At 43.9% G+C, this 53704-nt stretch overlaps 6 protein-coding genes and 5 long non-coding RNA genes across 11 annotated transcripts; 4 read left to right on the forward strand and 7 right to left on the reverse strand.

Moving 5' to 3' along the window:
• The first annotated feature begins 8879 nt into the window (after positions 1 to 8879).
• Positions 8880 to 10169, forward strand: LOC309718140. The gene is made up of 2 exons (XR_014279879.1): positions 8880 to 9122; positions 9505 to 10169. It is a non-coding gene; the product is annotated as an uncharacterized lncRNA (long non-coding RNA).
• A 1631-nt stretch (positions 10170 to 11800) lies between these two features.
• LOC309691067 (piggyBac transposable element-derived protein 4-like) lies at positions 11801 to 14290 on the reverse strand. Its single transcript, XM_082508597.1, has 2 exons — positions 12436 to 14290; positions 11801 to 12337 (listed from the first exon to the last, which is right to left on the reverse strand). The coding sequence occupies exons 1-2, from the start codon at positions 13693 to 13695 to the stop codon at positions 11918 to 11920; spliced, it is 1680 nt and encodes a 559-aa protein (XP_082364723.1). The 5' UTR covers positions 13696 to 14290; the 3' UTR covers positions 11801 to 11917.
• Positions 14291 to 14356: 66 nt separating this feature from the next.
• On the forward strand, positions 14357 to 15498 carry LOC309691073. The gene is made up of 2 exons (XR_014271878.1): positions 14357 to 14451; positions 14834 to 15498. It is a non-coding gene; the product is annotated as an uncharacterized lncRNA (long non-coding RNA).
• Positions 15499 to 17135: 1637 nt separating this feature from the next.
• Positions 17136 to 19859, reverse strand: LOC309717927 (piggyBac transposable element-derived protein 4-like). The gene is made up of 2 exons (XM_082552853.1): positions 17765 to 19859; positions 17136 to 17666 (listed from the first exon to the last, which is right to left on the reverse strand). The coding sequence occupies exons 1-2, from the start codon at positions 19022 to 19024 to the stop codon at positions 17253 to 17255; spliced, it is 1674 nt and encodes a 557-aa protein (XP_082408979.1). The 5' UTR covers positions 19025 to 19859; the 3' UTR covers positions 17136 to 17252.
• LOC309718157 lies at positions 19069 to 20518 on the forward strand. The gene is made up of 2 exons (XR_014279888.1): positions 19069 to 19170; positions 19854 to 20518. It is a non-coding gene; the product is annotated as an uncharacterized lncRNA (long non-coding RNA).
• Positions 20519 to 25983: 5465 nt separating this feature from the next.
• LOC309692129 (piggyBac transposable element-derived protein 4-like) lies at positions 25984 to 30442 on the reverse strand. Its single transcript, XM_082510346.1, has 2 exons — positions 28638 to 30442; positions 25984 to 28538 (listed from the first exon to the last, which is right to left on the reverse strand). Exons 1-2 carry the CDS (start codon positions 29895 to 29897, stop codon positions 28116 to 28118), a joined length of 1683 nt encoding a protein of 560 aa, XP_082366472.1. The 5' UTR covers positions 29898 to 30442; the 3' UTR covers positions 25984 to 28115.
• Positions 30443 to 32133: 1691 nt separating this feature from the next.
• LOC309692217 (piggyBac transposable element-derived protein 4-like) lies at positions 32134 to 36045 on the reverse strand. Its single transcript, XM_082510514.1, has 2 exons — positions 34784 to 36045; positions 32134 to 34685 (listed from the first exon to the last, which is right to left on the reverse strand). Exons 1-2 carry the CDS (start codon positions 36041 to 36043, stop codon positions 34263 to 34265), a joined length of 1683 nt encoding a protein of 560 aa, XP_082366640.1. The 5' UTR covers positions 36044 to 36045; the 3' UTR covers positions 32134 to 34262.
• Positions 36046 to 36702: 657 nt separating this feature from the next.
• LOC309692223 lies at positions 36703 to 39881 on the forward strand. Its single transcript, XR_014272250.1, has 2 exons — positions 36703 to 36799; positions 37182 to 39881. It is a non-coding gene; the product is annotated as an uncharacterized lncRNA (long non-coding RNA).
• On the reverse strand, positions 37691 to 41752 carry LOC309692226. The gene is made up of 2 exons (XR_014272251.1): positions 39363 to 41752; positions 37691 to 39242 (listed from the first exon to the last, which is right to left on the reverse strand). It is a non-coding gene; the product is annotated as an uncharacterized lncRNA (long non-coding RNA).
• Positions 41753 to 44245: 2493 nt separating this feature from the next.
• On the reverse strand, positions 44246 to 46448 carry LOC309718498 (piggyBac transposable element-derived protein 4-like). Its single transcript, XM_082553811.1, has 2 exons — positions 44878 to 46448; positions 44246 to 44779 (listed from the first exon to the last, which is right to left on the reverse strand). Exons 1-2 carry the CDS (start codon positions 46129 to 46131, stop codon positions 44363 to 44365), a joined length of 1671 nt encoding a protein of 556 aa, XP_082409937.1. The 5' UTR covers positions 46132 to 46448; the 3' UTR covers positions 44246 to 44362.
• Positions 46449 to 48952: 2504 nt separating this feature from the next.
• On the reverse strand, positions 48953 to 53104 carry LOC309718081 (uncharacterized protein). The gene is made up of 6 exons (XM_082553057.1): positions 53069 to 53104; positions 52719 to 52787; positions 52538 to 52615; positions 52275 to 52343; positions 50066 to 52174; positions 48953 to 49942 (listed from the first exon to the last, which is right to left on the reverse strand). Exon 5 carries the CDS (start codon positions 52080 to 52082, stop codon positions 51222 to 51224), a length of 861 nt encoding a protein of 286 aa, XP_082409183.1. The 5' UTR covers positions 52083 to 52174; positions 52275 to 52343; positions 52538 to 52615; positions 52719 to 52787; positions 53069 to 53104; the 3' UTR covers positions 48953 to 49942; positions 50066 to 51221.
• Between the last annotated feature and the right edge of the window lie 600 nt (positions 53105 to 53704).

The raw sequence follows: 53704 nt of genomic DNA on the forward strand, positions 1-53704 counted from the left end.
TGCACTCCATACTGTACAGTAATGCCACTGTTTTGCACATGTCTCACTTTGTATATTTTATATATTTTATTTATTGTTTACTCTATTTAATTTGTAAAATATGTGTACACACACACACACAGAAAAATATTTAGTATACACATCCAGAAATGCATATACTATTATATATTGTACATATATTTATTAGTTTCAGATGTAGCCATTCTTGTATTTTGCTTGTTTACATTATTGTATTTTGCACAACTCTGTTGCTTGTGAAGCTCGCACACAAGAATTTCACTCATATATGCTGTACCAATGTACCTGCACATGTGATGTGACAATAAAAGTGATTTGATTTGATTTGATTTTGGTTATATGTAAGCATATAAACACTGCAGAGAGTACAAGTAACAGTAACAGTATTGTCGAAATTCATTTCACTGAAACAATAACACTGTGTGACGTCAAAAAAGGCGCACACCTTTCAAAAATATCCACCCTGGCCAGAGTTTTTAAAAATCTCAGTTTTCAGTGACCAAAAACGGCATTTACGTGTGGGCGAGGGTGTAAAGAAAATAGAAAAATCTGCGTTTTAAAAATTACCCGGGTACATGTGGACGTAGCCTTAGACTGGTATTTTTGAAAACAGAGATTTTCCGTTTTCGTTTTTTTTTTAAAAAAATCCCATCCACACGTGCAGTTTTGAGAAAAATATCTCAGTCCACGTGTAACCCCCCCTCCAAACAAACAAAAACAAAGGCAAATGCTGTAAGGAGCATGCCAAAGCAACAGGTGGCGATATAATCCTAACCTTGCAGAAATGTTGGCCAATCCGAAGTCTTGAAGCCAGGGCGGGAAAGCATAAACAAAGACGGTGGAACTGAAAGAGTTAGTACAAAAAGAAAGAACAGTCATTGAAGGATTTGAACCAAAGGCAAAAAATAGTGTAACAATGGTTAAATGTTATTTTACAGTGACATGTTGGTTATCTCTGCACACTGTTGTTATTTCTTTAAGATACATGTTTGGTTGTGCTGCAGGAAAAAGGGAGTTAATGTGTGCAGGAAGGGGAGGGGGGTCCTTGTTGTTGTGTGACTGTGCGGGGCTGAAGTGAGGGGTTGTACGAGGGCACTCTTCCCGGAGTTAACGGCCCGTTTGCCTGTGTTACCGAATAAACGGACAAAATGAGATCCAACCGTCTGGTTCTTGCGAACGTTACACTGGTGTCAGAAGTGAAGAAAAAAAAAAACGCAGAAAACGCCCGACACCCTGTTGCTGGCGACGCTGACCGTCATGAGACACGAGGATGTTGCCGGACAAGATTAAGAAGGAGACGGAGGAGAGGGAGGTTCGCCCGCGCTCGCCTGCCCATAGAGTGAGGGAAACAGCGATGCGGCTGTCTGCTGAGCCTGGATTTTTTCGGGAACTTTTCGCACAGTCGCCGCGATTCCGGTGGGAGGGAGTCGACCTCGCTTGGCGCACCGTCACGTGATGTAAACAAGCATGGCGGCGCCCAGCAAGCTGCGGCGAATATAAAAACGCCTAAGTTCAGCGGCAAGACGCCATGGGAAGTGTTTATTGCACTGTCTGAGGAACATAAAGCTTTCCAATTGGCTTTGTGCCTGTGTGAGGATGCAGCTGCATGCCTGCTGCTGCTGACCGAGGAACAAAGGGGAGATTATGATGCTCTGGTTGGGGCACTTCAGAGACGTTTCGGGCAGTATAACCAACCAGTGCTGCTGAGGTCAGAGTTCCACAACAGACGCAGATTGCCAGGAGAGCCCCTTCGCATTTTGGCCCATGAAGTCGAGTGTCTTTGCCGGAGGGCGTATGACAGCATGCCACCATCAGTGCAGGCGGAGTTAGCTCGGGACCAGTTCCTGCAGGCCCTGAGCCCTAAAGAGCTCCGTATGCAAACTCAGCTTGCTCGACCGGCCACACTAAGTGCAGCCCTGGAGCTAGCGTTGGAGAGGGAGATGCTTGCAGGATCCTCTGGGGGCGCTGATGACACATGTGGTGAGGGCTATGTCAGCACCTGTGGAGCAGATGGAGATGCCAGCGGGCCTGAGCAGTTTGGTTCAGACGGCTTCTCGGCATTCGCCTTCCCCTCGGGCTGGACCACGCCGCCGACCACAGAGCTGCTGGGGATGTGGACAAGTCGGACACCTCATCAGGCAGTGCCCCAAGCTTGCAGCGGTTCAGGGAAACGCTCAAGGGCCCGTGTAGGTGGGAGTACACGGGCCAGGGAGATCGACATCCCCACACCACCGCCATTTCCACCTGGTGCGGTCATCGCTGTGGGCTGGACCCAGGTTGGCGACTTTTGCCATGTTCCAGTGATGATTGCGGGGGTGTCCTCTACGGCCCTTCTGGACACGGGGTCCAATGCAACGCTGGTCCGACCCGATGTCGTCCCAACCAGAGCTGCTGTGCAACCAACTAATGTGCGACTTAAGACTGTGACCGGTGATCTGGCCCCAATTAGAGGGAGGGGAGTGTTCCAGTTTAAGGTTGGGGACTTCGGTGTGCCTTATGCTGCCTGGGTGGCTGACGTGCAGGATGCCTGCATCCTTGGGCTGGTGGTGGTCAGAGGGCCCGATGGCGCCAGTGTCCGGCAGCCTCGCCTCTGTCAGTGCGCCCCAGGGTGGCTGTGGCTACAATGCAGCTTGCCATCACCAGTGTGTGAATGTGTGTGTGAATGGGTGGATGACTGGATATGTAAAGCGCTTTGGGGTCCTTAGGGACTAGTAAAGCGCTATATAAATACAGGCCATTTACCATTGGGCTGGATTTTTTGCGAGCCATTGGTGGTGTACTGGACTTAGGCAAAGGCTTCCTCATACTCCCTGATGGGAAGAAGGTGCAGCTTATTCCTCCCCCGGTCTGCCCAGCATCTGCCGCGGCGTCCACCTCCACCTCGGAGACCCCCGCAGACCCGCCAGCAGAACAGCAAGCGGGGGAGGAGGAGGAGGAGAGGCTCTCAGCAGTGAGGAGCATCTGGTCAAAGAACTGTGAGGGGCTGACTCCACAGCAGCAAGAGAGTCTATGGCAGGTACTAAGAGAGTTTAGTGACATTTTTGCCCTGAAAGAAAGTGATGTTGGCTTGACACACTTGGTAGAGCACGTCATTGAGACCGGGGATGCCCAGCCTATTAAAGTGCGCCCCCGCCGCCTGCCCCTGGCTCATGAGGAGGCTGCTGACAGAGAGTTGTGTGAAATGATGAAGGCGGGCATCATAGAGCCATCTGATAGCCCGTGGGCCTCCGCTGTGGTGATGGTGCCTAAGAAAAAAAGCCCAAGGATGCGTTTCTGTGTGGACTACAGACCACTCAACAAAGTGACGAAAAAGGACTCTTACCCCCTTCCCAGGATTGATGAGTCTCTCAATTTAGTAGCTGGATCCTCCTGGTTCTCCACCCTGGACCTGCGGAGTGGCTACTGGCAGATGCCACTGGCCCCTGAATCCAGACCGAAGACAGCCTTCTGCACTAACAGGGGACTATGGCAGTTCAAAGTCCTGAGCTTTGGTCTTTGCAACGCTCCTGCTACCTTCGAGAGGCTTATGGACAGTGTGCTGGCTGGCGTCCCACAGCAACGGTGTCTGGTTTACCTGGATGATCTTCTAGTACACGGGAGCTCCTTTGATGCTGCCCTGGATGCCCTGAGACAAGTGTTGGGGAGGGTAGCGGCTGCAGGCCTGAAGCTGCATCCCGACAAGTGCCACTTCATGAGGAGGGAGGTGGAGTTTCTGGGCCACAAGCTGGGTCATGAGGCAATCAGCACTTTGGAGGAAAAAATTCACACCATTACTGAGTGGCCCACACCAGCAGACCAGAAACAGCTCAAAAGCTTCCTAGGACTGGCGTCTTATTACAGGAGGTTTGTGAAGGGCTTTTCCTCTATAGCTGCACCCCTCTTCCGCCTGCTGCAGAAGGACCACAACTTCATCTGGACTGTCAGCAGGCATTCAACACCCTCCGCAGATCGCTGACAGAGTCCCCAGTCCTTGCCCCCCCTGACCCCACCCTGCCTTTTGTCCTGGACACTGACGCAAGTAATGTGGGGCTGGGAGCTGTGTTGTCGCAGGTTGGGCCGGAAGGTGAGAAGGTGGTGGCGTACTTCAGCCGGGTCCTGAACAGGAGTGAGTGGCGCTACTGTCTCACACGACGAGAGCTGCTGGCCGTGGTGGCAGGGGTGAGACACTTTAAGTACTACCTGTGTGGCACATCATTTGTTATCAGAACTGATCATGCTGCCCTCCAGTGGCTGATGTCTTTCAGGGAGCCAGAGGGACAGGTGGCTCGCTGGCTGGAGGAGCTCCAAGCCTTCAATTTCACTGTGGAACACAGAGCAGGGACGCACCATTCTAACGCAGACGCCCTCTCTCGCCGCCCATGTGCTGCAGCTGGCTGCCGTTACTGTGAGAAGCGAGATGAGATAGAGCGGGAACTTACAACAATAGACGGAGCAACACAGCTCGCCTGCAGGGCTCTTCTGGTGGTGGATGCAGTGGAGTGGAGGGCACGGCACGAACAAGACACTGACCTGCTGCCAGTCCTGCAGTGGCTGGAGAGGGAGGAGCAACCCCTTTGGGAGTGGTCACTGGGTTTTCCATCTGTACCAGGGGGCTGTGGGCCAAGTTTGCAGCTCTCAGGCTGAAGGAGGGGGTGTAGGAGCGTGCTTGGAAGGATCCTGCCACAGGGGAGGAGAGGTGGCAGGTTGTGGTGCCAAGGTCGCTGAGGTCAGCTGTGCTGGAAGCCTGCCATGGGAGCGCTGGCTCCGGCCACTTTGGGGTCTCCAAGACCCTCCGCCGCCTCCGCCAGGGCTACTACTGGGGTCAGCAGTGGAGGGATGTGGAGGACTTTTGCCGCAGCTGTGATGCATGTTCCTCGCACAAAGGGCCACAGGACCAGTCCCGGGCGCAGCTTCAGCAGCAACCAGCAGGAGCCCCAATGGAGCGAGTAGCTGTGGACGTCATGGGCCCATTTCCTCGCACAGACAGAGGAAACCGCTATGTCCTTGTGGCCATGGACTATTTTACCAAGTGGCCGGAAGCATATGCCATCCCAGATCAGGAGGCTGAGACTGTCGCTGATGTATTAGTGGAGGGGATGTTCAGCCGCTTTGGAACAGCAGAGACCCTCCACAGTGACCAGGGGCGTAACTTTGAGTCCAAGGCATTTGCTGCCATGTGTGAACGCCTTGGGACTAAGAAAACCCGCACCACCCCACTTCACCCCCAAAGCAATGGACTGGTGGAAAGGTTTAACAGGACGCTGGCCCAGCAGCTAGCCATCCTTACCTCAGAACACCAACGGGACTGGGACTACCATCTTCCCCTTATCCTCATGGCCTACAGGTCGGCAGTGCAAGACTCCACCCAATGTACGCCTGCCCTGCTCATGTTAGGGAGAGAGCTGAGAACTCCTGCAGAGTTGGCTTTTGGGAAGCCCCCGGATGCGCCAGAGGCACCACCAGGCCGGGACTACGCAAGGAATCTGCAGGACCGGCTGGATTCTGCACATTCCTACGCCCGGGAGCAGCTGGCGAAGGCAGGCCTGCGCCAAAAGAGGAATTATGACATCACCACTAAGGGGAGGCACTTCCGTGCTAGGGAGCTGGTGTGGGTCTACAGCAAAAAGAAGAAAGGACGGTGTCCTAAACTGGATAGCAGCTGGGTGGGGCCCTGCAGCGTCCTGGAGCGAGTGGGGGAAGTTGTTTACAGGGTGCAGTTGCCTCCTAGAGGGAGGAAAGTGGCGCTGCACAGAGACCGGATGGCCCCCTACAGAGGGCAGTCCCTCCCCTCCTTCCCTGAGGGACGTGTACAGAGCTCCCATGACCCTGCTCAGAGGGGCCCCCGGCCAGAGCTGCGTTCCCCTCCCTCGGACTCTTCACCTCAAAGCCCCGAAGCTCCGTGTACACCCCAGGGGCTCAGGAGGTCAAGGAGGGAACGTAGGCAACTACCCCGCCTCAGAGACTGTGTTGTTCCCTCGGGGACGAGGAACTTATTGCTGGGGGGGCAGTGTAACGATGGTTAAATGTTATTTTACAGTGACATGTTGGTTATCTCTGCACACTGTTGTTATTTCTTTAAGATACATGTTTGGTTGTGCTGCAGGAAAAAGGGAGTTAATGTGTGCAGGAAGGGGAGGGGGTCCTTGTTGTTGTGTGACTGTGCGGGGCTGAAGTGAGGGGTTGTACGAGGGCACTCTCCCCAGAGTTAACGGCCTGTGTTACCGAATAAACGGACAAACTGAGATCCAACCATCTGGTTCTTGCGAACGTTACAATAACATGAGCAAAAAAGGGCAGTCATGATTACAAAATAGGGAGGTTTCTTTTTTTTTTAACATAGATTAAACTCGTTAAATAAAACAACAAGTTTATGTCTGTGAAGGTTCTCAGTCATCCAGGTCATCGTAGTCAAAGGAGCTTGCAAAGAAAAGCGTCTGGACTTCTTTAAGTTACTTGAAGACGTTTCACCTCTCATCCGAGAAGCTTCTTCAGTTCTAAGGTCAATCTGGGACTCTCCACCATTTGACCTTAGAACTGAAGAAGCTTCTCGGATGAGAGCTGAAACGTCTTCAAGTAACTTAAAGAAGTCCAGACGCTTTTCTTTGCAAGCTCTTTTGACAACAAGTTTATGGGCTTTCATGTTATTCACAAGTTTCAGCAATTTAGCCCAGAGTTTAAAGTCATTCAGCCATCTGTTTATACATGGTTTAGCTTTTAAGTATCTGCATTTGTGAATAAAAAATTTTCCCATTAACAAAAACGTCCTAATCAACAGGTCAAAATCTGCATTCTCAGCAAATATTCCAAATTTTATTACTGTCACCGTCAAATGCGGTAACTGAATTCTCCTAGACTGTAGCCAGCTCCACATGTCAGTCCAGAAGGAGTGCACTGATTCACAGTAGAAAAACAAGTGATCCAGACTTTCAATATCATTTTCACAAAATGTGCAGGCGTTCACATCTACGTTAAATTTCCGTCTTAAGAATTCATTGGTTGGATAAACCTCATTTATGATTTTAAAGTGAACCTCTTTTACTTTAGGAGAAAGAGGAAGTGAAATATACTTTTTTCTTATCGCCTTAACCTCCATGGTCTCAAATTCTTTAAGGATATAATTTCTTTTAACCGGATTAGGGCAAATTTCATTTATCAAAATATTCCTGATCACTTTGTTTGTAAACCTGCTGTCACCAAATTCAACTCCAGCTATGCAGAGCTGCCTCAGTCCAGGAGAAATTTTAGAGTGCACAATATCTTCTTTTATCATTGATCTCAAAGGGACTGGGATGGCTTTCACTAGGGATTTATATCTCTTAGCAGTACATCTTACATCAAATTTCTCACAAAACGTCTCATGTTTTAATAAGACCCCATTATCATCCGTAAAATGAGCTACAGCCCAAATCCCTTTAGATCTCCATTCATCCATGTACACAGATTTCCTACACAAACGGATATACCTGTTGTTCCATATAGGGGTATTGTGAGGAATAAAGTTATGTTTATAGATTAATTTCCAGTAGAGAAGGACCTGCTGATGGAAACCTGAGAGTTTAACATGTAACGAACTGCAAAGTCACAACGTAACAAAAAGTCTATTCCACCCAAGATTATATATAGATTTAATTAGTTTTGGAGATATGGGCAGAGAAAAGGCTGGATAGATTAGTCTGGACAGACTGTCCATTTTGGTTAGCAAGATTCTCCCAAACAGAGTTATGTCCATTTGCAGCCACCTGTTTAAAATAGACTTACACTTTTCTATATTGGCACAGATATTCTTATTTTCTGTTGATGTCTTATCCTTGCAAATTACAATGCCCAGATACTTCACCTCTTTTTTGATCTGTATATTATTTATTGCTTGCAGGGGACACTCGTGCAGAGCTAGAATTTCGCATTTATTAATATTCAGCTGTAGGCCAGAAGCTTTGGAGAAGTGGTTGATCACCTCTAAGGCTAAAGGAATCTGGTCCTCATTTTTTAAAAACAGGGTGGTATCATCTGCCAGCTGACTGATTATTATCTGTTCACCCATCACAGTTAACCCGTCAATGTGACTGTTTTTAATCAAAATAGACAACAGCTCAGCAACCATGAGGAACAGAAGTGGTGAGCTGCTACATCCCTGCCTTATCCCTCTATTAACCTCAAACCTTGAACATGTACCATGTTATAGCAAAACAGAGCTGTTAATGTCATTATATAGCATCTCTATAACATTGATAAATTCCTCTCCAAAACCAAAAGACTGCAGAGTTTTAAATATGAACGTATGTTCAACTGAGTCAAATGCTTTGTAAAAATCCAAGAACAAGATGTATCCTCTCTCTTGGATTATTTCACTGTACTCAAGGAGGTCCAAAACCAGCCTAATATTGTTATGCATTAGTCTTCCTTTCAAAAAACCTGATTGTGTTTCACTGATAATGTTTGAGATGCCTTTCTTTAGCCTCTCAGCTACAGCTCCAGACAGGATCTTATAGTCAGTGTTTAGTAAGGTGATGGGTCTTAAATTGTCTAAAATTCTTTTATCCTTACCCGATTTAGGGATCAGGGTTATCAACCCTTGTTTCATGCTTGGCATCAGATCTTTTTTCTCTATCCATTCCTTTAATGCATCAAACAATAAAGTTCTTAGGTCCTTCCAGAAGAATTTATAAAAATTAGTAGTGAGTCAGAACAATAATAACAAATATAAAACATCAAACAGAGAATGTGCAGCGGTACTGCAAAGAAAAGAGAGGGGTGCGAGACATTGAATAATCAAACAAAGACATTAAACATATTACAAATAGATGGTTTTTAAAGGTTTTTTGGTGTGAGAAGAAAGGATTGTATTCACATAGAGTTCAACTTCTTTCCTGAAGGTGAAAAAGTTTGGCTTCTTACTTGAGAACTAAAAAGCATTCGAGTCTTTCCTACTAGAGTCAGTATAGCCAAATAGCACATTTAGGTAAAAAAGCACAAAATCCGATAAGACATCGCATAGAAGCAGAACTGAGTCGTACATGTGACAGACAGTGAGGTGGAATTATTCCTCAATATCACACTGGAATATGAAACAGCAAAAAAAACAAAACAAGAAAACGTGGACTGGGAGACTTGTCAGGGGAAATAAGGTTAGCCTACCATACATGTATAAACGAATGCCCTACTGTATTTCAGTAGCCCAATTATAGATGCCTTTAGCACCTTTAGGTTTGACCTAGTAATGATACAGCTCGGCTTCATTTCTTTAACTACTGTGTAGCTTAACCTACACGAAGTCATCATAATGACAGATTTATATTCATCTGAATCTGCAGTGTAACTGTGTTGGTGTTGAATCCCTACCTCAAGAATGTTGTAGAGTTAAAAGTATAGGAAAAGAGAACACTTAACCTAAAATATTTAAGTGTAGCACTTAAGTAAATATTAATCTTGGTATTCCACCACTGATTTATTTTTAACATTTATTGTGGTTAATTAGTTTTTCATTGTTTTATTCTACCTTTTGTCAAGGCAAAACTCAAGGGCCACAGACAGGACAGACTTGAAAGAAGACTTTCAACTGAAACACATTTGCGTAATGTTGCAGAGGTGGACATACAGATGAAGAAAAGAATTCTGGATATGATGGAGACATCTGAGAGGCGAGCTTCTGAACATCACAGTAAATTATAAGTCACTCTTGAGAGACAAGTTCAGTTGCAGATGGATTTTTACTGCTAAGACAAGTCATGCATCCACCACCACAACCTTTCAACCTGCCACCACACCATGGTGGGCACATCTATGCATGTGCACCACCACCACACGCTGTACCTGGCTCATTTCCACCCAACAGTACCATAACTGAGCTGCCAAGCAGCACACCCTACCCACCCCTACCTTTGCAGGGAGCAGGGCAATTTTTCTTCACACAAGCACTTTTGGAGGATGATATTTGAAATAATCTGCATCGTTACCTATGCTGGGAAATTAATAACTTATGTTGGGAACTTTTGGGGCTGCATCTGTATGCTCAACTGTTGGCATGTTAAATGTTTTCTATTAGCTATTATGCAGCTCAAATCCTTTGTTCAAAACAGCACTTTGACTTTGACTTAAGTGTAAGAGGTCTTCCTCCAAATAATCAGACCCAACCAATATAACCTCTTCAATAAAATTATCTTATCTTACATAAATAGGCTGTTGATTTTCTTTACTCATTTCAGTTATTACCAACAAAATAGTTGCATGTTTAATCATCTGGGAATTTACCCAGATTTATTTATTTAGACAGAGATCTTAACCCCCCCCCAATGTTCAGCACAAAGTTACACCGATGCATGTTCAGGATCACAGTGCATAGATTGTGAAGTGTCACATATCCTGACTTACAATTTCTGTAGATATAACCGTTTATATCCCTCTCCAGGCAGGCGTTGCCGATTTGCAACAGTTAAAAAACGAACACCCTGATTACCCCACATACATATTTTATTAGTTTTTTTTACTCAGAAGTACCACTGCTGGACTTGGTTGTGCATTACCAACGAAAAGTTTAATTTGAGCCTGAGAGGGATATCAGTGATGTCATGCAATCTAGTCTGTGTGTCTGTCCTTTTCCTGCTGAATTACTTCAGTGACTGTAATCTATCATGTCCCCGCGGGGTCCTTCGCATATAGGTGTAACATAGAATCAGCCAATCAAATCGCAGCTTTTCAGCCAGTGTAAAAAATTATATATATTTTTTGCACTGAGTCATCTGAGCACAGGTGCCCAACCTGGCAAAGATGCCCAACGGATTTACTTTACCAAATGGGTCATCGCGGCCTTACCGTATTGGTCCATTTGATTGACCTTGGTCTTTATTGTTTATTTTATTTTCACTTGCTACACACGGGACAAACATGATAAATCAACAACTGACAATGACTAATTAATATTAAAATCTGTAACATAATGTTTGGAGTTTAGTCTGTTACTGTTGCTATTTTTACCATTTCTTCTTGGAGCAACTGTAACCCACATTATTTCCTTAGGGATTAATAAAGTATTCTGATTCTGATTGTTTCAGGATGACCTGCCATCATCCAATCACACATCTGCTTACCTGCATCTGTTGCTCGCTTCTCACTTTTCGCGTATAGAATTTCGAAAAAAACATCGGTGCAAATTATAAGTCTGTATCATGATGTCTGGTGTTTTCGTGTTTGTTGTTTTGTTTTTCTTTTCTTTTATTTTGCGAGTTGGTTATTAGACGCTGCCCCAGCCACTCAGAGAATCCCCCGCCGCCCCGCCCTCTCCTCCCTGAGCCGCAAGCAGCAGGCGCACCTCGCAAACGGAGGGCGCCCTTACTCCCAGCAAATGGGCGATAGAAAACCGATCGGTGCCTGTGACATCCCCGCTATGCGCTGGCATGACGTCGGGGCAGCATGAGTGCGAGCATTTTTTTTTGCCGGTGCCGGTGATGCCGCCCCTCACCACGATGCCGCCCCGGGCAACTGCCCGTATCAAAAACAGCTTCTGGTGGCCGGTATTGACAACTAACTCTTATGACTGTCTTGCTTCTCCGTAGCGTGTTTGGCATTTTTTAACCTTTATTTTTAAAAAATAAAATTTTTTCCATAAAATACATTTCGAGAAAGATTTCATTGCTATTATAATTAGGCCTTTAGATTGGCACCAAGGTTGATTTTGATTCATCATTATGTTTTTTGCAGGGGCACAGTAAATGTAATAATCATAACCTATAATGGTATATGATGTTTTTCACTTTTTCCACACTAAATGTTTATTACCTTGCTAACGTAAATAAAATTACAAGCTCAGTTTGAACTAGAAAAACATTTATTTTAGAAAGATAAACATGAACATTTATGTTGTTGGGGATGGGGAGAGAGACAGACAGGGAGAGAGGTAGTATGTGTCTGGGTGTGAGAGTCCTGCTCAGACGGCACAGTCGTTACAAATGGACACACTGTGGTCCTTGCATGTATGCTTCTCACATTTGCAGCAGGTGTTGAAAACTCTTCTTTTGTCTTTGCAAAGTTCGCACTGCCTCCTGCTCTTACATTTAATGATGGGAGAGTGGCCTGTAGCCGCTGCAGCAGTAGTCAGATTTGTGACTACTGCTGCAGCGGCTGATGAGCGAGGAAGGTGCCCTCTCTTTGCTATGTGTGGGTTCACCAGCATTTCTCCCACTTCTTCAATGAAGACCCTCCGTCTGTGTCCTTTCTGCTTCGGCCAGGATGACTCGATTGATGTCCACAGGACGTAGGCATTGTAAAGTGAAACATCAAGGACGTTGTGGAAGAGGGCCAGTGGCCAGTAATTTGTTCTCCTCCTGCAGGAGTAGGTGCCAACAACCTAACAAAAAAAGAAGCATAAAACATACATATATATTAGACATGAATATGAGCAAGAATGAATAAATATATGCATAACTGGTTCGTAATGACACCTACCATATCAAGGTTGTCGACACCTCCTTTGCATTTGTTGTAATCTTCGATTATTACAGGCTTTCTCTTCCCTTCTTTGCTCACGTCTGGGCGGCGGTGTTTTGTGCTTAGTAGCAGCACATTCTTGCCCCGTCGGGGGATGTAAGACACAAGTGTGTGGGTGTTTGTAAAAGCAAAGATGGAGGAGAAGATCTCTCTCTTTTTTGCCTGGAGCAAATGAGGTGGAAGCTCAGGCTTGTTTTGGCGAATTGTGCCAACCAGGGCCATTTTCCTCTTGAGTAGCTCATCTGCCAGTGCACAGGAAGTGAAAAAATTATCACAGGTGACGACGTGTCCCTGGAGCCCCTCTGTCATGTCCAGGACCACCCTCATCCCCTGGTTGACTTCAACACGATCTGGAGCTGCTTTGCCCGTGTACACCTGCAGTCTCCATGCGTAGGATGTTTTGACATCACAGGCTGCCCAAATCTTGATACCATATTTGGCCGGCTTCTTTGGCATGTACTGCCTGAAGCTACACCTGCCTTTGAACGCGACGAGTTGTTCATCCACACAGAGATCTCTGTCTGGGCTGAACAGCATCTCCAGGCGGTGCGTCCACATATTCCAGACTTTGCGGAAGGGAGCCATCTTGTCAACATGGCGTTGGGGGCGGGATAGCTTATCATCGAACCGCAGTGCTCTGCTGATGTGGTGAAACCTGTTCTCGGACATCGTAGCCCGGAAAATGCTCCGTCCCCATTTTTCACTCCAGAGGCTCTTCGTTGATTCGTGTTTTGACCTGTAAACACCGGACAAAACGAGCAGCCCCACATAAGCCCGAAACTCCTCTGCGTCTATATCTCGCCAGCCGGGAATTTTGCGATTCCCATGCAGGTTTGTCATGGACACAATATGCTTCACGATCTCATCCGTTAGAAACAGCGCGAAGCTGGATATGGGGTCAACGATTCGGAGAGTGGCATAGCGTGTAGGTCCCGGGGTCAGACCAGTGGCTGCTGGGATGTAGCGGAACGTCTCAGCGTTTGTGGGAGACCAAGATATTTTTCCATTTTTTGACGTCCATGCTGCTTCATCAATTTTCTCTCCGTTTTCATCTCCGGCCGCTGCTGTTTCATCAATTTTCTCTTCGCTTTCATCTTCATCCGAGTCGGAACTGGACCCCAGCTGCTCTGTTTCTGCCTCCGATACCTCCTCCTCTTCCTCCTCGTCCCCAGATTCCACGGGGGATAACGCGGAGCTATCCTCGTACTCAGAGTTCATGATGACTGGATATCACGGATATTTAAATAGATTTCCTTATGCGGCCAGGAGATCGTTTCTCTTGCCTTCCCTTTTGCCAGCACGTGCAGGACTAAACCGATTCAAAACTCTATCCGGTTAGTCGTGACGCATGGACCCTGCTTCCGGTCAGTCCAGCTAACGTAAAGCTACAAACATCTCTACTGTTTAGGCTACGTCCACACGTACACGGGTATTTTTGAAAACAGAGATTTTCCGTATTCGTTTTTTAAAAAAAAAAATCCCGTCCACACGTGAAGTTTTGAGAAAAATATCTCAGTCCACGCGTAACCCCCCCTCCAACAAAACAAAAACAAAGGCAAACGCTGTAATGAGCACGCCAAAGCAACAGGTGGCGATATAATCCTAACCTTGCAGAAATGTTGGCCAATCGGAAGTCTTGAAGCCAGGGCGGGAAAGCATCAACAAAGACGGTGGAACTTTTTTTTACTTCCAACTTTATTTCTTAAGAACAATAACAACAAATATAAAAAGTTTGGCTTCTTACTTGAGAACTAAAAAGCATTCGAGTCTTTCCTACTAGAGTCAGTATAGCCAAATAGCACATTTTGGTAAAAAAGCACAAAATCCGATAAGACATCACATAGAAGCAGAACTGAGTCGTACATGTGACAGACAGTGAGGTGGAATTATTCCTCAATATCACACTGGAATATGAAACAGCAAAAAAAACAAAACAAGAAAACGTGGACTGGGAGACTTGTCAGGGGAAATAAGGTTAGCCTACCATACATGTATAAACGAATGCCCTACTGTATTTCAGTAGCCCAATTATAGATGCCTTTAGCACCTTTAGGTTTGACCTAGTAATGATACAGCTCGGCTTCATTTCTTTAACTACTGTGTAGCTTAACCTACACGAAGTCATCATAATGACAGATTTATATTCATCTGAATCTGCAGTGTAACTGTGTTGGTGTTGAATCCCTACCTCAAGAATGTTGTAGAGTTAAAAGTATAGGAAAAGAGAACACTTAACCTAAAATATTTAAGTGTAGCACTTAAGTAAATATTAATCTTGGTATTCCACCACTGATTTATTTTTAACATTTATTGTGGTTAATTAGTTTTTCATTGTTTTATTCTACCTTTTGTCAAGGCAAAACTCAAGGGCCACAGACAGGACAGACTTGAAAGAAGACTTTCAACTGAAACACATTTGCGTAATGTTGCAGAGGTGGACATACAGATGAAGAAAAGAATTCTGGATATGATGGAGACATCTGAGAGGCGAGCTTCTGAACATCACAGTAAATTATAAGTCACTCTTGAGAGACAAGTTCAGTTGCAGATGGATTTTTACTGCTAAGACAAGTCATGCATCCACCACCACAACCTTTCAACCTGCCACCACACCATGGTGGGCACATCTATGCATGTGCACCACCACCACACGCTGTACCTGGCTCATTTCCACCCAACAGTACCATAACTGAGCTGCCAAGCAGCACACCCTACCCACCCCTACCTTTGCAGGGAGCAGGGCAATTTTTCTTCACACAAGCACTTTTGGAGGATGATATTTGAAATAATCTGCATCGTTACCTATGCTGGGAAATTAATAACTTATGTTGGGAACTTTTGGGGCTGCATCTGTATGCTCAACTGTTGGCATGTTAAATGTTTTCTATTAGCTATTATGCAGCTCAAATCCTTTGTTCAAAACAGCACTTTGACTTTGACTTAAGTGTAAGAGGTCTTCCTCCAAATAATCAGACCCAACCAATATAACCTCTTCAATAAAATTATCTTATCTTACATAAATAGGCTGTTGATTTTCTTTACTCATTTCAGTTATTACCAACAAAATAGTTGCATGTTTAATCATCTGGGAATTTACCCAGATTTATTTATTTAGACAGAGATCTTAACCCCCCCCCAATGTTCAGCACAAAGTTACACCGATGCATGTTCAGGATCACAGTGCATAGATTGTGAAGTGTCACATATCCTGACTTACAATTTCTGTAGATATAACCGTTTATATCCCTCTCCAGGCAGGCGTTGCCGATTTGCAACAGTTAAAAAACGAACACCCTGATTACCCCACATACATATTTTATTAGTTTTTTTTACTCAGAAGTACCACTGCTGGACTTGGTTGTGCATTACCAACGAAAAGTTTAATTTGAGCCTGAGAGGGATATCAGTGATGTCATGCAATCTAGTCTGTGTGTCTGTCCTTTTCCTGCTGAATTACTTCAGTGACTGTAATCTATCATGTCCCCGCGGGGTCCTTCGCATATAGGTGTAACATAGAATCAGCCAATCAAATCGCAGCTTTTCAGCCAGTGTAAAAAATTATATATATTTTTTGCACTGAATCATCTGAGCACAGGTGCCCAACCTGGCAAAGATGCCCAACGGATTTACTTTACCAAATGGGTCATCGCGGCCTTACCGTATTGGTCCATTTGATTGACCTTGGTCTTTATTGTTTATTTTATTTTCACTTGCTACACACGGGACAAACATGATAAATCAACAACTGACAATGACTAATTAATATTAACATCTGTAACATAATGTTTGGAGTTTAGTCTGTTACTGTTGCTATTTTTACCATTTCTTCTTGGAGCAACTGTAACCCACATTATTTCCTTAGGGATTAATAAAGTATTCTGATTCTGATTGTTTCAGGATGACCTGCCATCATCCAATCACACATCTGCTTACCTGCATCTGTTGCTCGCTTCTCACTTTTCGCGTATAGAATTTCGAAAAAAACATCGGTGCAAATTATAAGTCTGTATCATGATGTCTGGTGTTTTCGTGTTTGTTGTTTTGTTTTTATTTTCTTTTATTTTGCGAGTTGGTTATTAGACGCTGCCCCAGCCACTCAGAGAATCCCCCGCCGCCCCGCCCTCTCCTCCCTGAGCCGCAAGCAGCAGGCGCACCTCGCAAACGGAGGGCGCCCTTACTCCCAGCAAATGGGCGATAGAAAACCGATCGGTGCCTGTGACATCCCCGCTATGCGCTGGCATGACGTCGGGGCAGCATGAGTGCGAGCATTTTTTTTTGCCGGTGCCGGTGCCGGTGATGCCGCCCCTCACCACGATGCCGCCCCGGGCAACCGCCCGTATCAAAAACAGCTTCTGGTGGCCGGTATTGACAACTAACTCTTATGACTGTCTTGCTTCTCCGTAGCGTGTTTGGCATTTTTTAACCTTTATTTTTAAAAAATAAAATTTTTTCCATAAAATACATTTCGAGAAAGATTTCATTGCTATTATAATTAGGCCTTTAGATTGGCACCAAGGTTGATTTTGATTCATCATTATTTTTTTTGCAGGGGCACAGTAAATGTAATAATCATAACCTATAATGGTATATGATGTTTTTCACTTTTTCCACACTAAATGTTTATTACCTTGCTAACGTAAATAAAATTACAAGCTCAGTTTGAACTAGAAAAACATTTATTTTAGAAAGATAAACATGAACATTTATGTTGTTGGGGATGGGGAGAGAGACAGACAGGGAGAGAGGTAGTATGTGTCTGGGTGTGAGAGTCCTGCTCAGACGGCACAGTTGTTACAAATGGACAGACTGTGGTCCTTGCATGTATACTTCTCACATTTGCAGCAGGTGTTGACAACTCTTCTTTTGTCTTTGCAAAATTCGCACTGCCTCCTGCCCTTAAATTGAATGATGGGAGCGGTCCATGAAGCCGCTGCAGTCAGATTTGTGACTACTGCTGCAGCGGCTGATGAGCGAGGAAGGCGCTCTCTCTTTGCTATGTGTGGGTTCACCAGCATTTCTCCCACTTCTTCAATGAAGAGCCTCCGTCTGTGTCCTTTCTGCTTCGGCCAGGATGACTCGATTGATGTCCACAGGACGTAGGCATTGTAAAGTGAAACATCAAGGACGTTGTGGAAGAGGGCCAGTGGCCAATAATTTGTTCTCCTCCTGCAGGAGTAGGTGCCAACAACCTAACAAAAAAAGAAGCATAAAACATACATATATATTAGACATGAATATGAGCAAGAATGAATAAATATATGCATAACTGGTTCATAATGACACCTACCATATCAAGGTTGTCAACACCTCCTTTGCATTTGTTGTAATCTTCGATTATTACAGGCTTTCTCTTCCCTTCTTTGCTCACGTCTGGGCAGCGGTGTTTTGTGCTTAGTAGCAGCACATTCTTGCCCCGTCGGGGGATGTAAGACACAAGTGTGTGGGTGTTTGTAAAAGCAAAGATGGAGGAGAAGATCTCTCTCTCTTTTGCCTGGAGCAAATGAGGTGGAAGCTCAGGCTTGTTTTGGCGAATTGTGCCAACCAGGGCCATTTTCCTCTTGAGTAGCTCATCTGCCAGTGCACAGGAAGTGAAAAAATTATCACAGGTGACGACGTGTCCCTGGAGCCCCTCTGTCATGTCCAGGACCACCCTCATCCCCTGGTTGACTTCAACACGATCTGGAGCTGCTTTGCCCGTGTACACCTGCAGTCTCCATGCGTAGGATGTTTTGACATCACAGGCTGCCCAAATCTTGATACCATATTTGGCCGGCTTCTTTGGCATGTACTGCCTGAAGCTACACCTGCCTTTGAACGCGACGAGTTGTTCATCCACACAGAGATCTCTGTCTGGGCTGAACAGCATCTCCAGGCGGTGCGTCCACATATTCCAGACTTTGCGGAAGGGAGCCATCTTGTCAACATGGCGTTGGGGGCGGGATAGCTTATCATCGAACCGCAGTGCTCTGCTGATGTGGTGAAACCTCTTCTCGGACATCGTAGCCCGGAAAATGCTCCGTCCCCATTTTTCACTCCAGAGGTTCTTCGTTGATTCGTGTTTTGACCTGTAAACACCGGACAAAACGAGCAGCCCCACATAAGCCCGAAACTCCTCTGCGTCTATATCTCGCCAGCCGGGAATTTTGCGATTCCCATGCAGGTTTGTCATGGACACAATATGCTTCACGATCTCATCCGTTAGAAACAGCGCGAAGCTGGATATGGGGTCAACGATTCGGAGAGTGGCATAGCGTGTAGGTCCCGGGGTCAGACCAGTGGCTGCTGGGATGTAGCGGAACGTCTCAGCGTTTGTGGGAGACCAAGATATTTTTCCATTTTTTGACGTCCATGCTGCTTCATCAATTTTCTCTCCGTTTTCATCTCCAGCCGCTGCTGCTTCATCAATTTTCTCTTCGCTTTCATCTTCATCCGAGTCGGAACTGGACCCCAGCTGCTCTGTTTCTGCCTCCGATACCTCCTCCTCTTCTTCCTCGTCCCCAGATTCCACGGGGGATAACGCGGAGCTATCCTCGTACTCAGAGTTCATGATGACTGGATATCACGGATATTTAAATAGATTTCCTTATGCGGCCAGGAGATCGTTTCTCTTGCCTTCCCTTTTGCCAGCACGTGCAGGACTAAACCGATTCAAAACTCTATCCGGTTAGTCGTGACGCATGGACCCTGCTTCCGGTCAGTCCAGCTAACGTAAAGCTACAAACATCTCTACTGTTTAGGCTACGTCCACACGTACACGGGTATTTTTGAAAACAGAGATTTTCCGTTTCCGTTTAAAAAAATCCCGTCCACACGTGAAGTTTTGAGAAAAATATCTCAGTCCACGCGTAACCCCCCCTCCAACAAAACAAAAACAAAGGCAAACGCTGTAATGAGCACGCCAAAGCAACAGGTGGCGATATAATCCTAACCTTGCAGAAATGTTGGCCAATCGGAAGTCTTGAAGCCAGGGCGGGAAAGCATAAACAAAGACGGTGGAACTTTTTTTTACTTCCAACTTTATTTCTTAAGAACAATAACAACAAATATAAAAAGTTTGGCTTCTTACTTGAGAACTAAAAAGCATGTAGGAATGTTGGGAGCTTTTGGGGCTGTATCTGTATGCTCAACTGTTGGCATGTTAAATGTTTTCTATTAGCTATTATGCAGCTCAAATCCTTTGTTCAAAACAGCACTTTGACTTAAGTGTAAGAGGTCTTCCTTGTAATTTACAAGTATAGGAAAAGAGAACACTTAACCTAAAATATTTAAGTGTAGCACTTAAGTAAATATTAATCTTGGTATTCCACCACTGATTTATTTTTAACATTTATTGTGGTTAATTAGTTTTTCATTGTTTTATTCTACCTTTTGTCAAGGCAAAACTCAAGGGCCACAGACAGGACAGACTTGAAAGAAGACTTTCAACTGAAACACATTTGCGTAATGTTGCAGAGGTGGACATACAGATGAAGAAAAGAATTCTGGATATGATGGAGACATCTGAGAGGCGAGCTTCTGAACATCACAGTAAATTATAAGTCACTCTTGAGAGACAAGTTCAGTTGCAGATGGATTTTTACTGCTAAGACAAGTCATGCATCCACCACCACAACCTTTCAACCTGCCACCACACCATGGTGGGCACATCTATGCATGTGCACCACCACCACACGCTGTACCTGGCTCATTTCCACCCAACAGTACCATAACTGAGCTGCCAAGCAGCACACCCTACCCACCCCTACCTTTGCAGGGAGCAGGGCAATTTTTCTTCACACAAGCACTTTTGGAGGATGATATTTGAAATAATCTGCATCGTTACCTATGCTGGGAAATTAATAACTTATGTTGGGAACTTTTGGGGCTGCATCTGTATGCTCAACTGTTGGCATGTTAAATGTTTTCTATTAGCTATTATGCAGCTCAAATCCTTTGTTCAAAACAGCACTTTGACTTTGACTTAAGTGTAAGAGGTCTTCCTCCAAATAATCAGACCCAACCAATATAACCTCTTCAATAAAATTATCTTATCTTACATAAATAGGCTGTTGATTTTCTTTACTCATTTCAGTTATTACCAACAAAATAGTTGCATGTTTAATCATCTGGGAATTTACCCAGATTTATTTATTTAGACAGAGATCTTAACCCCCCCCCAATGTTCAGCACAAAGTTACACCGATGCATGTTCAGGATCACAGTGCATAGATTGTGAAGTGTCACATATCCTGACTTACAATTTCTGTAGATATAACCGTTTATATCCCTCTCCAGGCAGGCGTTGCCGATTTGCAACAGTTAAAAAACGAACACCCTGATTACCCCACATACATATTTTATTAGTTTTTTTTACTCAGAAGTACCACTGCTGGACTTGGTTGTGCATTACCAACGAAAAGTTTAATTTGAGCCTGAGAGGGATATCAGTGATGTCATGCAATCTAGTCTGTGCGTCTGTCCTTTTCCTGCTGAATTACTTCAGTGACTGTAATCTATCATGTCCCCGCGGGGTCCTTCGCATATAGGTGTAACATAGAATCAGCCAATCAAATCGCAGCTTTTCAGCCAGTGTAAAAAATTATATATATTTTTTGCACTGAATCATCTGAGCACAGGTGCCCAACCTGGCAAAGATGCCCAACGGATTTACTTTACCAAATGGGTCATCGCGGCCTTACCGTATTGGTCCATTTGATTGACCTTGGTCTTTATTGTTTATTTTATTTTCACTTGCTACACACGGGACAAACATGATAAATCAACAACTGACAATGACTAATTAATATTAACATCTGTAACATAATGTTTGGAGTTTAGTCTGTTACTGTTGCTATTTTTACCATTTCTTCTTGGAGCAACTGTAACCCACATTATTTCCTTAGGGATTAATAAAGTATTCTGATTCTGATTGTTTCAGGATGACCTGCCATCATCCAATCACACATCTGCTTACCTGCATCTGTTGCTCGCTTCTCACTTTTCGCGTATAGAATTTCGAAAAAAACATCGGTGCAAATTATAAGTCTGTATCATGATGTCTGGTGTTTTCGTGTTTGTTGTTTTGTTTTTATTTTCTTTTATTTTGCGAGTTGGTTATTAGACGCTGCCCCAGCCACTCAGAGAATCCCCCGCCGCCCCGCCCTCTCCTCCCTGAGCCGCAAGCAGCAGGCGCACCTCGCAAACGGAGGGCGCCCTTACTCCCAGCAAATGGGCGATAGAAAACCGATCGGTGCCTGTGACATCCCCGCTATGCGCTGGCCAGCATGAGAACGAGCTTTTTTTTTTTTTTGGCCGGTGCCCGTGATGCCGCCCCTCACCACGATGCCGCCCCGGGCAACGGCCGTGTCGCCCGTATCAAAAACAGCTTCTGGTGGCATTTTTTTAACCTTTCGTTTTAAAAAATATCAAGAGCTAATAGAAATCAGATGAGTAAACAGCAGAGAGCAATCAGGAAATCAGGATGGAAAGTAAAACTTAGGACTGATACAAACATTAACACTGAAACATAAAGAACGATGAAGGAACAGCCTACAGGAACATATCAAACACGACCATAAGAAGACTCACAACACACATGAAGACAGAGATGAAATACTGACAGAAAAACTTAGGCAGACAGAACTGACTACAGTCCCGATCAAAAGTTTAAGATCACTTGAAAAATGGCAAAAAGAAAAATCACATTTTCCATGGATGGATCTTAACAACATGCAACAAGAAGAAATGGGAGTGAGACAAAACATTTATTGAGAACAACTCTTAAACTGAGACAGGCTGTTTCACAGCTGAGCAAAAGTTTAGGACCACGTGCCTTTAAAAGGCCAAATCTGTGCAAAAGTGTGGATTCGCTGTCATTTTCTGTCAGGTAGTCACACTGTGGTCAGGTTGTTGAAATGCATAAGCGGGGTGTCTCGCAGCACGCCATCACTGCTGAGGTGGGACGCAGTAAGACAGTCATTTGGCATTTCTTAAATGATCCTGGGGGTTATGGAACAAGTCAAGTGAAAGACCAAAAAAATTTTCACCAGCACTGAGCCAGAGGATCCAGTTGGCTGTTTATCAAGACACTGGATGATCCTCCACCCAAATTAAGGCCGTTACTGGTGCCGACTGAAGCCTTGTCGTCTTCAAAGGCCTCGTCTCCTTGAACTCCACAGAACTGACCGTTTGGACTTTGCAAGAGAGAAAGAAAGTTTTATTCTCTGATGAGAAAAAATGTAACCTTGATGGTCCTGATGGTTTCCAACGTTACTGGCATGACAAGTAGATGTTTTCTATGCTCCACAGTGGAGGGGGCGCCATAATGGTCTGGGGTGCTTTTTCCTTCAGTGGAACAATGGAGCTTAAGGAGTTGCAGGGGCGTCAAACAGCTGCTGGCTGTGTCCAGATGTTGCAGAGAGCATCTGTTATGACTGAGGCTCCTCATCTGTGTGGTAACGACTGGATTTTTTTTAACAGGACAACGCTACAGTGTTGGGAAGGTTACTTTTAAAATGTATTCCACTACAGATCACAGAATACATGGCCCAAAGTATATTTTATAACGTATTCCGTTAGTTACTCAATGAGAGTAACGTTTTCTGAATACTTTGGATTACTTGTATATTGTCATGCTTTTTACAACTACTTTTTTCTTAAATAAATCTACTACATCATGTGTACTTTTTATGTCATGTGTAATTTTCATTGCAAATAGTAATCACAGTTAAATTAAGAGGGGATAGAGCTGTGATGTCATCAAGTACACTGCCATTGCAATTGTAGAACGATCGTGCTGCGTTCTCGGGAAGCCTGGACTCCCGTGTGAACTTAGGACGTCCAGAGTAATGAGAATATCCTGTGGTATGAGGTCTGGTTAATAGCATTGTCCTGTTATAACTGCTTCAGACATCTATCACCCTCTTCCTGTAGCCACTTCCTGGGTCTTGTTTCAGGGCCTCATAAATAATTTTGTCACTGAGCAGTGACAAAATTTTCTTATCATAGTCTTTTTGGTTTAGCAAAACTGTGCACCTAGCCTTGTCCGCCAGAAGGATGAGAATGCTGTTGTAATGTAATGAAAACCTTTTTTTTCCTGATTTAATGAATAAAAAAAATATGCCAGCAAACTAGAGATAAAGATACTTGGGCAGGTTGTCATATTATAGAACTATAGAAAACAGACATGCAGGCTACCCAGGTGAACGCTGTGGCCGAATATAGTACTGAAGCAGTAGGAATGTTATATCTAAAAGCTCTGTGCTCATCTGAGCCTTACAGCTAACTGAACTAAATGTACAGTCGAGGCATGCAGTATGCTCACAACTTTTATGTATTCAGTATGTGGGTCGGAGTGAATGTGGACAGACAAAACATACTACTGAGTTTAATTTTGTCTGTACGTCGTATTTATGATTAAAAACAAATGTAATCAAATTAGATATTGATATTTTCATATGGGAATTGATCCTGCAACATGAAGTGCTGATATTGGATCAATACGTTATCGATACGGTCGCCACTGACAGAAAATGGCAGTAAACATGTTTTTAAAACTTTAAGCACTTATTTCTTAAATCCAGCTCCACACACGGTGTTACGTCTATGTCAGTTATGTGTAGCATTGCATGTCCCCTTTAACCCAAAGGAGATCCTTACAGTTTTTTCTGAATGCTTAAACCCTAACTGTGATTCCTGTAGCACAATCTCTAAAACTATTCAGACTTATAGCAAAACCACTCACTGAGTGTGCAAAACTAAAAGCACAAAAACTGCTTTGCACTCAGTTTGCAATTTTGTAACACACGCTTTGCAAAACTTTAGGCACAATTCACTGCACAACACTCAATTACCAAATTTCCAACACACTCCTAGCAAAAGTATACACATGTATGGCTATCATTAACACTAACTTGCCAACTGTCTGGCACACTTTCACATGTGAAAACTTTTTTAGATAATTAGTTCACTTTGCAATCAGCCTAAGCACTATAATACAGGTAAGCTGTGTGTGCGGAGTACAATGGAGGGAGCAGAAAGAGTGAGAAGTAGAGGAGGCCGAGGAAGATGACGTGGAGGTGAAGAAGTAGGATGAAGAGGACGACAAGGACAAGGAGGAGCAAGAGGAAGACGAGGAGGGGGGAGAGGAAGATGAGGAGGGGGGAGAGGAAGGGTAAGAAGAGTAAGAAATAGAATTGCTGATGACATCAGAGCTACAATAGTGGACCATGTAATCAACCGTGGAATGACCCTGAGGGAAGCTGGCCAACGGGTCCAGCCTAACTCGAGCCGCTACACTGTAGCAAGCACCATAAGGACATTTTGAAATGAGAATCGGTGAGTACAGTCACTTCGCACAAAGATTTGTAGCACTGCCATATGCCAATGAGAAACACACCAATACCATTGATGTAAAAATACTGAAATTGTTACTTTACAGAATTGCTAGATGACCAGATGCTGGGGGCAGAGGAAGCATGTTCACTGCAGACCAAGTAACCCATATAGTCATTATGGCGATTGCAAATAATCCTATACTTGGAAATAAACACTTGTGTTTGTTTTGATGTGTGTGAATAAACACCAGTACTTGAAGTTTGGATCCCTCCATGCTTATGGATCTATGACAGAAGTATGAGCTCACACTGACATAGCCTACCTTGTGCACAGAGAAAGCAAAAGCCAGATGTGTTTTGTATTCATACCATCAGTGTGCAGTTGGCGCATTGTGTGCTTAGTAGATGATGGCTTGTGTGTACTGTTTGATACGGAAACACCATTTTTACGAAGGTGTGAAGAGTTAATCTAGCTGTGTTTGCTTTTGCAAGAGAACTACAATGTTTTGATTATTGGGTGACAGGTTTTCTTATTTGTGTGAAGAGTTTTGCAAAATTAGCCAATAGTTACAAAAAATGTGCTTAAGCAATCAGAAAAAACTGTAAATATCCTAAAGTAATTGTTCCTAATGACAAAAACTGGCAGCTTCCCAAAAAAATGCAGTAATACTGTTATATATTAATATTGTTTTGCACTTTAAATGAGTCAGTCTTTTAAAACTACTTCTGCCTAAGATATTCGTATCAAGTATAATTATATTTTGGGGGGTTTAACCCTTTGAAGGCCAGTATGTTTACATAGCTGCACTGTTTTTTAACTGGAAAACACCCAAAAACTAAAATTTTTTCCATAAAATACATTTCAAGAAAGATTTCATTGCTATTATAATTAGGCCTTTAGATTGGCACCAAGGTTGATTTTGATTCATCATTATGTTTTTTTGCAGGGGCACAGTAAATGTAATAATCATAACCTATAATGGTATATGATGTTTTTCACTTTTTCCACACTAAATGTTTATTACCTTGCTAACGTAAATAAAAATACAAGCTCAGTTTGAACTAGAAAAACATTTATTTTAGAAAGATAAACATGAACATTTATGTTGTTGGGGATGGGGAGAGAGACAGTGTTGAAATCTCCCAATTCTTTGAATCTTTGGGCTGAAGGAAGGACAATACTCGGTGTATATATGCTCAATCAACAATCATTTATTTCCATACAATTCAACACAAAGAGCATTTAGAAACATCATGATGGGGAGACATGCCTGAAGAGGGTCACAGCAATCTCAAAATGCAAGCCCAAACATTAACATTCTTTCTCTCTTACGGCGCCTAAGTTATGACCTCGGCAGTTGTTTCTCTGCTCTCTGTAAGGTGGGGGTATGGAATGTGGTCTATCTCCCCTATCTTAGACACAGAGTCTCCTGCTTACAACCTTCTTTTTATGATTCAACAATTAAGCATGTCAAGAAAACAGTGTAATACATTCCCAGCAGATCAAGGATACAGAGTGATGCACATTTATCTAATAAACTAATAAGTGAATATGTTCTTTTAACTCAAAAGTATAATGAGAACTAAACTATATACAGATCACACACTCTATATTAAAGGGTATAATATGATCTACAGCAGTATTCTAATTCAACTACTTTGATTACATATATAAGGTAACATATGATAACAGAATAATCTGATAACAGACAGGGAGAGAGGTAGTATGTGTCTGGGTGTGAGAGTCCTGCTCAGTAGTGATGTGCGATACCACTGATTTCCTTTCCGATCTGATACCAACTAATATCAACGATACTGATCCGATACCGATACTTTGTACAAAAATTTATTTTATTTATTGTATCTTTTATTGTATCTCAAATTATAGCGTCATAATGATTACAGGACATCAGATACTTGTTCTTATCACTTAATAATGCAGAATTCATCATATAGAAATAAAAAATCTGAAGTTGTTATTTGAACTATTTGAACACCTTGCCAGCCTGTAGCACTAAAGGACTCAGTGAGAGCACCTGTCCCTGTCCTCTTCAGTTCGCCTCAACATATGCTCGTCATATTCTGTGATATGATTTACTCTGAGCTGTTTGACAAGGTTAGTGATGTTGCCACAACCATTCATGCCAACCCTCCCGATTTTTCCAGGAGAATCCCGAATTTCAGTGCCCCGGAGCCACCATTCTCCCGAATTTCTCCCGATTTTACACCCGGACAACAAAATTGAAAAACCATATCGCAGAATTCATAGGGCCCAGCCAATTCCAGTTTCCAGATACTTAGTTTTAATATTACTCTTATTTCTCTTTCTGGGTCGCAAAAAAACTTTTAACATATTTTCAGGTGAGAATGTAGCTGTGTGAACTTCAAATATCTGAGCCGACACATCGTCTTCAAACCCCCGCGGTCTTTCGCTACTCGGGTTAAACATGATATATAAGTCACTTTGATAATTAAAAATGTTATTGTTTGGCTTTTTCAGTGTTTTATTTGTTCGGGAGTAAATCGGGTTGGCTGAGATTAAAGTTATTAGATTAAATTAAATTTAACTTTATTAATCCCTCGGGAGGGTTCCTCCGGGGTTTTCACACAGCTGAATAAACGTCAAACAGGAAATGATTAAATAGAAGTGTGAGACGGTCGAGGGTTTACACCAGCGCCCGGTTATATTTTAGATAGCAAGGAGCAGACGGCAGAGTTTCATCCCACCGAGGGAGCTCGTGACGCACTACCTGGCTTTCTTTAGACCGCGAAGGCCGGGTCCTCAGGTGGAAGCAGCCTCTGAATTTGGACCCCTGCTGTTTCCGGGCCGGCCCATTAGAATGGTGATATTTAACATATTTTATCCGATAAATAAACACTGTAATTTATTTATCCCCCCCCCCTTTTTGAATGTCTCCCTAATTCTGAGGTCTCAAGGTTGGCAAGTATGACCACAACACCTCCCTTTTTTGACACATGTATCGCAAACCACGCCTCGGCTGTTTGTTGATGTAAAATACGCCCGCACATGATTCCAATTACGCTCAGCCAGTGTTGTGAGTGCGCGCGCCAAGGGGCAGCAAGACATTTATACAGCCACATTTCGCACATGACTATGAAAGGCAGAAGAGGAAGTAGTTCCTTGGAATGTAGACAATCCGAATGATATAGTTTCTTTCCTCTGTGTTCCTGTTAATGATAATATACAAATTTACCCTAAATTACTAAAATATTGATATTTTAATATGAGAATCGATTCTAGAACATAAACGATTGGTATCGGAGGAATCGATATTTCAGGATCGATCCGCACATCACTACTGCTCAGATGGGGCAGTTGTTACAAATGGACACACTGTGGTCCTTGCATGTATACTTCTCACATTTGCAGCAGGTGTTGAAAACTCTTCTCCTTTTGTCTTTGCAAAGTTCGCACTTCCCCCTGCTCTTACATTTAATGATGGGAGAGTGGCCTGTAGCCGCTGCAGCAGTAGTCAGATTTGTGACTACTGCTGCAGCGGCTGATGAGCGAGGAAGGTGCCCTCTCTTTGCTATGTGTGGGTTCACCAGCATTTCTCCCACTTCTTCAATGAAGAGCCTCCGTCTGTATCCTTTCTGCTTCTGCCAGGATGACTCGATTAATGTCCACAGGACGTAGGCATTGTAAAGTGAAACATCAAGGACGTTGTGGAAGAGGGCCATTGGCCAATAATTTGTTTTCCTCCTGCAGGAGTAGGTGCCAACAACCTAACAAAAAAAAGAAGCATAAAACATACATATATATTAGACATGAATATGAGCAAGAATGAATAAATATATGCATAACTAGTTCATAATGACACCTACCTTATCAAGGTTGTCGACACCTCCTTTGCATTTGTTGTAATCTTCGATTATTACAGGCTTTCTCTTCCCTTCTTTGCTCACGTCTGGGCGGCGGTGTTTTGTGCTTAGTAGCAGCACATTCTTGCCCCGTCGGGGGATGTAAGACACAAGTGTGTGGGTGTTTGTAAAAGCGAAGATGGAGGAGAAGATCTCTCTCTTTTTTGCCTGGAGCAAATGAGGTGGAAGCTCAGGCTTGTTTTGGCGAATTGTGCCAACCAGGGCCATTTTCCTCTTGAGTAGCTCATCTGCCAGTGCACAGGAAGTGAAAAAATTATCACAGGTGACGACGTGTCCCTGGAGCCCCTCTGTCATGTCCAGGACCACCCTCATCCCCTGGTTGACTTCAACACGATCTGGAGCTGCTTTGCCCGTGTACACCTGCAGTCTCCATGCGTAGGATGTTTTGACATCACAGGCTGCCCAAATCTTGATACCATATTTGGCCGGCTTCTTTGGCATGTACTGCCTGAAGCTACACCTGCCTTTGAACGCGACGAGTTGTTCATCCACACAGAGATCTCTGTCTGGGCTGAACAGCATCTCCAGGCGGTGCGTCCACATATTCCAGACTTTGCGGAAGGGAGTCATCTTGTCAACACGGCGTTGGGGGCGGGATAGCTTATCATCGAACCGCAGTGCTCTGCTGATGTTCTGAAACCTCTTCTCGGACATCGTAGCCCGGAAAATGCTCCGTCCCCATTTTTCACTCCAGAGGCTCTTCGTTGATTCGTGTTTTGACCTGTAAACACCGGACAAAACGAGCAGCCCCACATAAGCCCGAAACTCCTCTGCGTCTATATCTCGCCAGCCGGGAATTTTGCGATTCCCATGCAGGTTTGTCATGGACACAATATGCTTCACGATCTCATCCGTTAGAAACAGCGCGAAGCTGGATATGGGGTCAACGATTCGGAGAGTGGCATAGCGTGTAGGTCCCGGGGTCAGACCAGTGGCTGCTGGGATGTAGCGGAACGTCTCAGCGTTTGTGGGAGACCAAGATATTTTTCCATTTTTTGACGTCCATGCTGCTTCATCAATTTTCTCTCCGTTTTCATCTCCGGCCGCTGCTGTTTCATCAATTTTCTCTTCGCTTTCATCTTCATCCGAGTCGGAACTGGACCCCAGCTGCTCTGTTTCTGCCTCCGATACCTCCTCCTCTTCCTCCTCGTCCCCAGATTCCACGGGGGATAACGCGGAGCTATCCTCGTACTCAGAGTTCATGATGACTGGATATCACGGATATTTAAATAGATTTCCTTATGCGGCCAGGAGATCGTTTCTCTTGCCTTCCCTTTTGCCAGCACGTGCAGGACTAAACCGATTCAAAACTCTATCCGGTTAGTCGTGACGCATGGACCCTGCTTCCGGTCAGTCCAGCTAACGTAAAGCTACAAACATCTCTACTGTTTAGGCTACGTCCACACGTACACGGGTATTTTTGAAAACAGAGATTTTCCGTATTCGTTTTTAAAAAAAAAAATCCCGTCCACACGTGAAGTTTTGAGAAAAATATCTCAGTCCACGCGTAACCCCCCCTCCAACAAAACAAAAACAAAGGCAAACGCTGTAATGAGCACGCCAAAGCAACAGGTGGCGATATAATCCTAACCTTGCAGAAATGTTGGCCAATCGGAAGTCTTGAAGCCAGGGCGGGAAAGCATCAACAAAGACGGTGGAACTTTTTTTTACTTCCAACTTTATTTCTTAAGAACAATAACAACAAATATAAAAAGTTTGGCTTCTTACTTGAGAACTAAAAAGTAGTGATGGGCAGATGAAGCCCCATGAAGCACTGAAGCTTTTCATCCAATTGGTTCACCCCAACGCGAAGCTTCATGAAGCTTCATTTGCTCTAGCAGGACACCTACTGGACGTAAAAATAATAGCTGGCATGAATTTGAAGAGTGTGGCATTTTGCACACAGCCTGTAAATGTCAACAACAAAAGGAGTGTGTAAAACATGTATATTGTAGTGATGGCAGTATACTGTGTATATTTATAGTGGCAGTATGGGAAATGATTATTTGGAAATGCTTGAAATGGAAATGATCATTTACTGTGAGGTGAGGTGTGGTTGGGGTGTGGACAGTAGTTGTGCTTTTGTAACGTTGAGGTATGGACAGCTACACACTGAGGCTTTGAGCCTCAGTCCTGCCTGTTCACATTTTATTCTGTAAAAACTAAATTTTCACTGCTTTTACGACCTTTTTAGTGGGGAGAACATAGCTGGGATTTAATGATTTAACAAATCTTTTGAATCCTTTGTCCTCCACAATGCTAAATGGCTGGGAGTCCTCAATCACCATGCTGACCAGGTCTTCATCTATTTGAGATTGTTCTCCTGAGGAAAGACAATAAAGATAAAGCACAAATATAAATATCACACACGTAACTTATAACAGTTGTATAATATTGTTATATCATTTAGTAACATTACTGCATCCTATATTATCATTGCATTTGATGGCTCACCTGGTCTTGCTCCACAATCGGTGTTCCTCTTACTCTCATGCAAAGCTCTGTAGTGCCTAAGCATGGATGAGGTGTAGTTGTTATATCCCAGCTCCCTGGCACATAGCAAACACTTCACCTTGTACAAAAGTCAAGACAGCTCAACATAAATTGTATTGCACCATCAGTATCATGAAAATACATCTTCTGTAGAAATTTACATACCTTGTTGGGAGGGATAAAATCAAAATGTTCCCACACAGGGGAGGACATCCTCCTCTTCTTAGCTGGCTCCATTCTCTCCTGAGTTTCTCTCCTCACTCTCATAAACCTCCAAACGGTCTCCAAACTCTCACTAACCGCAACTCTCCATCAAACACCCACATTTTGAATGAAGTCTGAGGGGTTTATATCGCTGTCATATCTCGCGGCAAAGTTCGAACCACTTCATGAACCAGTCACGTGGTACAGCCGGGCAGCGAGGCTTCGGACGTCATCATTTTCAGCTCCTCCCATAAATGAAGCAAGCCTCGATACGCGCTTCGCGGAAACGCCCCCTCCATTACTCGACACACGCTCCGAAGCCTCGATACAGAACGTCCCATCACTACATAGCTGCACTGTTTTTTAACTGGAAAACACCCAAAAAACTAAAATTTTTTCCATAAAATACATTTCAAGAAAGATTTCATTGCTATTATAATTAGGCCTTTAGATTGGCACCAAGGTTGATTTTGATTCATCATTATGTTTTTTTGCAGGGGCACAGTAAATGTAATAATCATAACCTATAATGGTATATGATGTTTTTCACTTTTTCCACACTAAATGTTTATTACCTTGCTAACGTAAATAAAAATACAAGCTCAGTTTGAACTAGAAAAACATTTATTTTAGAAAGATAAACATGAACATTTATGTTGTTGGGGATGGGGAGAGAGACAGTGTTGAAATCTCCCAATTCTTTGAATCTTTGGGCTGAAGGAAGGACAATACTCGGTGTATATATGCTCAATCAACAATCATTTATTTCCATACAATTCAACACAAAGAGCATTTAGAAACATCATGATGGGGAGACATGCCTGAAGAGGGTCACAGCAATCTCAAAATGCAAGCCCAAACATTAACATTCTTTCTCTCTTACGGCGCCTAAGTTATGACCTCGGCAGTTGTTTCTCTGCTCTCTGTAAGGTGGGGGTATGGAATGTGGTCTATCTCCCCTATCTTAGACACAGAGTCTCCTGCTTACAACCTTCTTTTTATGATTCAACAATTAAGCATGTCAAGAAAACAGTGTAATACATTCCCAGCAGATCAAGGATACAGAGTGATGCACATTTATCTAATAAACTAATAAGTGAATATGTTCTTTTAACTCAAAAGTATAATGAGAACTAAACTATATACAGATCACACACTCTATATTAAAGGGTATAATATGATCTACAGCAGTATTCTAATTCAACTACTTTGATTACATATATAAGGTAACATATGATAACAGAATAATCTGATAACAGACAGGGAGAGAGGTAGTATGTGTCTGGGTGTGAGAGTCCTGCTCAGTAGTGATGTGCGATACCACTGATTTCCTTTCCGATCTGATACCAACTAATATCAACGATACTGATCCGATACCGATACTTTGTACAAAAATTTATTTTATTTATTGTATCTTTTATTGTATCTCAAATTATAGCGTCATAATGATTACAGGACATCAGATACTTGTTCTTATCACTTAATAATGCAGAATTCATCATATAGAAATAAAAAATCTGAAGTTGTTATTTGAACTATTTGAACACCTTGCCAGCCTGTAGCACTAAAGGACTCAGTGAGAGCACCTGTCCCTGTCCTCTTCAGTTCGCCTCAACATATGCTCGTCATATTCTGTGATATGATTTACTCTGAGCTGTTTGACAAGGTTAGTGATGTTGCCACAACCATTCATGCCAACCCTCCCGATTTTTCCAGGAGAATCCCGAATTTCAGTGCCCCGGAGCCACCATTCTCCCGAATTTCTCCCGATTTTACACCCGGACAACAAAATTGAAAAACCATATCGCAGAATTCATAGGGCCCAGCCAATTCCAGTTTCCAGATACTTAGTTTTAATATTACTCTTATTTCTCTTTCTGGGTCGCAAAAAAACTTTTAACATATTTTCAGGTGAGAATGTAGCTGTGTGAACTTCAAATATCTGAGCCGACACATCGTCTTCAAACCCCCGCGGTCTTTCGCTACTCGGGTTAAACATGATATATAAGTCACTTTGATAATTAAAAATGTTATTGTTTGGCTTTTTCAGTGTTTTATTTGTTCGGGAGTAAATCGGGTTGGCTGAGATTAAAGTTATTAGATTAAATTAAATTTAACTTTATTAATCCCTCGGGAGGGTTCCTCCGGGGTTTTCACACAGCTGAATAAACGTCAAACAGGAAATGATTAAATAGAAGTGTGAGACGGTCGAGGGTTTACACCAGCGCCCGGTTATATTTTAGATAGCAAGGAGCAGACGGCAGTTTCATCCCACCGAGGGAGCTCGTGACGCACTACCTGGCTTTCTTTAGACCGCGAAGGCCGGGTCCTCAGGTGGAAGCAGCCTCTGAATTTGGACCCCTGCTGTTTCCGGGCCGGCCCATTAGAATGGTGATATTTAACATATTTTATCCGATAAATAAACACTGTAATTTATTTATCCCCCCCCCCCCCTTTTTGAATGTCTCCCTAATTCTGAGGTCTCAAGGTTGGCAAGTATGACCACAACACCTCCCTTTTTTGACACATGTATCGCAAACCACGCCTCGGCTGTTTGTTGATGTAAAATACGCCCGCACATGATTCCAATTACGCTCAGCCAGTGTTGTGAGTGCGCGCGCCAAGGGGCAGCAAGACATTTATACAGCCGCATTTCGCACATGACTATGAAAGGCAGAAGAGGAAGTAGTTCCTTGGAATGTAGACAATCCGAATGATATAGTTTCTTTCCTCTGTGTTCCTGTTAATGATAATATTTTTACCCTAAATTACTAAAATATTGATATTTTAATATGAGAATCGATTCTAGAACATAAACGATTGGTATCGGAGGAATCGATATTTCAGGATCGATCCGCACATCACTACTGCTCAGATGGGGCAGTTGTTACAAATGGTCACACTGTGGTCCTTGCATGTATACTTCTCACATTTGCAGCAGGTGTTGACAACTCTTCTCCTTTTCTCTTTGCAAAGTTCGCACTGCCTCCTGCTCTTACATTTAATGATGGGAGAGTGGCCTGTAGCCGCTGCAGCAGTAGTCAGATTTGTGACTACTGCTGCAGCGGCTGATGAGCGAGGAAGGTGCCCTCTCTTTGCTATGTGTGGGTTCACCAGCATTTCTCCCACTTCTTCAATGAAGAGCCTCCGTCTGTGTCCTTTCTGCTTCTGCCAGGATGACTCGATTGATGTCCACAGGACGTAGGCATTGTAAAGTGAAACATCAAGGACGTTGTGGAAGAGGGCCAGTGGCCAGTAATTTGTTCTCCTCCTGCAGGAGTAGGTGCCAACAACCTAACAAAAAAAGAAGCATAAAACATACATATATATTAGACATGAATATGAGCAAGAATGAATAAATATATGCATAACTGGTTCGTAATGACACCTACCATATCAAGGTTGTCGACACCTCCTTTGCATTTGTTGTAATCTTCGATTATTACAGGCTTTCTCTTCCCTTCTTTGCTCACGTCTGGGCGGCGGTGTTTTGTGCTTAGTAGCAGCACATTCTTGCCCCGTCGGGGGATGTAAGACACAAGTGTGTGGGTGTTTGTAAAAGCGAAGATGGAGGAGAAGATCTCTCTCTTTTTTGCCTGGAGCAAATGAGGTGGAAGCTCAGGCTTGTTTTGGCGAATTGTGCCAACCAGGGCCATTTTCCTCTTGAGTAGCTCATCTGCCAGTGCACAGGAAGTGAAAAAATTATCACAGGTGACGACGTGTCCCTGGAGCCCCTCTGTCATGTCCAGGACCACCCTCATCCCCTGGTTGACTTCAACACGATCTGGAGCTGCTTTGCCCGTGTACACCTGCAGTCTCCATGCGTAGGATGTTTTGACATCACAGGCTGCCCAAATCTTGATACCATATTTGGCCGGCTTCTTTGGCATGTACTGCCTGAAGCTACACCTGCCTTTGAACGCGACGAGTTGTTCATCCACACAGAGATCTCTGTCTGGGCTGAACAGCATCTCCAGGCGGTGCGTCCACATATTCCAGACTTTGCGGAAGGGAGCCATCTTGTCAACACGGCGTGGGGGGCGGGATAGCTTATCATCGAACCGCAGTGCTCTGCTGATGTGGTGAAACCTCTTCTCGGACATCGTAGCCCGGAAAATGCTCCGTCCCCATTTTTCACTCCAGAGGCTCAACGTGGATTCGTGTTTTGACCTGTAAACACCGGACAAAACGAGCAGCCCCACATAAGCCCGAAACTCCTCTGCGTCTATATCTCGCCAGCCGGGAATTTTGCGATTCCCATGCAGGTTTGTCATGGACACAATATGCTTCACGATCTCATCCGTTAGAAACAGCGCGAAGCTGGATATGGGGTCAACGATTCGGAGAGTGGCATAGCGTGTAGGTCCCGGGGTCAGACCAGTGGCTGCTGGGATGTAGCGGAACGTCTCAGCGTTTGTGGGAGACCAAGATATTTTTCCATTTTTTGACGTCCATGCTGCTTCATCAATTTTCTCTCCGTTTTCATCTCCGGCCGCTGCTGTTTCATCAATTTTCTCTTCGCTTTCATCTTCATCCGAGTCGGAACTGGACCCCAGCTGCTCTGTTTCTGCCTCCGATACCTCCTCCTCTTCCTCCTCGTCCCCAGATTCCACGGGGGATAACGCGGAGCTATCCTCGTACTCAGAGTTCATGATGACTGGATATCACGGATATTTAAATAGATTTCCTTATGCGGCCAGGAGATCGTTTCTCTTGCCTTCCCTTTTGCCAGCACGTGCAGGACTAAACCGATTCAAAACTCTATCCGGTTAGTCGTGACGCATGGACCCTGCTTCCGGTCAGTCCAGCTAACGTAAAGCTACAAACATCTCTACTGTTTAGGCTACGTCCACACGTACACGGGTATTTTTGAAAACAGAGATTTTCCGTATTCGTTTTTTAAAAAAAAAAATCCCGTCCACACGTGAAGTTTTGAGAAAAATATCTCAGTCCACGCGTAACCCCCCCTCCAACAAAACAAAAACAAAGGCAAACGCTGTAATGAGCACGCCAAAGCAACAGGTGGCGATATAATCCTAACCTTGCAGAAATGTTGGCCAATCGGAAGTCTTGAAGCCAGGGCGGGAAAGCATCAACAAAGACGGTGGAACTTTTTTTTACTTCCAACTTTATTTCTTAAGAACAATAACAACAAATATAAAAAGTTTGGCTTCTTACTTGAGAACTAAAAAGCATTCGAGTCTTTCCTACTAGAGTCAGTATAGCCAAATAGCACATTTTGGTAAAAAAGCACAAAATCCGATAAGACATCGCATAGAAGCAGAACTGAGTCGTACATGTGACAGACAGTGAGGTGGAATTATTCCTCAATATCACACTGGAATATGAAACAGCAAAAAAAACAAAACAAGAAAACGTGGACTGGGAGACTTGTCAGGGGAAATAAGGTTAGCCTACCATACATGTATAAACGAATGCCCTACTGTATTTCAGTAGCCCAATTATAGATGCCTTTAGCACCTTTAGGTTTGACCTAGTAATGATACAGCTCGGCTTCATTTCTTTAACTACTGTGTAGCTTAACCTACACGAAGTCATCATAATGACAGATTTATATTCATCTGAATCTGCAGTGTAACTGTGTTGGTGTTGAATCCCTACCTCAAGAATGTTGTAGAGTTAAAAGTATAGGAAAAGAGAACACTTAACCTAAAATATTTAAGTGTAGCACTTAAGTAAATATTAATCTTGGTATTCCACCACTGATTTATTTTTAACATTTATTGTGGTTAATTAGTTTTTCATTGTTTTATTCTACCTTTTGTCAAGGCAAAACTCAAGGGCCACAGACAGGACAGACTTGAAAGAAGACTTTCAACTGAAACACATTTGCGTAATGTTGCAGAGGTGGACATACAGATGAAGAAAAGAATTCTGGATATGATGGAGACATCTGAGAGGCGAGCTTCTGAACATCACAGTAAATTATAAGTCACTCTTGAGAGACAAGTTCAGTTGCAGATGGATTTTTACTGCTAAGACAAGTCATGCATCCACCACCACAACCTTTCAACCTGCCACCACACCATGGTGGGCACATCTATGCATGTGCACCACCACCACACGCTGTACCTGGCTCATTTCCACCCAACAGTACTGAAGGAAAAAATGTCCATCCCGGTTTTCCCTCCAAGGCACGAGCGATAAGCAGAGTTCTGTCCTTTCCTTCTAAGATTCCTAATTATTTAAAGTAACACTCAGGTATGCCATTCAGCTGGGTTAGTTACGACGTCGGGAGCAGCTTGGGAGAACAAGGAAACACAGACTGCTTCAGGTTGTCTTCCCAAATCGACTCAAAGGTTTATTTGATACACAGCAGTTTATATAGAGAAAAAAAGGTTCGTGTGTCAGCTTTCCCAGTTCAAACCGGTACAGACTAAATAAGGAAACGTCTTCCTGCCTTCTGAGCAAAGTATTCCTTGTGTAGTTTATCAGTTCAGCTACAATTTATGATCATCCCAGCAAAATACACTCCTAGACATAAAATACAGAGTTCTTTCATTAGTGAATTCTGAAACAAACCACCTAGCCTTTAACGAGCCTTTTCCAGGAGATAAAGAAAAAGGGAGGATGGGAGTAAGGAAGTGGTCTCATCTCTGTGGTGTTTTCGACCTTGGGGTACCAGCCTGTGAGTCCTACACATTAATTCTTGGGTCAGAGAGAAAGAGAAAAGCAACTAGTAGATGGGCCTTATTGAGTAACAGTTTTCCTGTATAAAACAATATCCTGTAAATGCTACCATGGTATCAAAATATCACAACAAGTACCATAACTGAGCTGCCAAGCAGCACACCCTACCCACCCCTCCAAATAATCAGACCCAACCAATATAACCCCTTCAATAAAATTATCTTATCTTACATAAATAGGCTGTTGATTTTCTTTACTCGTTTCAGTTATTACCAGCAAAATAGTTGCATGTTTAATCATCTGGGAATTTACCCAGATTTATTTATTTAGACAGAGATCTTAACCCCCCCCCCCCCCAATGTTCAGCACAAAGTTACACCGATGCATGTTCAGGATCACAGTGCATAGATTGTAAAGTGTCACATATCCTGACTTACAATTTCTGTAGATATGACACAGTCCTTCAATAGAACAGAAACCCTTTTTTATCGATGGGGAATTTAGTAAGGACTCTCCTGACCCTCCTCCTTTCTGATGTCATGCAATCAGCTCTGTAGTAAGTCTGTGTGTCTGGGTGGTTGTCCTTTTCCTGCTGAATTACTTCAGTGACTGTAATCTATCATGTCCCTGTTAGCCTCACAGTAGTTGTGGAGGACAAATCTGGCATAAATGATAAGGGGAAGGTCATTCAGATTAATGTCCACAATACTCCAAACCATGTTTTCAGTCTGCCAAAAGCACATCCAATGACCAGGGAGAGACTGGTCGTGATTGATGGCGAAAATATCGAAAATATGTGTACCATTGTTACACATCCAGTTCCTCAGGGTGTCTTGGCTGGACTTCAAGGTTCAACGACAACACAAAACGGTTTATGCTATATGGTGATTGACAGCTAGTGGCAGGTCTTATCAGTGGGCCTCTGATCAGGTCCACTGCAGCAGCTATGTAAAAAATGCCTTCTGTAGTACTTGGGACATGTTTTACTTCGACCTCACTGGATACCAACCCTGATGTGCAGGTCATTAGGATCATTTGGATGGTCACTTTGAAACAGCACTATTTAATTAACTAACTACCTAGTGTTATGGAAAACTTGGGTCCACTTGCTACATTTGCAAAACCATCTATCAGGAGCCTTGGTGTTAGTATTGACTCAGCTCTGACTTTGGATGCCCATGTAAAATCTTTGGTTCGCTCCTGTTTTTATCATTTGAGAAACATTGCTAAGCTGAGTCCCATTGTATCGCGCTCCGAATTAGAAATTGTCATTCATGCATTTGTTTCATCTCGTCTGGACTACTGTAATTCTTTGTTTACTTGTTTATGTAAAGCCTCTTTGGATCGTCTGCAAGTTGTTCAGAATGCTGCTGCAAAGCTTCTGACCAAGTCCTCCAAGTTTTCCCATGTCACACCCCTGCTGATTCAGCTGCACTGGCTCCCCGTTAAATTCAGGATCCAGTTTAAGGTTTTGACCTTGACTTTCAGGGCCCTGCATGGACAAGCACCAACATATATAAGTGAACTTTTGCATCCATACATTCCCAGCAGGTCCCTGAGGTCATGTGACCAGGGCTTGCTTGCTGTCCAGCACACGAGGCTGAAAACAAAAGGCGACAAAGCTTTTGGAACTGTGGCCCCCAGATTGTGGAACTCTCTCCCTTTGAGCCTGAGATCTGTGGACTCAGTGGTCGCTTTTAAAAAACAGCTAAAAACCCATCTTTTTAAACTTGCTTTTAGTTGATTTTTATTTTTAGGTTTTAGCTTCTGTGAAGCACTTTGTGATTTTTATCTTGAAAGGTGCTATATAAATAAAGTTTTACTTACTTACTTACTTAATCCTTGTTACAAGTTCTCATCTGTAGGCAAGTGATTACAGACTGTATGTAAACGATGGACGTAGTCATCGTGACATCAGCCATGGGCACTTAATCGATATTAAATGAAAACCAACATTCAGAAGATCTAATTGAAGTACTCTTGCCCATCTTTTCTTTCTAAATTCTGTCTCCTTTAAATCATGTAGTGTTTTCCAGTTGAAGTCGGAATTTTCAACTCGTCCACGAACTGGCCAAAAGTCCTGTGATGTCATTTGTTGTGAACACCACAACAATGGAGGACGTTGAGCAATGATATACCTATTGCTTAGTCTATGGCTATTTGTCACATGTGGGGGCCACGCAGCCCGTTCTCACTCCCGAGGCGTAACATGTCGACCTTTTTGTCACGTCCCGCGGCGTTCCTGAGGAACGCGAAAGGAGACCTTCGGCGTTCTTATGGTACGTGGCGGGTTATGGCTGGAATCCAGTGCAATGACGCTCCCGCGGTAATAGACGTTCCAGCCCTGTATTCCAGCCCTAAACCTAACCTTATCCCTAGCCCTGACCATAACCTTATTCCTGACCGTAACCAGGACTTTAATGATGTTAAATAGCGTGTTTCTAAGCGATTTGAAGAAAAAGAGCGAACATGTGTAGATTCAGTCCAGACGGTTCTCATATTTCCTGTTTTTTCCGAGGTCGTCATTTAGGCACGTGGTGGGTAGCCGAAAACGTAATATGGTGACGATTTGTCACCTAGCGTAAAATGTTACGCTTTGGGTGTGCGAACGTGTTGGGCCACGTTGTTATTTATAAAGCCTCGTTGCCAGGTTTAAAAAATATATGTTACTATAAGGTAGACTTGTAGTCAAGACCGCCTAAACCAGGACCAAGACAATACCAAGACAGACCGAGTCAAGACCAAGACAAAGTCGAGACGAGACCAAGATTTTATGCATTGATTAAAGTAAAAACAAAAGGCATTTAATACTATTTTAACCCAAATTGACACCATTAATCAACTGCATAAACCACTTTGAGGGAGGAATGGTTTGCACACTTGATCAATACTCACCCATTGGCTGTGAGCCAGAGAGGGATCTTCCTGAGAAATTGATCAAGTGATTGTATGACTTGCTACAGTTATATAGCAGCAACCTGAAGATCAAGCTGAAAGCATACGCTGCTTTACTGTCCATTTAGACTGTAATGGGTTATTTTGTCATACATCACAAAATAACCATGATGTATACTGTCTTCACTAATACCTGAAACCAGAAAATCAAATAATAAACTCTAAATAAATGATACAATTTGAAAAGTTTCTGACATCAGTGGTCATGGAAACCAAAGGCAAGACAACTGGCCTTTTCTTTGGAACCACAGCAGTTGCACCACATTGGTCATTACAAATACTTCCAGTTTATACAGGGCATGAGTTTTTCTTTTTTTTTCTTTTTCCTTTTTGTTCTTTTGCCATCAGAATTATTGTCTAAAGGCCAAGAAAGATGCCCAACGGATTTACTTTACCAAATTGATCATTACTGTATTGGTCCATTCGATTGACCTTTGTCTTTATTGTTTATTTTATTTTCACTTGCTACACACGGGACAAACATGACTGGGGGAAAGAAAGAGAGGTAGGGAAAGAAAAACAGCAGGGAAGAGGAACAAAGGCAAAAAACAAAAACAAACAAACAGACAAAAAATACAAATATCAATCACCTGGATCACCTGTTGAGAAACAAAAAAGAGAACAACAAGCAGAGAGAACAACAAGAGAGCAATATAATAAACAACATCATTGCGATGATCTATGTAAATATAACAGTAAATACTAAATATTGAATATTATTGTGCAGCACATAAGATCGACAGTGCACAGTGTGCTTTGAGTTAGCAGCCAAAAAAGGTGTAGTTTGTGTCAGTGAGCACCTGTGATGATCTGCTAGAGGGTGTGGGGAGCCATAGCCCCGTCCTCCAGGGCATGAAGCAGGTATGGAGGAGTTTCAGGTTCCAGACATCCAGAGTCCCTCGGAGCACAAGAGACCAAGGAAGACCAACAGAGGGGCAACCGTGCCACTCTCTCAGAAAGAGCTGAGGAGAGCCCCAGATGAGGGGTCACTCAGCAGCCGCGGAGCAGAAGCCAGAGGGAGTTGCAGTGACGCGCCCGTGAGCTCTGCCGGCAGCCAGCTGTGCCAGAGTGGACCGGGCCCCAAAGGGAGCCCCAGGCTCCACGCCCCGGCAAGCAGCCATTAGGACTGAGCCGGTGCATACCTGAACGCCCATCCCTGGACACTAAGAACCACCAATGCACCGATGTCTGAGGGCATCTGCCACTGGCAGGGGGAGTGGTGGGGGGAGATAGGCCTCCATACCTTGGAGGGCCTGAGATGTCCCCAGAGAGGTGGCGTCTGATACCCAACCTGACATATTGACATAGACAAACAGGCACACACAGACACAAACATCCACTCCCACCCTCATGCTCTCATATGCACTTACTCAACATGTGGAGACAGACAAAAATAGACACTGTACACACAATCACACTCCCCAAGCATACTCTATACCCCAGGTCTAGGTACCTTTGCCCCTGGAGGGGAAACTGCACCCAGACCGAGGTAGTGTTACCCTTTTCCCTGGGGTGGAGAGAAGCAGACCGCCCCGACTCGGCAGCAGCAGGGAGGCCCCACGCTACAGACCCCAATTGAACGGCCAACTCCTCCTCCCAGAACCCCCACCACCACCACACACACAGACACACACACACACAAAACATATTAAGGATTGTACATTAACACAAAACTGTTGTCAGAACCATACCATTTCACCAGAGAAACAGACACACACATATGAAGAGAGAGAGAGTATGCATGGTATTCAAACGAATACCAAACAGCCATCATAATTTGTCATACAATGAGAACAGGACAAATCAACAACTGACAATGACTAATTAATATTAAAATCTGTAACATAATGTTTGGAGTTTAGTCTGTTACTGTTGCTATTTTTACCATTTCTTCTTGGAGCAACTGTGACCCACATTATTTCCTTAGGGATTAATAAAGTATTCTGATTCTGATTGTTTCAGGATGACCTGCCATCATCCAATCACACATCTGCTTACCTCCATCTGTTGCTCGTTTCTCCTCGTCTTCTTTTCTCTTTTTTCTAAACTGAGCACCTGATGGCTTTGAACTTTTCTTGTCCATCTTGGTTTTAATTTTGCACTCCAGTATGAACAATCATCCCCCAACTCGAGGATCACCACAACATGATCTAACAGACCTACACCTTAGTTCACAGATTCACTTTGTTTATTCCTGGGATTTCACACAACCCAGGATTCAAATCATGAATACATAATGGGCTTGGATTTACAACATTATGAATGAAATGTGCTCTACTTGGAAGCAGCAGGTCTTCCTCCCCTTTCGACGGGTTGTGTGTGAGACTTTAAATCATCAAATAAATATAAATTTTAAATTGTTATTGATCCTTTACCCCGAGTCCTAAAGTGTATATTTATTTTCTTACTCTTCTTATATATACTGTTGGTTTACTTGCACTGCTGTAACTGGAGCCTCGTCGTCTCGTCTCTCTATATCCTGGACTGCATGTAGCGGAGATGACAATAAAGTTTACTTTGACTTCAGCAGCGAGCATGCGCACCGAGGGCTCTCGCGCTCACTTTTCGGGTATAGAATTTCGAAAAAGACATCGGTGCAAATTATAAGTCTGTATTATAATGTCTGGTGTTTTCGTGTTTGTATTTATTTTCTTTTATTTTGCGAGTTGGTTATTAGACGCTGCCCCAGCCGGTCAGAGACTCCCCCGCCGCCCCGCCCTCTCCTCCCTGAGCCGCAAGCAGCAGGCGCACCTCGCAAACGGAGGGCGCCCTTACTCCCAGCAAATGGGCGATAGAAAACCGATCGGTGCCTGTGACATCCCCGCTATGCGCTGGCATGACGTCGGGGCAGCATGAGTGCGAGCATTTTTTTTTGCCGGTGCCGGTGATGCCGCCCCTCACCACGATGCCGCCCCGGGCAACTGCCCGTATCAAAAACAGCTTCTGGTGGCCGGTATTGACAACTAACTCTTATGACTGTCTTGCTTCTCCGTAGCGTGTTTGGCATTTTTTAACCTTTATTTTTAAAAAATAAAATATTTTCCATAAAATACATTTCAAGAAAGATTTCATTGCTATTATAATTAGGCCTTTAGATTGGCACCAAGGTTGATTTTGATTCATCATTATTTTTTTGCAGGGGCACAGTAAATGTAATAATCATAACCTATAATGGTATATGATGTTTTTCACTTTTTCCACACTAAATGTTTATTACCTTGCTAACGTAAATAAAATTACAAGCTCAGTTTGAACTAGAAAAACATTTATTTTAGAAAGATAAACATGAACATTTATGTTGTTGGGGATGGGGAGAGAGACAGACAGGGAGAGAGGTAGTATGTGTCTGGGTGTGAGAGTCCTGCTCAGACGGCACAGTCGTTACAAATGGACACACTGTGGTCCTTGCATGTATGCTTCTCACATTTGCAGCAGGTGTTGACAACTCTTCTCCTTTTTTCTTTGCAAAGTTCGCACTGCCTCCTGCCCTTAAATTGAATGATGGGAGCGGTCCATGAAGCCGCTGCAGTCAGATTTGTGACTACTGCTGCAGCGGCTGATGAGCGAGGAAGGCGCTCTCTCTTTGCTATGTGTGGGTTCACCAGCATTTCTCCCACTTCTTCAATGAAGACCCTCCGTCTGTGTCCTTTCTGCTTCGGCCAGGATGACTCGATTGATGTCCACAGGACGTAGGCATTGTAAAGTGAAACATCAAGGACGTTGTGGAAGAGGGCCAGTGGCCAGTAATTTGTTTTCCTCCTGCAGGAGTAGGTGCCAACAACCTAACAAAAAAAGAAGCATAAAACATACATATATATTAGACATGAATATGAGCAAGAATGAATAAATATATGCATAACTGGTTCATAATGACACCTACCATATCAAGGTTGTCGACACCTCCTTTGCATTTGTTGTAATCTTCGATTATTACAGGCTTTCTCTTCCCTTCTTTGCTCACGTCTGGGCAGCGGTGTTTTGTGCTTAGTAGCAGCACATTCTTGCCCCGTCGGGGGATGTAAGACACAAGTGTGTGGGTGTTTGTAAAAGCGAAGATGGAGGAGAAGATCTCTCTCTTTTTTGCCTGGAGCAAATGAGGTGGAAGCTCAGGCTTGTTTTGGCGAATTGTGCCAACCAGGGCCATTTTCCTCTTGAGTAGCTCATCTGCCAGTGCACAGGAAGTGAAAAAATTATCACAGGTGACGACGTGTCCCTGGAGCCCCTCTGTCATGTCCAGGACCACCCTCATCCCCTGGTTGACTTCAACACGATCTGGAGCTGCTTTGCCCGTGTACACCTGCAGTCTCCATGCGTAGGATGTTTTGACATCACAGGCTGCCCAAATCTTGATACCATATTTGGCCGGCTTCTTTGGCATGTACTGCCTGAAGCTACACCTGCCTTTGAACGCGACGAGTTGTTCATCCACACAGAGATCTCTGTCTGGGCTGAACAGCATCTCCAGGCGGTGCGTCCACATATTCCAGACTTTGCGGAAGGGAGCCATCTTGTCAACATGGCGTTGGGGGCGGGATAGCTTATCATCGAACCGCAGTGCTCTGCTGATGTTCTTAAACCTTTTCTGTGACATCGTAGCCCGGAAAATGCTCCGTCCCCATTTTTCACTCCAGAGGCTCAACGTGGATTCGTGTTTTGACCTGTAAACACCGGACAAAACGAGCAGCCCCACATAAGCCCGAAACTCCTCTGCGTCTATATCTCGCCAGCCGGGAATTTTGCGATTCCCATGCAGGTTTGTCATGGACACAATATGCTTCACGATCTCATCCGTTAGAAACAGCGCGAAGCTGGATATGGGGTCAACGATTCGGAGAGTGGCATAGCGTGTAGGTCCCGGGGTCAGACCAGTGGCTGCTGGGATGTAGCGGAACGTCTCAGCGTTTGTGGGAGACCAAGATATTTTTCCATTTTTTGACGTCCATGCTGCTTCATCAATTTTCTCTCCGTTTTCATCTCCGGCCGCTGCTGCTTCATCAATTTTCTCTTCGCTTTCATCTTCATCCGAGTCGGAACTGGACCCCAGCTGCTCTGTTTCTGCCTCCGATACCTCTTCCTCCTCGTCCCCAGATTCCACGGGGGATAACGCGGAGCTATCCTCGTACTCAGAGTTCATGATGACTGGATATCACGGATATTTAAATAGATTTCCTTATGCGGCCAGGAGATCGTTTCTCTTGCCTTCCCTTTTGCCAGCACGTGCAGGACTAAACCGATTCAAAACTCTATCCGGTTAGTCGTGACGCATGGACCCTGCTTCCGGTCAGTCCAGCTAACGTAAAGCTACAAACATCTCTACTGTTTAGGCTACGTCCACACGTACACGGGTATTTTTGAAAACAGAGATTTTCCGTATTCGTTTTTTAAAAAAAAAAATCCCGTCCACACGTGAAGTTTTGAGAAAAATATCTCAGTCCACGCGTAACCCCCCCCCCCCTCCAACAAAACAAAAACAAAGGCAAACGCTGTAATGAGCACGCCAAAGCAACAGGTGGCGATATAATCCTAACCTTGCAGAAATGTTGGCCAATCGGAAGTCTTGAAGCCAGGGCGGGAAAGCATAAACAAAGACGGTGGAACTTTTTTTTACTTCCAACTTTATTTCTTAAGAACAATAACAACAAATATAAAAAGTTTGGCTTCTTACTTGAGAACTTAAAAGCATTCGAGTCTTTCCTACTAGAGTCAGTATAGCCAAATAGCACATTTTGGTAAAAAAGCACAAAATCCGATAAGACATCACATAGAAGCAGAACTGAGTCGTACATGTGACAGACAGTGAGGTGGAATTATTCCTCAATATCACACTGGAATATGAAACAGCAAAAAAAACAAAACAAGAAAACGTGGACTGGGAGACTTGTCAGGGGAAATAAGGTTAGCCTACCATACATGTATAAACGAATGCCCTACTGTATTTCAGTAGCCTTTAGGTTTGACCTAGTAATGATACAGCTCGGCTTCATTTCTTTAACTACTGTGTAGCTTAACCTACACGAAGTCATCATAATGACAGATTTATATTCATCTGAATCTGCAGTGTAACTGTGTTGGTGTTGAATCCCTACCTCAAGAATGTTGTAGAGTTAAAAGTATAGGAAAAGAGAACACTTAACCTAAAATATTTAAGTGTAGCACTTAAGTAAATATTAATCTTGGTATTCCACCACTGATTTATTTTTAACATTTATTGTGGTTAATTAGTTTTTCATTGTTTTATTCTACCTTTTGTCAAGGCAAAACTCAAGGGCCACAGACAGGACAGACTTGAAAGAAGACTTTCAACTGAAACACATTTGCGTAATGTTGCAGAGGTGGACATACAGATGAAGAAAAGAATTCTGGATATGATGGAGACATCTGAGAGGCGAGCTTCTGAACATCACAGTAAATTATAAGTCACTCTTGAGAGACAAGTTCAGTTGCAGATGGATTTTTACTGCTAAGACAAGTCATGCATCCACCACCACAACCTTTCAACCTGCCACCACACCATGGTGGGCACATCTATGCATGTGCACCACCACCACACGCTGTACCTGGCTCATTTCCACCCAACAGTACCATAACTGAGCTGCCAAGCAGCACACCCTACCCACCCCTACCTTTGCAGGGAGCAGGGCAATTTTTCTTCACACAAGCACTTTTGGAGGATGATATTTGAAATAATCTGCATCGTTACCTATGCTGGGAAATTAATAACTTATGTTGGGAACTTTTGGGGCTGCATCTGTATGCTCAACTGTTGGCATGTTAAATGTTTTCTATTAGCTATTATGCAGCTCAAATCCTTTGTTCAAAACAGCACTTTGACTTTGACTTAAGTGTAAGAGGTCTTCCTTGTAATTTACAGCCCCCCCCCCCCCCCCCCCCTCCAAATAATCAGACCCAACCAATATAACCCCTTCAATAAAATTATCTTATCTTACATAAATAGGCTGTTGATTTTCTTTACTCATTTCAGTTATTACCAACAAAATAGTTGCATGTTTAATCATCTGGGAATTTACCCAGATTTATTTATTTAGACAGAGATCTTCTCCGAGCAACTCAGCCTCCACTCTGCATGCTTTAAATCTGTTGCTCTTCTGCTTCTACCATTCTGCGTTTCAGATCCACAGCCATGCAGCCCGCCCTCTCTCCTTTCTCCTCCTCACCGTGGTCACTCAGAACCCTGTCCCAGCCTCCATCTTCATCACTACCAGCATTTTGACTGGGGTGTGGCTTGTGTAAAATCCTGTCACTGCTGAGATTTCTTCTGCTATGATGGGTCATTGGAGTCTAACTTCCTAACAGTTACATTGATTTCTGTATCTCAATAAATCATGTTCGGTTTTTCCACATGATCTCTCCTTATTGAACTGCTTTTGTAGATAAGCTTCAAGCCAGAAAGCAACAATACCTAAACCAAAAATATCAGTGAGAAAGTGTGTGGACTATCTCCAGCTGTGTTTCATGCATTAAAGATAACTTCAGACACTGTCTGGTTGTCATGTCTGAAATAGGCTGTACAGTCACACAGATACAAGACAGCAGTCATGTTTCTAATGATATAAATCAACCAGAAAGATTATAAAGATAAAAGCTGTGAGACCCCACTTGTTATCATTACATGAAGTGATTTAGAAATAATATGTAAGCTTTCAGGGCAGCACTCACAGCTTTTTAAAACTGATTACCTGATGGTGAGCACACACAGGTATATAAACATACAGGTGAACTCTAAGAGGTTATAAAGAAGAGAGCTGTGCTGCTATTTTTAAAGAACACAATTTATTCACATTTTTATATTTACAATCAGTTTTTATTTATATAAACAAAATAAACATTACAAAACTAGAACAAAACTATATTATGTACAATATCAACAGTTTCTCCCCTATTTCCTCTTTTCTTCCACCCATCTTTGTCTCTCTGCCTCATAGAAAGGAGACTCCTGAAACTCCTTCCAGGTCATCCCCTTGGCCAAGCCCTTGTGCCCGGGCAGAGAGTGCACTTTTGAAGGGCAGTAGATATATTTCCCTGCCACTCCAGGGAAGCCTGTGTGAACATGTGAGCTATTTGGGCCCTGTTTCAGGTCCATGTGGCAGAACCTGCAGAGGCGGCCTGTTTGTTGGGTTTCTGGCCTTTTCCTCTTTTTCTCCATCCTTTCCTCTGACCTCTTCCTGGTAGCATCCAGTTCCCTTTGGAAAAAGTCTGTCTGGGCAAATTCCTCAAAGGTCATTTTAGGGTTAGTGATTCCCTCAGCAGCATAAGTTTGATGCACCTTGTGGGAACTGTAGAAATAGCGCACAGGCCCTCTCTGGTAAAAATAATCGACGGTGGATCCATCTGTCTCACATTGAGACTTGGGCTGTCCACAGGCAAGACAAGTCTTTGTCTGCCCTTTTTCCCCTCAGGCTGCTGCTGTGGCTGCTGCTGCTGTTGCCTTTCTAAGATGCCGTCCACAATCTTCTCTGTTGAGACTTGTGTCAGTGGTGTAGACGGGGCAGGAGGAGGTGGGTTAAACGCGGCAGGCTCTATGGTGATTACAGGGACACTAGTTGTTTCACTGCCTTCAGTTAAAGAGTGCCACAGCTGCTGAGTCTCCAGTAGTTTTTCTGGGCTTATGTTCAAAGATGAACTGGTGTTGAGAAGCTTAGCCAAGTGCTTCAACTACCAGGATATGTGCACCTTGGATGTGGGACGCAGCAGGCTGTTGGGATCTGTAGCCGAGTGATGGACCATGTCTGCATAATCTTGATCCACAAGCTTCAGGATGTCCTTCTTCCCATGGTACTTTTGCAACAGATCATCTATTGCCTCTTTCATGGGTCGTGTCCAGCATGTGTGGTCCAGCACAAAAACCCGTCCACCTGTCTTTATAGGTCCAGTGCGAGCACTCCTTGGTGAGGCCCGCATCGGCAGAGGTAGAGCTTCAGAGATTTCTGGGAAACATTAATAATAGTTACTCATATATCATGTAATGAACTAATAATAATAACGTATACATTAATAATAATAATAGTAAGTACACGGAATTGTTTGACAATACCACTATGTTAACTTACCCATGACTGTTGTAGGTTGCTGGGTGTCTTCTGATGCTAACTCCTGCTTTAAAAGTGCACCAGAGAAAGGGTGGGTGACAGGTGGTGCTGGTGTGGGGGATGCCACACCTAGCGGTGCCAGGCTGGAGGAGGGTCCTGCTGCTGGAACCTGAAGTTGGGCAGCCACAGGTTTTGGAACAGAGGATGGGGGCTGAAGGGCAGCCGGTTCATCTTTTCTCAGGGTTTTGTGTTTGTCCCAGTTCAGAGGGACTGGACGGCAGCCTGGCTCTCTGTGTTCAAGCCCAAATCGCTCTCCAGTGTCTCTGTCAGAGAGGTGAAGTGCAGGGTACTTCTCCTGATCAGTCACTCTTCTGGAGGCTGCATTCATCTCCACCACTAGAGCTGGATCAAAAACAGAAGGGAGAATGACACCTGGATGCTTAAGGTCCACCAGTCTTTGGTAGTTCCATCGTGCCACCCCTGTCATGCCCTGGACTTGGAATAGTTCATTGGATACATGAGTCCCGGTAATCCACTGGGCCTGGTGGAAATGATAACCCTCCTGCTGTGAAGTGCCTCGGACAGGAATCCAGATGGGGACCTTGGCACCTTCACCAGGGACATGGTTAAGCTGAAGAGTCCCACCATACCTAAACATTACACCCTCTGAGAGTTCAGGGTCACTGAGGCAGCCACGCAGAATGTGGACTCTCTGAATGCACCACGTCTTCAGCATGGATGGCTTGAAGAGTGGGACATTGTTGGGGTCTGTGGCCAGGTGAAAATGATTCAGGATCTTTTCCGCTCTGTTCAGCAGCTCAGTGGGTTGTGGTATTTGGATCCTGCAGTGCTCCCATATGTGTTGCTTTGTGGGATTAGCAGGATGGATGCCACAAAACTTATAAGCATCCTGGAGCCTCTTCAGGTCCGCCTGATCAACCACTGAGAATGCAGCAGAGAGAAGCTGGCAGAAAGTGCTGAACAGAGGATGATGCTCAGAGGTACACTCCACTCGCCTCAGGCAGTGGAACGGGTCCACTGGTACCAGTGGTAGCCGGCCTTTTCCACTCCTGCATCACTGTACCTTTTGGCCATTCCCTGGTACATGGTTCAGTCTGAGACCTTTCTGTCTCAGACTGAACCATGACCCACGAAACACTCAGCCAGTTTTCATTCATTATGTAATAACTGGACATGACCCCAGATGCCAGCGTGACTTTTCGTGCCACCTTCCTGGTGTGGTCAGACCTGAAGATGTGGCCTGGATGAGTTTGGATATGACTGGATGTTGACGTCGGAATTCGTCGAGCAGGCAGTCAGTCAGGTAATGGCTGGACACAGAAACACCACACCAGGCATGTGGGTCTTCATAAGACCTGAACTCCTGTGGCTTATTTTCCTTCCTCAGGAACTTCCCAATGGTCCTCTGTCCATGGGCTCCTGCCTCAGAATCCCAGACCGATTCTGTGGCATGGAGGTACGCCAGGTGAGCTCGCTCGTACTTGAGGTGCATGAGTTCATTTAATTGTTTTGCAATATCTGCTGGAGATTTCCCAGTCCTCCTGAGCTTATCCATAACAGACTTGCAGATGGCCTTTTTATATGTAAGAAAAGCAGGGAGAAGGTTGGTAAACCTTTTGGGCAGTTTCTCCAGCCATCGTGGATTGTCAGCAAACCAGTTCCTGCGACAAGCCCTGCAGCAGAGTCGTGAGGACAGGATGTAATACTGACCACTGGTGCCAACAATTACTCGTGGCCTGCCCACACCAGCAGAGACCACTTGTGAACCAAAGCAATCATGGAGACATGGCAAGATATAATTGTTTCTTAACCTGACCATGATAGCACTAACACTCTCAGGTTGGAGAAGAAGGCTGAAGAAGGGGTGGAGCTGGAAGAAATTTGGCGATGGTAGGTCAGCCACTGTATCTATGAGCTCAGGCTGTGGAGGGAGACGCCAGAGTGAAGTCGCGTTCCCTGTGTGACGCACTGGTCGAGACCCAGGCCACAGTCCAAGGTCCTGAAGCTCAGTCTTCATCCACAGCTGCTGGTGAGTAGAACAATTCCAGCTGCTGAGGTCATACTCATAACCAGCCACTGGAACTGGAACAGCTGGCTGAGCTGAAGGATCTGGGATTGAAACGTAAATATTTGACAAAACAGTGCTACTCTTATATTGTTACTGTTGGAATACACAGAAAAAAATAAAAGACATGCAGTATACGCTCACCATCTTCACTGCTGTCTTCAAAAGTCAGCACTTTGCACACAGATGTGGAAGCAGCATCTGTACTCGGTCCTGAAACAAATGAATGCAGTCATTCTGTAATTCATTTGTGCAAATTATGAGCAAGATGACAAAATGTAACCTGAGCGTGAATAATATGCTATCATTAATGATCTATGCTTTAAGCAGACGTTTAACTGAACATCAACTGTAAATGAAAATAGAGAGGGACCAGGATTTGACTCAGACCTTTCTGTTTCACTGACCTGTGGTCTCCTTAAGTAGAAATGCCAGCTCCTGTGGGAGGGGCGCAGGTGACTTCCTCTTCACACTTGAGGCTGCACCTACAGGTATAGTAATCGAAAAGAGTAATGGAAACATTTTTTTACTCTAGACACAATAAACAGAACATTTAATTATATGAAAAACATTATAGTTGTTTTGTACCATCGGCTGATGATGCCTGAGGTTCTGCAGTTGTACTGGACGGTGGTATGGACAGTGCAGCAGATGGAACTACAACAAGAAAACGTGTCAGCAGCTTCATAATTTACACTGTATGTGAGTGTTGCTGTTAGTAGGAACTCACACATCCATACTCTTACTTCTCCTGTTTCTCATTGCAGAACAAATGTAATTTATTTATATGCAACCGAGATGCCAAACCAAATCATTTTAACCTCTTCTCATCGAAGCAGGAGGAGCGGTATAAGTCAGTGAACAACATGCATTCAGGTGTTAGTAACTACTGCTACTTGTTTTTAACACATTCATAGAGAACAAGAACACATACTCACCCTTTGTGGTTGAGTCCTCAGGACAGTTAGCATAATGCCAGCTGTTAAGAAATATATTCTAAAACACTTCTTCAGTAAAGACTCAGAGAAGAGAAACACACAGAACTTCTTGCTAGCAAGGGCAGCCTCCAGACTGAGAGACTCGCGCTGAGAAACTGCCCCGGTCTTTATTTATACTTCAGTGAGCGTTTGTTCCTTACATTGGAATGTGGAGGTGTGTGTGTGTGTGTGTGTGTGTGGTCAGAGTGTGGCCCCATAAACAACTTCCCTAAACCTGCTGGTCTCGAAGTCCAGCAGTTCATCAAACCAAAAAGCACTTAGACTAAAACTGACATAGCTACGTTAATCCTACCGTAAAACAATAAGACAAGGTACGACCTCTCCCATGCTCCTAGGATGTGGGGGTGAACACCCTAGAATGTTACAGACCTCCTAGGATGAGACATTCTTTCAATATGCCACCAACTATATACTTCTACACACAAATAATTACATGCAGCATTCTACCATATGCAAACTTATATCATTAAAAGATTATACTGACTACTAAGTACAATTTTCCTATTAACACCAGCATACAACTATACTATTAGCGGAACATCGCCAGAACGTGGCCAGAACACACAAAACAAGAAC

Source organism: Aulonocara stuartgranti (assembly GCF_965226115.1).
Source record: "Aulonocara stuartgranti genome assembly, chromosome: 2".
Taxonomy (NCBI): domain Eukaryota; kingdom Metazoa; phylum Chordata; class Actinopteri; order Cichliformes; family Cichlidae; genus Aulonocara; species Aulonocara stuartgranti.

Coding starts and splice junctions, on each gene's coding strand:
- LOC309691067 (XM_082508597.1), bottom strand. CDS start 13,695: ATGAACTCTGAGTACGAGGATAGCTCCGCGTTATCCCCCGTGGAATCT. Junction 12,338..12,435: donor GTGTCGACAACCTTGATATG/GTAGGTGTCATT, acceptor TTTTTTTGTTAG/GTTGTTGGCACCTACTCCTG.
- LOC309717927 (XM_082552853.1), bottom strand. CDS start 19,024: ATGAACTCTGAGTACGAGGATAGCTCCGCGTTATCCCCCGTGGAATCT. Junction 17,667..17,764: donor GTGTTGACAACCTTGATATG/GTAGGTGTCATT, acceptor TTTTTTTGTTAG/GTTGTTGGCACCTACTCCTG.
- LOC309692129 (XM_082510346.1), bottom strand. CDS start 29,897: ATGAACTCTGAGTACGAGGATAGCTCCGCGTTATCCCCCGTGGAATCT. Junction 28,539..28,637: donor GTGTCGACAACCTTGATAAG/GTAGGTGTCATT, acceptor TTTTTTTGTTAG/GTTGTTGGCACCTACTCCTG.
- LOC309692217 (XM_082510514.1), bottom strand. CDS start 36,043: ATGAACTCTGAGTACGAGGATAGCTCCGCGTTATCCCCCGTGGAATCT. Junction 34,686..34,783: donor GTGTCGACAACCTTGATATG/GTAGGTGTCATT, acceptor TTTTTTTGTTAG/GTTGTTGGCACCTACTCCTG.
- LOC309718498 (XM_082553811.1), bottom strand. CDS start 46,131: ATGAACTCTGAGTACGAGGATAGCTCCGCGTTATCCCCCGTGGAATCT. Junction 44,780..44,877: donor GTGTCGACAACCTTGATATG/GTAGGTGTCATT, acceptor TTTTTTTGTTAG/GTTGTTGGCACCTACTCCTG.
- LOC309718081 (XM_082553057.1), bottom strand. CDS start 52,082: ATGAAGACTGAGCTTCAGGACCTTGGACTGTGGCCTGGGTCTCGACCA.